Source organism: Frieseomelitta varia, unplaced genomic scaffold, assembly GCF_011392965.1.
Source record: "Frieseomelitta varia isolate USP_RPSP 00005682 unplaced genomic scaffold, Fvar_1.2 scaffold_185, whole genome shotgun sequence".
Lineage (NCBI taxonomy): Eukaryota > Metazoa > Arthropoda > Insecta > Hymenoptera > Apidae > Frieseomelitta > Frieseomelitta varia.
Window position 1 is genome coordinate 215,034 of NW_025109583.1, and position 72,089 is coordinate 287,122.

Sequence of the window (72,089 nt, forward strand, 5' to 3'; positions counted from 1 at the left end):
TTAATCACGAAATTCTGAATGATTCTCTGAAGTCCGTTTCATTACGCAATATCCAATAGTTCGACCAACTATGAATGTAAATTTTACAAAGAGATTCTAACCGGATAGAAGATGGTTGTTTCCCGATTAGCCAACGTCGGCGAACATTTTGATCGTGTGCGTACGAGTTAAAGAAGAGAACGTGGTTTTTACGGTAAATTTACGCAAAAGACCACCAGCAGTTAGAAATATCCCGAGCCACACTCGAGACCATGGCTAATATTTACAGTTCGAACAATGCACCGAGTGGCTGAATGCTCGAACGTTCGTTATTCCTGATACCTGGACTGACGTATCTAGGTGGAGGGAACGAGAGAACCTTCGGTTATACTCTCGCTTCTTATCGTGACCTCCTTGCGTTGCTTGTCCGGCCGTCCCGATGGTAATTCCCTTTCTTTTCCATTTTCTCCCCCTTTTTGCCCGATATAATTGCCAACCGTGAGGTGTCTGCCTGTCTGACGTTGAATTCTGCGTCTCAGTTTTGGGCCTGACATCAAAATTGCTCGTGATTTCGTAGCGATCCTCTCGAACGTTCGCGTTTAACTCTTGACAGCGCTACTCTTGGTACATAATGGAATGAACGACGTTTTTTTTTTTTTGCATGTATTTTTGAAGGTGGTTCGATGATGATAGTGATATTTTGATTTGCCGAGGTTGAGATTGAAAAACGACAATAAATTACTAAATAATAATAGTGTTTTAGGTTATTAAAATTCAAGTGATTTGTACTCAAGGACATTAGCCCTTAAATAGTGCAATTCTTTTTCTTGGTACAAAGCCTGCAACTCCCAGCTAACACAACTTTGACTAAAATAATCGAATTTGGTATTAACATTAATCTAACTCGAAACCCACATGACAGATAATTGCCTCTCCCCGACCTGCAATTTACTCCAATCACGCTACGCAAGAAATAATAATAATAATCATTCGATAGGTACTAATTGGCTGCACAATTTAATTTTCGATTGGTTTCGTTTATAACTCGCAGACATGTATCCGAAAGAAACATTACACGCGTGTTCTATCAAACGATAAAAAATTTTTAATATAAACGATCGGAAATTTCGATATAGGTATAATATATTCACGGTATCGCGTTTGATTCATTTTACGACGAAAGTGCTTCAACGTGAATAATATAGAACTCGCACAAAAGTATCGAATTTCGATTTATACGGTGTGTATCATATTTTTATGCAATAATTAAAGAATGACCGAACAACGAGGAATATTTCATTTGTTTTTGGATCCTTCAATTTTTAAATTGAACGATAACTTATGACGAGCAGACTGCGAATGTTTATACATTTTTTGTAAAATTTAATGTTCCAAAAATTTGCAGTATGTAAATATATATATATACAGTATACAAAAATATATGAAATACTTCAGTAAAATATTTATTTATGTGACAATTAATATTTAATTAATTAAATTTATTTATTTAATTAATATTGAACATTTATGTGATATTTAATATTTAATAAAAGAAATAAATATCCGTCGACGTTCCATTTCTTTATTGGCTCATGAAATATAGAAACGCATAAATATCCGCTGTCTATCAGTAATAAATGCATTTCATGCTAAACTGTTTTTACATACACAAGTCTATATATGATATATGTGAAATATTTAAATTTATGTAAAATTTTAAGTTGCACAATGCATATAACATGTAAATATACATAAAATTTTGAAACTGTAGCGTTTGCTATAACATTCAGTTGGTAGAATAACATTCTATCCTTCTTTCAAAACAAAAAATTAATTGCGTAAATGCAAATTGCAGTGTAATTATAATATGTAGTAAAAAAAAAACTTTCCATCTCGAATCAATTTCTCCGCAAAAATATAAAATTCCGCAAATATTCGTAGCCGAACATAAGCTATCGCTTGTTGCCAAATTCAATAATTAATTCCAATAATTAAGGAATCGAAAACAAACGATTATTGCGAATGCAACTATTAGAAAAAAGGAACAAATGAAAAATACGTCGAGCAAATATCGATTGGAATATGTTGTATTAACTAAATGACGAAGCGATTGAAAGAAAACTCAGTAAATGAAACTACGATCCTTGGATCGTAATTTTTATCCGCGAATCAGGTGAGGAATAGTCCGTGACGTAAGTGAGCTAATGTAAATCAGAGTCGCAGACCGAGCACATTTGCCAAGCAGCGAGAAATTCTACTGAGCGGAAAAGCAAAGGAGAACAAGGCACGCAATTAACGAAATCTCGCGTTCCACAGTTGGTATTGATTTGCGTGAGATGAAACGAAAGCGTATGTAAACGGGTAATCGTCGATTGCACACAGTGCCACACAATTACGCGCAAACTCGTGCACATTTTGCATAATTGCGTCCATATTACAAAATGCGTTGATTAATTAATCCTCGAACGAGAGATACATGTAATAATTGCATGTAATTATGAATGATAGGCACGATTATCAAAACCGGTTGTAATTCACATTGAACATTGGATCTTCGTTCTTCGAGGTGGCATTTTGAAAATTCTTCTTCTTTAGTCGATAACGAATTTCACGAATCATTGGAATGTCCATTATATATTCCATTATATAGATTCCATAAATATATAGAGGAAAGAAAAATGAGAAAGCTAGCACACTCTAAAAATTGTTAAATTTCTTTTTATTAAACAGGTGATACAGAATCATTCTTATATGCATTTTGTGATTAATTCCTCCATGATATATCTTTTTAATTCATTAATATTGTCTTCTAATTTATATATTTAATATTTTATAGTCATTTATATATTTATATGTTTAATATTTATAATTTTTAATTTTTAATATTTATATATTTAATAGTTAATATTTAAGTATGGAGATTTGACCAACTATTCCAAAACACGAATTTGTTTGTTTGGAAAGTATCATTTTATTGCTTTCGCTGTGAATCCGGCCACGTTATCGCGTTGAGAAATACGTGTTGAATTTAATATATTCGTTAATCGTTTCAATATACATTTTACTATTTAATTTTCCTGTAATAAATTTTATTTCCATTTTACCTTAATAACCAATATCTCTCCTTATACCGCTGTCTTCCGCGGATCGCCACTCAGAAATTGTTGCTTCTTTTGTAAACCGCGATAATAGCAGTGGAGGCCATCAGGTCCGTCTAAATTGAATCTCTTTTCATCGGAAAATATGACTCTTTGTCATTTCTTATTCACATAAGCATGTTCCTCTGCAAATTGCACACAGCTTATGCTCTTGCTTCAGCCAAGGCTTCTGCTGCAACTTTCGTCGTTTCAGATGTTCGCAATTCTTCAAAAGACGTCGAACATTCCGAATATTCGTCGAAACTCCAAATTTTTCTTGCCTAACTTGTCTCGCGATCCAGCTTGAATTTGACGCTATAGTAGCACGTTTATCCGGAGCTGTTAGACACTACAGTCGTCCACAATTTTTTCTTTGTCCATAATCATCGGGATCTTTTAGTAAATTCATTATTACTTCTATTTCTCTCGAAGAGAGAATAATGTTCTTCGTTTGAAGTTACAAATGCCAATCCGCACTTGACTCACTGTATTTCATACGATAGATTCTATACGACTGAGCGTAATATTCGACTTGTCCTAACTTGTCCTCTTAGGAACGTAAATAATCGACTTGTTACAACCTGTCGGTCTCGACGCTACGCAATATTTATATTTTCGTTTTTGTATCTCTTTGAGAAATTGTTTCTCGGAAATGAACAGTCAACATACTACATGCCCAGTGTTGCAAGAATTCTGAGGTAATAATAATCTACGCATTCTCTCTTGTTTGCGATACATAATGTAAAAAGAAATATAGAGCCATCTTCTTATCTCGAGCACATTGCACATTGCAATTGTGAGTAATAAGGACGATTATTAAAACTGTTTGTAATTAAAATTTTTGTTCTTGAAAAGCAGCATTTTTCACTAATAAACGTTATAATATACAGAACGTGACTGCAACATTTCACTTTGTTTCGTGCGTATTTCTTTTTTTTTTTTTTTTTCTTTTTTTTGAACGTGTTCTATTATAGACTTTTAATTTTCTTGATTCGCTTCTTTGTACTATTCTATATTGCCGTTAAAAATAGCTTTATTTGCAATTTATTTATTTGGCGATATCAAATTGCGTAACGCGTCGTTCGAATCTTGTTTAACTTGGGACAGTCGATGAACGACAACGAAGATACTCCAACAGTAATTGAAAGCGTAGTAAGTTTCTAGCTGGCTGCCGATTCTAGCGTCGATCAAATAGAATTTCGTGTCTCGCGTAACGAAGTTCCGCGCGATTAAAACAAAGCACGTGGACACATACAAAACGATATGACGCAAGTTTTATTACAGCCAGTGTTGACATAGCTCACGTTCGAATATCGTGTAGCATCTGCGTGGTCTAAACGTCGTAGTTCAACCGCCTCTCTCGCGAGTTCTTCTCCGCTCCAAAACGTCGCGAAACGAGAACGTTGCACCGAAGACTTCATCCGCGTACAATTGCTCGTGAAAGTATTCGAACAATTGTAGAATATCGAGATCGACGAAACGTTGAGTGAGACTTAAATATTTATTTACTAAATATTTTACTAAATAATAAATTTATTTACTAGAAGAAGTAAAGTCTCATTATTTCTTTCGTTTTTCAAAATATTAACCAGAGTGTACATGAACAGCGTTTAGTATACGAAGTGTGATCAGAATGGTTCGTAGGCGATTAATTTCTTCACTCGTATTGATCCTCCAGATCGAACGAATTGGTCAATTTAATTAATTTCATTTAGATAACTGCAAGCATTCTTCCCGATTAAGATTGGTCTAAACTACATTTCTACGAGTAAAACGATAGGGACTTCCTTTCCCACGGTTGCTATCAGTACCTGCAGCAGCGTGTAGTTCCACGGCGTTACTTCGATAAGATGGCTTGGTTACACGTGAACCATTTAGAAATAGGATGATTCTTATTACACAAAGCTGAGTATCGTAGATACTTTCTTATCGAAATTAATTTTTCTTTGCGATTTTTTCTTATTCCTTTTTTTTTTTTTCTAATGTACAATATGTTAAGTATCGATTGACTATCACGCAAGATTTATATGTTTTACCTATGAGACCGAACATTTAATTTTTAATAAAATATTTTTTGTTCGCAATAAGAGTGCAATGAAAGCGCATTTGTCATTTTGTGACATTATGTAAATATTTTTGTTATCTAATGCTCAAGTACTGTCGTAAATGATTTATTTATCGTTTATTTTATTTCGTATTACTTTTCCATTCTTCGTGATTGAAATTAAATAATATATATAATAAATTAATAATAATTAAATAATATATAATTAATAATAGCTCTGTATTATAGTAGCCAGTGGCTCAGTGATATCAATCAACAGTTAAAAATTTATCGATGACATTCATTTCATTCTGGCCATTCTAAAGTATTAATACAATAATTCCCAAATAAATACCTATTAAATTGTATTTTATATTGCAATAATGTAAAACTGAAAGACGCTTACACACGATAGCACATGTAATCAAATTAAGAAATTAATTAAAGATAGAGTTGAACAAATTTGGCTTTTGAGAGGCTCAATTATCGAAATAGAAACGCAAGTCATCGATAACCATCAGTGTTATAAATGAAGTCCATTTAGCTTTTTACAGAAAGAAGTAAGCGCTGTTTGTAAAATAGATTAGGCTGCAGGTGTCCTTGTCACGTGTGATTCACTCGGAACACGGTGATCAATATCCATTTAATGGCACTCGTATAATTCGAGACCATGTTTGAAGTTCCGTGACGTCATTTATCTGTGCAAGATTATAATTACTGTCTAGAAACCTCGAAGCACATCGACCGGTCCATATAAAACAAGGTTTTTCGCTCTCCACGTTGGATATCTTTGTTTATAATCCTTCGGTGCACGATCTTGGCATATTTCTGTGTTTGCTTCTAAATAAATTACTACTCTAGCGCTGGCGATAAATCGCCACGATAAAAAGAACTGTGCAGATTTCTTTTTCTCGTTGTAATTAGATTTTATTCGATCAATCAGTCAACGTTAAAACTATCGGCGACAAACGAATGAAACTTCATTGCACTGAAGCGCAACATATGCATTTATTCGTATATATATTTCACGAGAGATCTCTGTAAACGCATCGTTGTAAATCTATAGAATTTCTTTGAAAAGTTTTCTTTAAAAATACTAACTCTAATCCTTGTGTTAAAAATGATCTATCAGCCTATAGCTTTAAGATAAATATCGTTCCATTGTTCCTTTAATTTATGACCATTTTTAAAATTTACGACCAAAGTTACGGAAATCGACCTTTCACGACCATTTTAGTCTGGATTAAAAAAATATTGAAACGAGGACACGATTACAAATGAAACTCGTAATAAACAGCCACTGTGTGATGTAATCAGTTTATTCCTTATCGCCCTGTCCACAATTATATTCTCGTTTCTCTTACTTAGCGTATAAAATTCGCCGTTATAAAAATTAGAATGAACTCGTGCAACCTTTACTCGTTTGAGAATTCATTTTTATTTACTCTCTTACGTCCTTAAATCTGACTAATCGAGTCGCTGATGTAGGAAAGTAAGAGCTCTGGATCTCTAATTTTCGAAGTTAATTTCTTCAGGGAATTTATAATCCTAGATACACAGAGTGAATAATTTAATAAACATTTTCGTGTAAATGTTACCGTGGTCTAAATTGTAATCATGATACGAATAATTATGCAACGCTGCACGAATTATACAAATTGTGGAGCGAATCTCGTTCGAAGTTTGTACGTGGCAACTTCTGCAAATTCTGATAACGCATTCATTTCCTGAGTCTCATTATCATCGTGTCAGTATCAAAACGTATCAACATTAGACTTACTTGATGTAATTTCACGAAACTCTGTTCCACTACTGTCAGAAAATTCATCATTCAGCTTCTGATTAATAATTTTCATGTACCTATATCAATTGCGATTCATTTGTTAATAGTTACCTAAATCGAAACTACTACCTAAATATAATGTGATCATTATTTCGATCTTTAATCTCTGATAAAAAGAAATATCTGTAATTTAAACGTCGTCAAAAAAAATTATTGTGTAATCAAATTGCGATAATTTAAATTATTAAGGTGACGATTGGCCTATCAAAAACCAGAATACTTCAGTTTCTTTAAATCTCTTAAAATAACATAACCAATCTAGATAGAAATACTGAGAAAAAGATATCCATGAAGACTCGTAGCTACAAAATTATTTTATTTCGATCATTTTGAAAAGTCAATGATTACGTGTTAAGGATTACATTTATCAGACATACGTAAAAAAATGGTACTTTTATTATAATATAGAACGTGTTGAATTCTTTATTTATCTCAAAATCCAATAATCCCCTATCTATCTTTCTTTACACAAGTTCCAAATAAGATAATAATTTTTAAGGAGTTTTCTAATCATCGCTGAGGATAATCTTGTTTTCTACAAACGTCCTAATATTTATGAACGAGTGTGTATCAATTATTTGATATAACATCAAAAATTGCAACAAGATTAAGAAAAAAGAGCCACACCATTTATTTTGATCTCGATCTCAGTGCAACCACATATAATTCAAATAACCGCAGATCGTACGCGCTTTATCTCGTACGAGCTAAGCAAAAACAGGAAATTTATTGAATGATAATCGCGTAAAAGTGCTCGATCAAAAATTCCATTTTCTTATCCGAAAAGGCGCGGCAATTGCAACGCGTTTATTGCATGCTGATAATCCCTTCGTCGTGTTTATTTTCCCAGATAAACGTACTACTTCTATTTCAGTCCCCTTTTTTCTAGATTCTATATTCGTAATTTAGCTCCGTACTTTTTCTGCAACCATTTACGTTATTATTCCGATTTTATAATAACAAACTCGGTCGGTAGTGTAAACTGTGTTGCTCTCCGTCCTATCGGAGCAATTATCGCAAATCGGATGTCGTTGCCGCAGCTCCTATTCGATAATTCGAACCTATTACTATATAATACTATATAAATTTAATAAATCGTTAATCGTATCTTTTAATAAAACTTATTAGACACGAATTATTTCGATTTTGTTAAATAAATTTTGTGCCAGCCATTTCATCGCCTGTCTTTATCTCCTCTATCAATAACGAGCTTACGAATGTGTGCATATCTATAAATTATATATGATTGTGGTCACACGTTGTCGACCTGCATCAAAGGACAGTGCGACAGATAGCATCCATTCTTTTTTCTTTTTTTTCGTTCGAAACGTACAAAGTAAATAGATATCGACCATCTTAGCACGATATTGGAAAAGAGAAAACCATTATCTGCGTTGCGTCAGAAACGTAGACAGCTACAATTGAAAAATTATTACTTCCTTTTTGCTTCCAAGTCGAACCTGCTGTTACTCACGACAGTATTCGAACATTTATAGGAACTATTTATAAACATATTGTGCGCATATGAAATATTTGGAAATTTCATTATCATTATAGTGAAATTCAGTTATCGTATATTAGTCAAGCCTGAAATAAATCTAAAAATATACATAGAACTTACGAGATTTTTATACACATATATTTTTTGCAAGAATCACGAAATCAACGGTCACAATTTATTATAGTAACATTCCTTGATACTTGCATTCTTTCAGATGACTATTCGTGCTTTATACTCACATTTCTTACTAAATATACTTCACTTTATATTTATTTCGTATTTCATTTATCGGGAAGAAATCGCTTGACTTCCAATCAATCTACAAACCAATCTACTAGGAGTTCCAAGAGAATCCACAAACCTCCCCACATTACGTTCAGTTCACTGTTACGAACATTTATCTTCACTTGAACAGAAATTGCAACGGTACGCTTCTATAATACGCCTCAATAATCATCAAATTGATTTCAAACATAATCCAGTTATAATATATATCGAATCCAATTCAAATATATATCTAATCATAGAAGAAATTATAACCAATTATAGTTGAAAAAACATTTCAAATATACACATTTGGTGCAACGTAAGGTAACTGTAATAAATATTTTTCGTGAGACGCTCTGCCTTTCCCCTGTGACGTGCAAAAATGTGCTTCGCGCGCAGAAGATCTGCCGTATTTGCATATTTACAGGCTAATTTTTGCTCTCTGCCCTGTCATAACGATCTGATTCGTGTGCCAAATGCTCGGTAAAAGCTTGGTCGCGGAACTCGAACAACGATTCACGATTCAATGGAATTGCAATCTCGATCGACGATATCAGTGATCTGTTTCCGCGTAGCTTGTAATTTCGCGTGTAACGCGAGGCAAGTGCCACGCGATCGTATCGAGACACCGTGTTCATTTCCTTCGCTTTCATTTCTCAAATGATACACGCGAACGTTTTTCTTTCTTTCTTTTTTTTTTAATGAATTACACGCAACATCTTTCTCTCCGCAAAGACGAACCTTTTCATTCCGCGTCGCAAGTTTATAATCTTTCACGCTTCGTTAGAATAGTAAAAGTAAAATTGAGAGATGCGTGTACGCTCTGTTTGCAAAATGATGTAATTTCCTTTTATTTGCGACATTATTGAATAAGAAAAATCTTCAAATAATTATCTTAATTTTTGCTCTTCTAGCTTTAGAATTGAGTTGATATGATATATCCGATGTTTCTCGTTTTTATTACCATTCTGATAAATGCATTTATCACGATAACATTCTGAAACAGCGTGTGAATAATCTAAAAGCTATAAGTAATAAGTTTGTAAATAATCCAAAAAATAGTTTAAGAATAATCTACATAGTAACAAATAATCAAAGTTTATGAAACGTATTGTAAGCAAATAAATCAACAATGACAATTTCGTGAAATAAAATACGTAAGAAACGTCATTGCCATCATCAGTGTCTTGATTTTTATTTTTAGCCAATACGTTCTTTCAATTCACGTTGATGTATCGAAAGATTCTCGTTTCGATATATTATACCAGTCTAAAAGTTATAAATAACAAATTACAAGAAATGTAAAAAATAATCTAAGAACGACCTAACTATCCATCGAAGTTTATGTAACATTTTATCGATAGCTCGAATTTTTCGACTTGCTACAAGCAATATTTGCGTTGTTACAATAAATCACGCTGAAAATAATACGATGACTTTCACTTACGTGTTAAAAATAAACACAGTATTGAAATATAAGAAGTAATCATTGCGTTTGAGCTCGAGAAAAAGACGACAGCGATGTTTAAGATTCAAACGAATGAGTCTAAACTCCATGATAGCGAGGTGGTGTGGTCGTTAAGAAGCATGCATACTATATTAACACATTTGCAGCTGGCTGACGAAGCTGAATGCCGCAGGCTTCTGCCATTAAAATGGCAGTAAATATAAAAGATCTCGCTGTGTAATATCGTTTATAACCATTTGTTTTAAAATATGAAAACGTTACCAGCACACCAGTTGAGAAAGCTGAGGAAAAATTGCCGAAAGTATTAAACCGAAAGTATATTAAAACCGAAGCAACTGTTTAAATTCACATTTTTACAAACTAGTTTCGCGTAGCCTGATCTAATAACAACTTGGAAATATAAAAGACATGGTAGAACACTGCATTTAGTTATAAATTTACGTTACTGGCATTCAATTTAATACTAAAAAAATAATGAAAGAATTACACAAGTATCTAGATACCCAAATATGTAAAATATAGTTCAAATTTTCGTGTTCTAAAGCAATATATCTCGAATAGAAAATACTTCAGTCATAGATCTTGAAAGGATATCTACTGGAATATTGATAAAAATCGATATTGTGTTTGTAGCCGCATTCTAAAAATTTCTATAAACTTTATCAGGTCAGATGTTCATTACAGGTGAGCGTAGAACTTGAACGACACAAGTGTATTCAATTCAATGGTTTTCAGTTTAGAATTTAATAGCTCATTTGGTCTCAGTTGTTTGCGAGAGGTAAAGGCTCAATAGTGGGAAGACATTCTAACAAAAATATTAATCTTTTAATCGTAATTTAATGGCACCAACTTTCCAAATACTTATGCACACGCAGAGAAGCATATGCAAATGCACAATCGGAATATCGTGTCTGTTTCGACCTCCCCTAATTTCTTCCCCTAAGAAAAGCCAAACAAACGCTGCTCCCCAGTTCAGACTATCCTAACCTGCGTGGACACAAGCCTGTAAGGCTTGGAAGCCTGATTCTCTGCTGGAATAAAAGAAAATTGTGTTAATCGAGGAGGAAAGAGTAACTTTCAAGTTCGACGGTGTGTATGTGTGTGTATGTGTGTGTCTATAGCGTGCTATTGCGTTAATTTCTTTTGCTTTCAAACGACCCTGAGAGATCGCGAACCATCTCCGTGTCAGTTCTAAGATATCGAGTGTTCAAGGTGAGGTAAACGTATAAGCAGGTCGTAATGGAGGAAGGGGGGAAAAAGGAAAAAGAAAAAGAAAACTTTTGTCGCACGAGTCTATATGCAAGTCAAACGATGCATTATTCCTTGACCTGACCTAACGGAGGCTCCTTTCATATTCATTAGAATCATTGCCCTCTTTGGACCGCGAAAGGCGCCCGCATGCTCTCGCTCCTCAACCAAATTTCTTCTACTGTTCTCTTCCTCGCTATTATATTCCTCTGTCCTTATTTAAGATTAAATTAATTTAAATTAAAACGTGTAACGCTCATTTGATTGTATGCTTAATATTTAGAACCATCAGAACTAACTTGTCATTTTTCGCAGAAAGTTTTTGAAAACTTGCGTCTTTATTTTTATTATCTCTTGCACTTTAATTTCTCTGATACAAATTTGTGTATATCGTAGTCGTCCTAGCGTTGAGATAATGAAAAAAAGATAATAAAATAAAATTGAATTTGCAGTATAAAACAATAACATTATACGATGAAAACGAAGAAATCGAAAGTAATTGGAATTCCTTGCTTCCTTTCTTTGTAAACCATCGCGAGAGATTTTCGATCGCAAGTATCATAAATCGAAACAATGAAAACAGATATGTTGTTCTTATAGTAAAAAAAAAAAATGATTTGGCAGAGTAGAAATGACGAAGAAATCAACGAGATGTAATACCAAGGCGGTTTAAACACGAGAATGCCTTTAAATTCAGAAAAAAGGAAACGGAGGTTCATCGGAATTCCTCGCCTCCTTTCTTCCTTCGCTGTCTAAAACCGAGGTTACCGAACATCGGTGGAAAGGAACGGTTTATCGCGGACAGAATCGCTTTGAAAAAATGTCAGCCGAGAGCCTGACAGGACAGATGCATAACGCGCGTGCATTGATCAGCATTTGGACAGTATGCATCGAAAGCTTTTCGGTATCAGTCGCATATCTGAAAGGGTCGTATGAATAACATGCAACGATGCAACGCTAAACTGCCTCGACGCATGCATCAATGAATGAACTTTTCTTTATTCGTCTTGTTCCAGCTACTTGGTATAAAAAAAAAAAGAGAGAACGAGAAATCGCGGAGACATTTTGAATTTAAAGTCCATCCGTGTAAATGGTACTTTCGAAAAATTTTTTTACCAGCACGAAGTAATACTTCATTGTCAGTTGAATCCACATTGTTGCTCTTTGTATAAAGACGTCAGACTGACGAACAATTGACAGATGTTGGCAGATGTTTCTTGTCTCTAGTTTTCCATTTCAGCGAGAAAGAAAATATAGACTAATACCTATCGCGCGCTTTTATACTCTTGTCTCTCGATATGATACTTGTTAAAAATTGAAAAAAAAAAAATTATACATAAACTACGTTCAAACAGTTCGTTTAAGTACACTACGTAATTGACAAGTTTGCCAAAAAAAAAAAAATCTGTACAATTTAAAATTCTTAGTTTGCATCAAACATCAAAGTTTTAGTGAAAATGTACTGCGGACAATTGTGCGCTAGATTTAAAATATTCATATCGTTTAAATTTTAAATATTATTGTCTCTCTCTTTCTCTTCCAAACGATGGCACGACCACGTGATGCACTTTTGTTAGAAGAAAACCGTGAACGTTGACGCGTCCTTTTTTATATTATGCGACACAGATAGGAAACACACTATCTGTTGAAAGAATTGACTTTCAGATGAAGGAACTTTGGACCAGCGTAAAGCCCGGTCGAAAGGTGAATCCTCCCTTCTTCCCCTCTCAAGTTTCTTTCCCCCCTCCCTTCCCTCCCCCTTATACAGAAAACTATAGTTGGTTAAAAATCTATTTTAGGTTTTTGTAGTCTTTTGTCAAGACGATACGTGGCCACAATACAGCTCATTGTATAATTTGTATAGAATTATGGTAATGCATGACGAGAGGGACTTTCGAATCGATTGACCGGCAAATGTCTGTCCCTCTATTGACACGGGGCCTAATGAATTTCCACCATTCGGCGACAATTCGTTTCTTTAAATGCCTGTAATTTCGTTTTCCACGACAATCTGTTTTACAATTTAAATTGGATAACGTTCGTTAACGGGACATTGTAAAGTCGAGACAATCGTCCTCTTCCTTTCGTTGAAACGAGTTAAACAGTTTCGAGCTTATTGCAGACTTCATGACAAACCTCCACATTATTTTTCTACTCGCAATGTTGTTGTTTCGTTAATTCCAGTTTAATTAAATTCCCGCGCAGCGTTGTATCGTTCACACTCGTCGAAACTGCTCTGATCTTTTAATAATTTTACGCTCTCGGGAAATGGGACGCGATTTCGTATTACGTTACGTTAATCATTTTCACAATTTATTTTCAAGTTAAGAACTACGGGGACTATTCTATTTTATGCTTTATGTTATTAAAATAAAACATATTTCATTCTATGTTTTAGATTATCAAAATAAAATATTTTATCTACTGGAATTTTACGTCCCATTCGAAATAGTATTTAAAATATTTCCTCTATAAATGTTACCCAGCTCTGATCGCAATTTATCCAGCACGCGTTTCAGTTACAAATTCAATTTACCCTTCCGTATCAGCGGCGCGAATTGAATTGAATTGAGATATCCGAGATGGTTCGCGTCGCAGGCTCGGCGCCGGCTTTTGCATGGATAAAAACAACGGGCGAAATGTGCACGGAACACGTGAGAGAGTCCGCCAGGGGTTGCATAATCCAGGCAATTTCTATGGAATGACAAGGCTTTTATAAGGTCTCAATTCACCGTAAAATCTTGACATCCTTTCTATCGGGTGCGGGCAATTTGAAAACCGAATATGCCGGCGAACCTTCAATACCGTTTTTTTTTCTTTCTCCTTTTCAAAGAGAGCCGTGACTGGTCATAATTTCGATTGCATAAGTGCAGCCCATCCCCGCCAATGCGCCATCCTTTCCTTTCCTCTCCTCTCCCCCTCTCCCCGTTTCTCTTTCTTTTTTCTTCTTTTTCGAATCCACGGCCGAGGCATACGCCATACTACGACACTTGCATTGTTCACAACGTGTAGGATACTTATGTAAACGCGTACAACAATACTAAGTTACTAATGACACGCTGCTTACCAGTCGCGGTCGCATCCTGCTTCGACTCAAACTCGACGAGGAGTAACGTCAACGTGTGGCACAACTCACGTGTCCCTCTCTACTATCATTAAATTGGTTGTTCCATCCACGAAAATGGAATCGTTGACCCTTTTCAACAGCGCGTATCTTGGTAGCCATAGCTATATATCCACACACGTGCCCAGACTTTGAAGGTTTTACTTTGCTTCGCTCTTTCATCGATACGTCATTAGAAAAATAGACCAGATGACTTATTTGTCAGAAAGAAATTCGGAATCGCAGGTTAAAAAATAAAAAATTCTGTGCCAATTACATGTGTTTGAACTTTTGCAAGATTCGAATTTGAAGTTTTCTTTTGGCAAGCATCAATTTCGGATTTAAATTTGGAGCGAGTGATTACAATTAATTGATAACGTTTTCTTCATTTCTCGCCAGATACGATCGAACAATCGCGAATTTCTTTTGAAATTTTCACGAAAATTGCTCGCATCCGAATTGCTGAAACGTAACTTTCGATAGTTGATATCTCCTCTTAAGTACGATTTAATTATCTAATATACCTGACTGTCATGATCAGACATGTGATCCACACGAGTTTGTTCACGCGAGCGTGACATAATGGAACAATCTCGTCCATAAATTACCGAACACTTATAAATAATAAAATCAAGATGTGCTCACGATTACAAAGTACTTCATTGTTGTTTTCTGAATCCTTTAAACAGTTTGTACAAATTTTTGAAGTGTATAAATATTGTTCTGATTTTAAAATTTCTTCAACTTTTACTAAATGACTCCCAATGTTTCACAGTTCGTACAATGCAATCACCCTTGAGTTTTAGAATTTTATTTTATTTTGTAAATTAGAATTTATCAAATTTTCAAATCGACAACTTACGCCATGTACCCTGCATAAATATTGTTCTGATTTTAAAATTTCTTCAACTTTCACTAAATGACCCCCAATGTTTCACAGTTCGTACAATGCAATCATCCTCGACTTTTAGAATTTTATTTTATTTTGTAAATTAGAATTTACCGAATTTTCAAATCGACAACTTTCATTTAAATTTCCCAAAATATTGACAACAAAATCACGTGAAAGAATCGTATCAATTTCGTTTGAAATTGAGCAAGTGTTTGACTTATGGACTGGATTAACTATCGAAACATTCGTCGTGATACAGCGTCGTTTTAGACAGAGATCTGTCTTATTTGACTACCAGAGATTCTCTCCCAGTACGAAATTCAAAAAGTGGCGGCCTTTTTCGCGCGGTACAACCGGAATAATCGCGAGTTTCCTCTCGGACGAAAATTACTCGCATCCGACTTGGCCATTGAAACGCCGTGACGTGGTCTACTGTGCGCCGATGCTCGCGATCTCGGTAAATAATATTTCGCTGTCGCTCGTAACGACGTGTACGGCACTTCCCCTCCTCCCCGGCCTGTAAACGATTGCTCGTTTTCGCGACGATCGTTACGAGAAACGGCAAACATCCGATGAATTTCCAATCGAACGAGCGCCGCTCGTGTTTTCTCATGCGCTGATGCATTAATGCACGCCACGCTTTCGAAATCATCGGGATCTGTTCGCAGGATCTTCGTGAATTTTCTTAAACCTATCTCCGACAGGATCGCGGCTCCTGTATAATGTTATTATGGACGGGACTTTACATAATAAGGCACGAACATTGAAAGAGTAGACCTTTTATGCAAATTCATGTTTCTTTCAGAGTATAGTTTAAACGTGGAACTTGGCACTGTACTTTGAATATTTCACATATTTTTTTCTTTCGTGCTGCGCGTGTACGCACCTTGCTTTTTTGTAAATACATATATAAAAATCTACAGTCCAGTCGTGGATGAAAATCACGATAATTAAACTTTGGTATAAAGTAGGGGTTTCGTATTTTTGAGAATATAATTTGAAAAACAGAAAACTCGTGATTAATATATCTCTCGATATGTGTATTATCATATCTTTCGATCGTTGTCTACATTCTGTGCAACTTTGTACTTTAACCCTTGTTCTTACTTTTTCATCTCGTTCAGTTTCTTCAGGCGTCTTTTCTTTTTTGCCCATTTATAAGAAACGTGGAATAAAATTATGTTGCATTTAAATGCAACATTTAAATATTATGTATATTTCAATAATATCTATCGAGATATAATATCCACTTTGATAAAATAAAATTTGCATTTTTTCGAATGTAATTTAAAAAAATGGCACATTGTAACAAATATCAAGCATTACGCTTTGAATATTTTATATCATTTTTGTATTCTGTTTCATACCGTGTATAAATGCATCAAAACCTAAAATCTTGTCGCAAAATTACGACCAACGTTCAATCATCGACATTAAATGTAAAATATCAGATTGTTCGGGAAATTCGTATCAGTTTTGACAGCCGACATGTTACACATTGATGATTGAAGAAAAATTATTTGTTTTTCGAACTTCTATCAAATAACGAAACGCTAATTTCAAGCGACTGCCAAAAAATTGAAAACTTCTATAATCTGTTTTAGAACGGCAGTAACCACGATGACGAGAGTGAAGTGTTCTTTTGGGATCCACCGTCCGCGAAGAATCGAAGTTCGAAAAGCCAGAACCACATGCGACAATTGCAGGAACAGTTGGCACAAGCCACCGTGAGGATACGAGATTTAGAAGTGGAACTTAAACGTGTTCAAAAGGTGAGGTATTAGAAACTGCCATTTGTCGTCGAAATAAATAAGAAATAAATAATTCAATGCATTCCAGTTGAAATGAAAGTTGATTGTGCGTACAATATTTTTTGGTACTTTCATTATTACTCCTTGTACCTAATAATCGCATTGTCTCCTCTGTCCCACTAAACATAAAAGGCACAATTACCGGCGCAATTGTTTTCAGATAATTGCATTTAATTTTAACTCTGTAGCGACGTCCGTTTCACGCATATATACACACGTGACAGCACATGTCATTGCACGTTATCTTCAATTAATATCGTATCACTGCCACCTTATTTGTTGAAATGCCCGCGTATCATCATCAATTTATTATTACTTGTATTCTTTACTCCAAATTGCGTAACAGATCGTCGACAGTTTTACATCTCCTTTCATGTTACATATTTCTTTTCAATCTTAACTTTCAACAACTGGAACTATCGACGATTAAAATATAAAATTTGTATCAAAGATGTTAGAGTGCAAGGGATAAAAGAAAAATTGGCGATACAGTAGCTAAAATGTTGTTCAATTTCTTAATTAATTTCGAAGTTTAATTTAAAAAAAAAAAGATAGTGGATCAAGTTCAAAGTGATACTACTATTTAATTACTAAAATTGTTGCAATTGAACTCTAGGTTAATAATTCCTCCTTGAAAGACGAATTCACCGATGGTCACCAAAAAGCGGAATTCCTGAGAGCGAAGCAAGATATGGTGAACCGTATAATACAAATGGAGGAAAAGGTAGGTACACGTTATTTCTTGGTAATTCTTAGTAAATGTATCTCGAAAAAAATGTACACACGAGGAAGCTGGAATTTTTTCGCGTCTAGATTAGAAAATGTACATATTTCGATCTTCGATGTTAACACGATTGAGAAGCATTCCTAATGAATCACCGTACTTGATCAAACAAATTTCAGATCGCTAACGTTAGCGCAGCAGATAGTTTTCAAAATAAGAAGTTCCAATGTAATCCTTTGAGTTTACTTTATATTAAACGACGTAGTGTATTTAAAAGCTTCAATGTGATCGAATAAAGCAAACGATCAAGCGCGAAGATAATTATTTTTAGCAACTGTTAACACCGTGCTAATGAATATCGACACGCTGCCGATAGTTGAAAGTTCTTTGCATAGTTTTCTGTGAGATAAGATCCAAAACGCTTCAATAAAGATATGGTTTCCATTCCTTTCTTTATTGTATCAGTTGATTCATTCCTTTGGTCAATTAAGTGTCTGTACATTATTTTCTCGAAACACAAAAAAGAAAAGCACGACGTTCAGAGAAATGAAAAAAAAAAAAAAAAAAAAAAAAAAACACAACGTTCAGAGAAAAAAAAAAAAAAAAAAAAAAAAAAAAAATTGCGCCTCGCGATATTAAGAAATTTCGACATTTTGCGACGAACGACACGTGGTAAAAAGCGAAACTATGTTAACCAGAGCCGGGAGGCCGAGAGGAACACGAAACGCGTGCAATCGGACGAAACAACATTGATCAATGATTTCCGTACGGTGCTGTCCAAATTGAACTCCCTCGAGAAGCTGGATTTAGTTCGTGGCGCGCTAAAAGCGCTGGAAACCGAGAACGAGAAGTATTATAGCGAGGCTAATAAGCAAGAGAAGTCCGACTTCGATGAAAAGTTTAAGAGGCCCGCCAGCGTGAACCACGAACCTGTCGCGTTGAAGCCTAATTTCGACGTGAATTCGGAGAATCACATAGGACATGATGGATTTATCGAGACCTCAAGCAACAGGGAGTCAGAATTGTACAAGAAAATCGAGGAGCTTCAGGAAGAGAATAAGAGATTGTTCGCCAATATCGAAGAACTGGATCAGCAGCATGAAGAATCGATAGGTAAGCGTGTTCGTATATGTACGCTGTCTTGATTATAAATCACCGGATAGTTAATAAAATTAAGATGTGATTACAAACGATCATAATCTCAACCTCATTGTTGTTTTTGAATTCTTTAAATAATTTGTGCACAGAGTTTTTCGATTTACCTGCATATGCATATAAGCTTTAACTCATTAAATGTTGTAATTATTGTTCTATTTTTGATCTTCTATGATTAATCATTTCTCATTAAATTTTCACCGAATAATTGGCACAATGCATCCAGGTATTAATTTTTCGTTTGATTTTTCTCTTATAAAATCATACGATTATTACGTTGTAATGATCATTTTATTCAAAATGAACAAACAAGCGTCCGGTGACTTATCGTCGGGAGCGTATATCCTCCGATTTGTTAACATTTTCTTTTGCTTTTCTTTTCAAATGAATGATTGACCGCTGTTTCCTCAACTCTTAGAGAAGCTATTGTCTCTGAAGGAGGAGATCGAGAGGAAACACCAGTGCCTTCAAAATGCCTACGAGCAGCTTTACGTAGACTACAATCAAGCTCAAGACAAAGTGATCCAACTAGAAGGTAAACTCCAGGAGTCCAGCGTGCCGATGCGAACAGAAACTGTCGATCGTTCCGTGCAAACCGACAGCGTCGAATGCGTGGACGAGTATATCCAGGACGAGAGAGGTGACGAACTAACCAGGAAAGTGAAATACATTCTGGAGCGATTCTCCGTGGAGATGGAACCGGACGAGTCGATTTTCGAAACCCTGACGCAGCAGTACATTGACGTGAAATGGACGAAAGACATGATGGAATGGGAGATTGAGTCGTTGCAAGAAAAGGTGAAATGCCTCGAGGTGGAGAATTCCGCGTTGCGCAAGAAACACTGGTTGAGAAAGAAAAATGCGATGATACGAGGCCCGAACGAAACGCGATCAAAGAGTCAGGACCAGTCGAAATTGGAGAATATCCCGGAAGATATCGAGGACACGTTCAACACGATGGAGAACCTGAATCGAAGATTGCACATGGCGTTGGACGAGAACGATGAGTTACGGAAGAAGATCGATTTGTTGGAGAACGCGAAGAAGGATGTGCAGGAACAGCTGAGGATGTCGTTGGAGAAGTGCAAAGGCCTGGATGAGAACATCGAGTTCATCGAGGAGCTGAAACTCGATCTCGAGAACGTGAGACGGGAGTTAAAAACGTCTATTTCTAACGCGAAACAATTAGAGAACAGTTTGACGCTGCTGCGAGATTCGAAGGACGAAATTCAACGGGAGAACGAGGAACTGTCTCGGAGGAGCGAACAGTTGGAGATAGAGTTGTCGCAGTGGCGTGAAAGTAATTCAGAGACGGGGAATAACGACACGTTGAAAGATCTGCAGATGCAATTAACGGAAACCAACCGCGAGAAAGATGACTTGGAGTACGATATATTAAACATGAGAAAGGAACTGGACGAAGCGTTGAACCAAATAGAGATGAAGGAAAGCGTGATAGCAAAGCTGGGTCAGGAGAACGAAAGTCTAATGAAAGAAAAGAATTCGCTGTTGGAACAGTTAACTGCCATTCAAGACGATTCCAATGATAAAATAGACCTAGTAATCACAGAAAAATCATTGTTGGAACAGGAACAGACCGAGCTGAAGGAAAAAATAACGAATAATGAAAAGATGTTGAACGAAACTAAGGAATCATTGCGAGGGATGGAAGAAAGGTATGCAAAACTGGAGGACGAATTTTTCTCGATGAATAAGACGGCTGAGAAGCTTCAGTTGGAGAACGAAAATTTACAGAATGAAATAAAGAAACACGAAGAATTAAAGATTAATGAATCGAAGCTCAACGAGTTAACTGGAAAATTAAGTTCCATGCAAAGCGATTATGCTCAAATAGAGAATGAAATTGAAATGCTACGTCTAAGGGAAAGGGAATTGATAAAGCTGCAAGAGAGTTTCGCCACCTTGACTGAAGAAAATAAAACCCTGAAGATCCAATACGAAGAAACCAAGGACAACTGTGTAAAATTGGAGCAAATGGTAGCGTGTTTACAAGCGGTGAAAGAAGACTTGTCAAATCGTGTAAATGAAAGTGTCTGTGATAACGAGAAGCAACAACTTGTATCCCTTTTAGAGGAAAAGACACGAGAGAACGACATCTTGAAAAATGATAATAGTAAACTAATGGCGGAGATATTCAATTCGCAAAAGAAATTACAAGAGGTAATGGACAATAACGCAGAATCGGCTGATATGAGCAAAGAAACAATAGAAAGTCTATCTCATCTCATCAGAGAAAAAGACGAGGAAATTAATAGTCTGAAAAATACGCTCCATCTTGCCGAGACTGATAAGGAGATGTCAGATCATTTTGCGACGATAAAGAACGAAAGGGATGAACTCGTGAAACTTGTAACGAGCAAGCACAATGAAAACGTGCAGTATCACGACGAAATTCAAAGGTTGTCGCACCTCTTGAACGAACAAACATTGCAGATTCAAAGTTTGCTAGTGAAGAAAGATCATAATCTATCCGAATTGAAGGAGAAAGATACTCAACTTCTGTCGATAAAGAACGAGTTAGAGGCAATGCAGCAACGTTTGAGAAATGCCGAAGAATCAAAGAACAAAGAAACTTGCAGTGTCGTCGGACATTCAACTCTCGCGGCGGAAATTGCGATTCTCACTGAAAGATGTAGCGTGTTAGAAGGAGCACTAATTCAAGAGCAGTCGAACAGTAGACTGTTGCAGGATCAATTTAATAAAAGTCAAAGTAAAGATACTTCGACATGTAGCATCGTGGAACACTCAACGTTAACAGGCGACATTGCGATTCTCATGGAGAAGTGTAACGCGTTCGAGGCAGCGTTAATTCAGGAGCAATCGAATAATAGAATATTACAGAATCAACTTAATGAAAGCCAGAACAAAGAAACTGTGACATGTGGTATCGGCGAACACTCAACGCTAGTAGCGGAAATTGCGATCGTCATGGAAAAGTGTAACGCGTTAGAGACAGCATTAATTCAGGAGCAGTCGAACAACAGAATGTTGCAGAATCAACTTAATGAAAGCCAAAGCAAGGAAGCGACTGCCGCGAAGGAGTTAGAAAGGTTACGAACGCATTTAGTCGAAATGGAATCGAGCTACACGGAAGATGCTTTACTTGCGGAGGAAGCGCGAAAAGAATTAGAGGGGAAACTACAGCAGGCTGAAGAAAAAGTAAAGAGCAGTTCAAATGCATACACATCCGCAAATATAAGAGCGAATCAGCAAGTAGAAACGTTGCAGCAACAAATAGCATTGATTATTCAACAAAGGGACGATATACAGAATAAATTATCTACCGCTGAAGATAAAATTCTGTCACAAACTGCATCCTTGACTAACTTGCAGATTGTCTTGGAACAATTCCAACGAGGTGACTTGAAATATTTAGGAATTATCAGTTCTTAATAAGTTGTTAATAATAATTGGAACTCGGTTAGTTGATAATAACTTGCATCTATAATTTTTAGATAAGGAAAAAGATATCCTAGCAGCGACTGAGAGAATTCAATCTAAATTAAACGAATCCTATAAAAAACAAGAGGAGTTGGGCAATGATGTAGCAATTCTTAAGGTATATTTATATAGTTATGTATTGTTTGTTTAATAGTTAATAGGCAAACATATAACTTTTAAATAACTGTTAATAGGAGCAATTAACTGAAGCTAAAGAATGCTTACAAGCAGCATCCAGATTAAGTGAACAACTCGATAAAAAAACAGAACGTATCGAACAGCTGAGCCAAGAAGGTATTCAATTCTATTATTATTATAAAGTATTACATTTGTCTGCATCTTGTTTCTTTTACATTTCGCATGATTTAGCAATTTCTTTGCAATTATTCTTCGATCATTATTTATCGATTACAAATTCACACGATATTTATACGTTCACAAAGAAAATTTCTGTTCCTAAATCCATGAAAAGTCGACATACATACATCTGACGTAATTAATTATGTGATAAATATGTCAATTAATATCATCTTCAAAAATTATTGTTAAGCATAAGTAAATAATACGCACATGTGCTTCTTTGGTGTGGACTATAAATGTCCGGGATTTTTATGTGCAATTTATAAAATAAAGTTTCAGGTTTCTAATTTCTTAGATAAAATAAAGCTTGATATTATCTAATTATTAAAATTTTCAATATAAATTGCTATGTAACATCAATATTAAATATTGTCATATTGAGAATAATTCAATAATTTATATACTAATCCTTTTTATATGAAGTATTTTTTTCATTGTTTTCATTTTTTTCATTTATTTTGAAGAAGACTTACATTTGAATTTTTATAAGTGAATTATTCTCATATGATTCAAATTTTATGAAGTATATTGTATCTAGATTAAATTTTATGAATTGTATTGTATTTAGATTAAATTTATTTGTTCTAATTTTTTACTAATACAAGATAACAGATATGTAATTGCCTAAATTGTATCATTACTGACCATATGCAATGAAGAATACAAAAAAAATATATATATATTAATATTGAAATAATAAAACAAAATGAAAATCTGTTAACTAGTATTAATGTTTGAGGTCAAGAATATGTTAGTTCACTTAAAATTCCCTTTTTATATAAAATAAATATAAAAGCACATGCAGTAAATTATGCAAAAGAATTTGATGCTATAATAGCTTGCCTATACACAAAATATCACATATGTTCTAATTATATAATTTACGCACTGGTGAAATGGTTAAATTCTACACTATTATCATCAGTTTGAGTGTGATCTGTGACTAATCTGCAAAAAGCAAACACGTAAACAATCTGGTGATGTAGTCAAATATCAGCTGGTAATTCTGGGATTTCGACAATAGCCCAGGATTCTTGCTGGTATCCGGCTACGAACTGGACAATCGCCTTAGCGCACTAAATCACATCTTTGTTGGCTCATGCATTGCCACTGGTGCTGGTACTATCTTCTCCTATTTTTTTTACATATAAATCCCTACTTACTAACATAAAATATTGTTAGATAGCAAGGGCACAAAAGTAAAAAATTTTATTGTATGGTTTTTTTTCGTTTATGTGTAAATTATATTTTTTAACTTAGTTTGTGTCATCAAGAATCTATCAATATTGTTAAACATATATATACATATATATAATTTATAATTTGTGTAAAATAGATAATTCGTTCTTCCAATTGATACAACTGGAATGTTGATAGTGTGAAAATTGTAATTATTATTGTGAGATTTCTTATTTCTCAAGAGAAAAATGTTTAACAACCATAAATTTACAATACTATTGTAACTATATTACTATAAGTTATAATAGTAATGTATAATGATGTTACTTAAATAATATCTGCTATAATTATATTATTCATAAGTGAACTATGTATTTCTGTAGTTTTTTATAGAACTTGAAAGTTAAGTTCAATATTTAAATACATCACAGATAAAATAAGAAATTTAGTTATAGATACATGTATTAAAATAATATGTAATACATAAGCAAATGTGTATAAACGTAAAATCTGGTAGCGTTAGCGTGGGTAATCTCATGCGGTAACTGTGAGCGTGTGAATTGTAAAAGCTCATATTACCTCGTGGGGTTTCCCACCCGTTACCATTATCCTACAAGGATGAAATGTTATTGAAGGTTTTCATTCTGCTATCTATGATGTACATTTTTTGTTTTATTTTATCTCCAATCATTAATATTATTGGAGTTATGATTTATTTAATTTTTGTAAGAGTAAACTCCCTCTGAACTGAAATCTATATCTTTATTTGTGCTAGTAAAAGCTATATAAATGAAACTATTTTATGATTATGTAGCTATTGCAAGTTATATTACTTTGTAAGATGAAGTACATGACTTTATTTATAAAGAACTATAATGAGACTATATTAAAATAGCTACTGTAATGTATTGTAATATGTATTGTAACATACTAAAGTACTTATTACTATATTAATATAGCTTTTCTTACTTCTAGTGGCATGTGTCATAGTTTGCTAGTATAGCATGATAAGTGAAGAATGCAGCATGAGCAACTAAGACATGGGTGTGAGTATTACATCAGGTACTGGTGTAATATTCAGACAACCAGTACTTGTGTTATACTTACGCTCATGTCTTTTCAACCTTCAAATCCGCCAACTTTACAACGCTGGAATGCACATGTATAGAAATGAAACATCCAACATGCTAAACTTTTCCTTAAACAGTTAATATCTACTGTCTGAAATTACAGTTTTAAGAATATCAAACTAGTGTAAAAATTATTTTCTAATGTTTATTGATCTTGTTTCTATTATTCTTCTTTTTTACATGGTTTTATTATATATTTCTAGTGGACCGGTTAACAAATCTTGTAAATACTGCTGATCGCAGAATAGAAGAGGCACAACAAAGTGGAGAGGGAAAAGTTGATAAGTTAATATCTGTTTCATACATTTATAAACATTATTTCTAGATAGAATTAGAATTCTTAATTTTAATTATATTCCTAAATTTTTCTATTTTATTTTATATATTAAAATTATTAAAAAATGCAATTATTAAAAAACGACATTCATTCTTTTCAGAACTCTCGTTAAAAATCTTTTATTGGGTTACCTGTCTTCGTCGGCAGCAGATAAATCTTCGGTCCTCAGAGTGTTCTCCACGGTTTTGGATTTCAATGAAATAGAGAAGGATAAAGCGGGATTGAACAACGTAGTCGGGCAAAATAGTTGGTTTTCTCGTTTAAGTGGCGGATCTATCGTTCCTAATAAGGTAAATCAATATTTCTCACGTAACAATTATTTACTGCACAATGTAACAAACACTCGTTAACAAACAAATTGCACTCATTAACAAACAGATTAAAATAAACAAACTGTTCTCCACTCCACGCACGCACGTTCGCGGGTCTTGCAACAACTAGTGCGAAATATCGAATAAGTGGCGCTGTTGTATACGTATATCGATATGCATATCGATCATATATATATATTACTTCGATCATATGAATTAGATATACACACACATGCATATACGTGTATAGAATATAAATATACATGTAAATATATAAATATTCTTATAAAAATATAAAATACGTTATATAAATAATAATTCTGTTATCCAGGATCAGGAGGCGTCATTGTCAGCAGCATTCATTAGATTTCTAGAAAACGAATCGAAACCTAAGCCACAATTACCAGCATTGCCAATTCAAACATCGGTAAGAATATTAATCTGTAGTTATTTATTTATTCTTAACAATGTTTATCATTACAAATTATTGATGTGATTATTCTTCTCTAGCCGTTACCACGACCCGGACACAGTAGACAACATTCTACGTCCTCAACACAATCTACTTCGTTACTTTCCAATGTAAATTTACCAACATTCCCGGACTTTATTCCAGCCAGAAATACAGGATCTATTTTGAAAGAAGTACTGAAGGACAGCTGATATTAACAATTCCTATATATTTTTCTTTGTAAATTGTAAGACTGTAGTGGAAAGCAATGTTTAAGGGAAATTTGTTTGTTGAATTTCACTTAATAAGAGTAAACAAAGGAAATGATTATGAAATTAATTTTACCATGCTTTTATAAGAGAAAAAACGATGTTTATAATAAATCATATTAATGAATTGTTAAATACAATACATTACAACACATTGCTTCCTTAACATCGATTTTTCATCATAAAGGAAATAACTTAAATATTTGTAAAAAGTTTTACTTGATAAAATCTAATAAAAATAATAAAACATGTAATATTTCATGGTGCTTACGGGAGAAATGTTTAACGTCAATCCGAAAATTCAATTTTCAATTGACAATAATTAAATAATGTAAATTGATAAAAGATATGTTACAATAATCAGTATAGAGTGAAAATTTCGTCAATTCAAAATCCGTAATCATATTATTTTGTTAAAAACAAGATAAAAAATATTTTATCTCAAATTGTACAACGAATAGGATACATTTGTATTGAATTTGTTCACATGTATTTGTAAAGATAATATGAAGTGTAACATTGATGTGATTCATTCGTTTACTTGTGCAAATAATAATATTAAATTTGATGTAATCTAATTTATAACTTAGACATTAATTACAAGTTTTATTTATATCTTTGCAATTTTAAACATTATAATACTCTGAGATAAAATATTTGAATCATTTCAGTTAGTTTTACATTAACTGTATATATGAAATTATGTATTTAAAGAAACAAAGTGGTGGGTTAGCAATAAATAATAAATAATAAATTATAAATTAATATTATATACAATATAATATTTCAATTTATTGGCTAAAACTTTTAACAAAAATTAGATATAGATGATAGTAATTTACTATATCTTTTTTATTGAATTTCATTTATCTAAAATATGTATTCAGTGGTTATAATACGACCATTTCTAAACATTATACAACTTCTGTTATAACTATATAATTTTTATAATTATGTTATAAGAACTTTTTATGATTTTATGACAATATAAATTATTCTAAGGACAATATTTTCAGTCCATAATATGAATATTCATAAACTAAAGTATCTAAACTGAAATAATCTTTTGATATTTTTGATACATTAGAATTGGATACATAAATACTTTAATCTTATTGTTTTTTAAAATGTTCTAGAAAGAAAAGATAAAATATAGAGAAAAAACATACACAAAAAAAAAGTTTCAAATTATATTTTAATGAACATTTATTTTTAAAAAATTTCTTAAACTATATTACAAAGATCAAATTACATGTTTTAACATGTATTAAAGCAATTAATTACAAAAGAAGCAGGAACAGAATGTTGGATATATCAATAATTTAACGTATTTCTAGGCATTAATTTTATTCTTTCTTTTCTTCCTTCTCTTTCTTATCTTCCTTCTTCTCTTCCGTTTTTTCTTCTATTTCCTTCACCGCCGGTTTGCCAGTTTTCTCAATCGCAATTATTCTTTCATTCTGGACCTTCGGTTTGTCCTTTCTAGGAGCGATGATGTTAAGCACACCGTCGGACGATAAACTAGACGTTACTTGATCGATGTCGCATTGCTCGGGAATCATGTATCTCCTGCTGAACTGTCTCGAAATCCAACCGTGCTCGTCTTGTTTCTCTTCGTGTTTACCCTCGACAACCACGAATTTGTCAACGATCTTGACGTTGATTTCCTCTGGTTTGAATTGCTGGACATCTAGGATTACCTGGAACTTATCCTTATCCGCTTTTACCGTAGACATGCCTCCTCCTTCGTTTTTCCGTAAAAGTTCACCCCACGGTCTGTAGTAAATCAGTGGGCCTCTCTGTCTTCGGTCTCGGCTAGGCAAGATGTATTGATCGAGGATATTTGAATTTAATAATTGCTCAGGATACAATCCCAAACCAAAGTTTTGATCGAAAAGTCGGTGCGGACGGTCCAGGTCTTCCCACCACTCAGAGAACAGCAACGGAATCAGAGACATTTTGACTTGGTTACTTGGTGTTTGATACGTTAAATAATGTGTTTAACAAGATTTTAACAAGATTTCCTTGAAGGTAGTGTACGAAGCAAATTCGCTCTCAACGTTCGTAGTTCAAATGTTCGCAGTATACTGTTACTCTGTTTCGCAGCGCGCCCATTTATATCGGTTCTGGCTGTCGTCAGATGGAGTATCTAGAATATTCTGATTTCAAGAACATTTTCGAGAAAATTCTTTATTTACGAAGATATTTTCGCTACTATATATCATTCACAGGTATTTATAGCTTAAAATAACGTGTAATAATTTTAGATTGTAAGCATAAATGTGGCAAATAAAAAGAAATTTCTTACTTCTTACCACATAACCATAATATACTTGGCGTATTAATAGGAACGAAATCAGTTGTATTTATACATATGTATACGTTTTTGTTTACGCATATCTATATCATTTCTAAATTATTTTACTTTACAAGGAAGTACTATTTGAATATTTTATCGTTACAATTTTTAATTACACAAAACTTTCTAAATATATGGTTGAAATGTGTAAGTACTATTTCTATAGTACTATTTCTATACAAATAGTTTACATAGAAATACAAATCTAAAAATGAAATTGATTATATTTTCTAATCAGTTTAATTTTTTAATCAGTTATTACTTTTTTAAACTTCATTGTTATCGATATAAGTCGCAAATAACATATTGTCGATTTATTGATTATTTAATAAATTGCACGATTTTGCTACATTTAATAACATAATTTTGGTACAATTAATAACATAACAATAACATAACAAGGTACAATTAATAACATAATTTTGTTTTTTGTATTTTTTACGCAAATGCAATTTTATGCCAGAAAACTGCTTATGTTGCTTAAATAAAGATTATTCATTGGAAATGACTATCTATTAATAGCTCTATTAATTGCAAACTTCTGATTTTTCAAAAAGTTCTTTCTTCTAGATTTATCTAGAAATACATTCTTCTAGATTTATCTATCGCCAATCGCATCGAGTACATATGTGCATTTAATGCTTTTACAATTGAATATATTCACTATTGGCGACTTCATAACGTTCCAAACTAAAAATTGCTGCGCGTAGGTGTGTCTCCAGTCACGTATTATCTTTAAATTGTAAAAGGTTTGATGTGAAAGTTTTAATAACATGAAAAAATAATCCATAAGAAATTATCGAAATCCATTGACAAATTTACAAATATTAAAAAGTACATTATCAGAATTTTGTCGTTACTATTGAAAGTACAATATTAAGTACAAAATTAATTTTAAATTTAATCCGTTGTTTTTCAATCTCGAAAGTAAAAAATATTCCTGTAATCTTAATATAAAACGTACATGTGAATAACCTTCTACATGTGAATAACAGTCTATTACTATAATTATATTACATAGTTTGTAAATATAATATATGTCATAATAAATCAATATTCTTATGTTAATTGATGGATATTATTTTTGTATTACTTTATAAACGTTAATAATTCATAAAACGTTATTATTAATCAAGTAAAATAATTCGAAATAATTCAAATTTGAAATATGGAAATAGTGTTTGAGCAATATTGACATTTCTTTTTTTAGAAAGAAACGGCTTTTTCCCTTGAATACGACAAAATTCTATACAAAATATACACCACTAATATTTGGCATAAACTTTGCATTTCCTACGTGTGTGCAGTCTATTTTTATATGATACAAAATCAGTGCTTCTTGGTGCTTCTAAGCTGCTAATTTATGTGTTGGCTGCTAGCCCACATATACTGCATTTCTAGCTTATCACAGGTCAGTATATTCTAGATAAAAAATTCTAGACGTTTCTAATTATAAATTAAATTATTTTTAAGTAACAATCGATTAATAATAGTCGTTCAATTTACATAAAAATAATTTTTTAATTTAAGTGAGAGATATTTTTAATATATATAAATGTTTTGGAATTATGAAGGTAACAAATGAAATTAAAGGTTTTATGGTCAAATATTATTTATTTAATATATTATATAGTTATATATATATTATTTATCATAATTATGTTAAAAATGAATTTAAAGAAATTTATTCATTAAAATATATTTATAAATATTGTTAATAATAATACAATTAACATATTATAACATATTATCAGTAATTATATAATTAACATTCAATCACCAAAAAGTCAATTGAACATTTAACATTGGCCAATTTCTTATATAATTTTTTAAATAGCATTTTATATTAATAAAACATTGTATGTCTTTTTCAAAATTTATTGTTACACATTTAAAAAAGAGAAAGAGATGAATTAAAGAACTAGCGTTATTTAAATCAAAAAAATATAGTTTATTTCTTAAAAAAAATGACAATACAAAATTTGTTTTTCACATAACTTTCATAACATTTATAATACTTTAAATTATATTTCTGGTATTGATTTAAAAAAAAAAAAAAAAAAAAATGGAATCGACAAGTAAAGAATGATAAAGATGATTTATGCAGCTTTAACATTGCTTTTTCTGCCACGTTGATGTTGCTGTTGTGACTGTTGCGGCTGTTGCGATTGTTGCTGCTGCATTCGTTGTTGTGTTTGCTGTTCTCTTTGCGATTCTGACGAGTTCGTATTATCATCCTGACTGGTTAAAGCTGGTTCACCCGTGTACTGTATCTTTATAACTCTTTCGTTTGATTCAGATTGTAAAGGCTGCTTTCTAGGTGCCGAAATAGATAAGATCCCATCTGACGACAAATGTGATTCCACTTGGTCGACATCGCATTGCGACGGTACCATATATTTTCTGACAAATTGTCTGGATATCCAGCCATGTTCGTCCTTTCTTTCGTCATGTTTAGCTTCAACTACAATTTTCTGATCTACCACTTTAACATTAATTTCTTCTGGTGTAAACTGCGACACATCCAACGTTACTTGAAATTTGTCCTTATCAGCTTGCACAGTTGACACACCGCGTCCATGCCTTTTGTTCAAACTCTTTAAGAATGGATGATGATGATGATGTCTTCTGCCGCGTCTGTGTGGCCGATAGATATCTGCATCAAATTCATTGAGATCATCTGGATCTAGAGTCGTGCCAAAATGTTGATCCCAAAGGCGGTGAGGTCGGTCCAAATCTTCCCACCAGTCAGAGAATAACATCGGCATTAGCGACATTGTCTAATTATTTCAATGTCAACTCGCACTGTTGTTAATTGATTCGGGAATGTTCTCGCACTTTTCGTATACAACTAATTCAAATGTTTCATCTATTAGTTAATTATTAGAATGTCTATTCTGAAATTAATATTGCAATGCAATAAATATGAATTGTCGATTTATTTCGAATAACTGATTATTCGGCCGTACCGTTTTATCGTTCACATATGAATCAACTGGCGGCAACCACGCAGGTCTCTTTATACATATTCGTTGTGCACTAGGCAAAGTGGTGGGGATACTACCATCGCGCATTCAAGAAGACCCTGGAAAATACTAGAGCTGTCCTTGGACATGACCATCGTTTTCGTATCACAGATCAGTTCTGTATATAGAATAGACTTGCGCAATGTGATATAAACGTAGCTTTAATGTTCTGTGCGTTCAAAAGTCGTAGTATATATATAAATACACACACACACCATCCTGTAAAACTAGCTTCATCAGTGAAAAGTATGGTAGATACACAACTCTTTTCACGTTCACACATTTGCAAGAACCAAGTACAAAAAACGAAAGATATCAAGTAAGTATTATTTGTAAACAGTGCGAATTCTTGCTTACGAACTATTGCGGTCTATGGGAAGAGAGGCCGGACAGAGTTTGCTTTGTTTATAGAATTCATTATATCGAACGACAGATAGAATATATATTTACATGACTTTTTTCATTATTTTTAGGCGTACAATCAGCTCTCGAAGTGGATCCTACAAGTTACGAAACACTATATATATATATATTGATTTTTAGTATAGAGAGTTTAAGTCGTTCAAACTTGAAATCAAATTGTTTATATACGTACTTAAACGTACTTTGCAGAAATTGCAACGTTTTATGAAATTTTTCGAATATATGATGCAATATTATGCAATATGATACAATTACTTTATTATGAGTCATAAGCTTGAAATGATAATGCTTTGTCATGATTTCACAATTAATCATGAGTCGCTTCAAATTTTAGAGATTTTCAGAGAGATTAAGCTAAAATTTGAGTCATTTATGTTTACATGTTACAAGTGTACATACTAAATACGTGTACATACTAAATCTTGTAAAAAGTTATATTTTAAATAAACGCACAAGTGTACATACTAAATCTTGTAAAAAGTTATATTTTAAATAAACGCACCGTTGCTACATGTATGATATTCGTTAATATAAAAAAATAAAAGCATTGACTATGATACGTTTATTGTTCTATTTTACAATTATAAGAAAACATATGCAATTATTTTTAATTTAGTTTACAGGATCATTTAAATAAAACTTGGTTCATTAAAAATATAAAATAATGCTTATTTCTTGTAATTATTTTATTTAATTGCAATATATTCAACAATGGAGACATAGGAATGTACAATAAATACAATACGTTCATAGTTTATAATGTTGCCAGCTAACGATAAATTATCAATTGTTATCATAGAGCCTAGCTTTTTTTTTACATCTATAGTTTACAATACATACGTAAGTAATATAAATATAATTGCTACTAATTATAAAAATATAATACTATTTAGTAGGAATATGTAAATAAAAATTAATAATATTATTCAATAGGAATTCATTTCTCATTCCATGGTATACTAATATCGATATATCTAATAAGTATTATGTTATATATTAAATATCCTTTAATAATAATACTGTTTGTTTAAAGTTGATTAAAATTTTAAACGAAATTACAATTTTCTTCAAATAAGCACTATAAAAATAAAATCTTTCTTTACATTTTCTTCTGCTTTACTTAGATTCGATTGCATATAGACCTAAATTACGTTGAAAATTACATCTCGATATCTCACAATCAGTATTATTGATCGCTTGCAAGATCGAGTACATGCTTTTAAGCTAGATACAAGATTACTTTTATACATATGTTACATAGATCAGCTTACTAATTATCAGCTTAGTAACATAAATCAGAATATATTAAAAATATCATAGATAAAACAATGAAAGAAACATATTCCTAGATATACTACATATATCAGAATGTCAATTTTTAGTATTTATATATGTAACATGATTATTACATATAGAAAAAAATACTTGAAATAATATTTGAAATAATAAATATTACTGTAAGTTTATCTAATAAGATCAATGTAGTACGTATTGTACATATGTATGTAGATGTATGAAAAATACGTAAATGTAAATCTAAATTTGTTCAAGGCGTTTCGCTGATATAAACATCAAATAAATATTCGCGATAGGAGCTAGTGTAGAATAAGATAATAAAAGTCGAACTCGGTCTTAAATTTTACTCTGCCTCCTCCTCCTCCTCCTGCTCCTCTTCCTTTTCCTCCTCTTTTTCTCCTTCTTTCTCCTTCTCTTTCTCTTTTTCCTTCGCTTCATTCTCTTCGTTTTGCATATCACATACAGACGATTTGCCGGTGCGCTCGATGTTAATTACCCTTTCATTTCCAGAAGCAAATTTTTCTTTGCGCGGTACGATGATCGAAAGAACACCATCCGATGAAAGTTCCGAGGAAACTTGGTCGATGTCACATTGTTCTGGAATTATGTATTTCCTCGTGAATCGTCTAGAGATCCAGCCGTGTTCATCCTCCTTCTCTTCGTGACTTGCTTCGACGACGACAAAACGATCTACGACTTTAACACTGATTTCGTCAGATTGAAATTCCTGTACGTCCAAATTCACACGAAACTTGTCTTTATCAGCTACCACAATTGATGTACCACCTTCGTCTTTACGTAGAAATTCACCCCACGGTCTGTAATACTCCATAGGAGACTTCAAGTCCGTTTTATGCGATAGAAGATCGTACATTTGCAGAATTTTTGGGATTAGAATTTCAGGACTGACTCCAGGATTCAGAGTTTTATCTAAAGTACGATTGGTACGTTCCAGGTTCTCCCACCAACTGGGACAAAATAATAATTGCTCTAGAGACATTTCGATTATTCGTGGATTTCAGACTGATTCAAATAAATCAAGTTAATTGAGGTTCCTCGGTTTTTCGCGACAGCAGATGTAATATGATCACTGCTGTGAGCAGACTGCAGTATTTCTTAACGTGACCGAGGAGAAGCGCTCCAATCGAACGTGCCCGAGAAAAATTTGCAAGCACGCGCAAAACGAAATTTCTTGAAATTAAAGAAATTTGTAGATAATTGCATATAAATGATTCGAATTCAGTATCTTTTGAATGTTAATACTCAAGTTTAGATTATTCTATGTTTACAGTATTAAATATGTTGATTTATAATAATTTTAAAAAGTATTTCATTTCTCTATTATCAACAATTTTGCCAATTTATTTCAGTAAGAAAATACATTTATGCAAAGAAAATTGAATTATTAATACCACAAACGCAATGAAACATATCTAAACTCATTTAAACATAAAATAGCAATCAAGTGAATCACCATAAATGATTCTTTTTATGAAAAAAATTAGTTTCTCATCTTCTATAATTACAAACATTTCTCTCGTAATCCCCAAAGCAAAACAAATTGCAAAATTTGTTATATTATTATTTTTATATTTTGCATAAAATTAAACATATTCTTACCGAATTCAATTGTAATAACTAAATAATCTCAAAATTCGAAACGATTATTCAAAAATAAATCTCTAACCTTACATGTGAACTCCTAAAATTAACGAAGTTATGGTTGTTTGAAGGACGTGACGACCAGCGTCATCGTTACCGCAACACTAAACTTTAAAGGCGTTTTTCGGAACGGTGTCCGTGATATCTCAAAATCTACTTGACCAATTGACTCAAAATTTTAAGTACGCATTTAGTACATGCGTGACTATAGCCCCTACCAGAATCAACCAAAAAATTTTATTTTTTATACTTTTTTAGGCTTCCGAAGTTTAACAAAAACATGCATCGATAATCGAACTTTAAAGTATCGCTACTTTTTTAATTACCGACTTTTTTCTTTTATTTTTGTGCCTGCTATAGCCAAACTCATACTAATTAAGGAACATTCACCTTTTTTTTGATTTCCGACAAGCAGAATGGAGTCATGGACACCGTGAGACAACCTTTTTTAAAAGCGACTATGTTTGAAAGTATACACTGCCACTAATTTTAACTTTTTTTGTCTCAAACAATTTTAAAACGTTGAAATACGTACAAATAAACCTTGTTAATTTGACTGCAAAAAGTATAAAGATTCTTTGCAAAAAAATAAAGTTAAAAAAACACGCACTCCACACTAGAATACCCCCTTAAAATACTAGCGTCGCGTAGCGGTGAAACGGTGGAACTAATTTATATTGTTGTCCTTGTCCCACGCTATCGCTCTCCTTGTCTACCGCGTCTATATGTCTGTCCTTGTCGCACGCTATCGTTCTCCTTGTCTACCGCGCCTATATGTCTGTCCTTGTTGCACGCTAGTGCTCTCCTTGTCTAATAACGCCAGACAAGGAAAGCAACAGAGTGCGACAAGGACACCCTTCGATCTATTGAAAAAAAAATTCAACTTTTTACACACACGTTTTTGTAGGACAAAACACACACGGGAAGAAAGCGGGGCGCCTAATTTTAAGGTGGCACCTATCCTAGGGGTAATCCTCACGGTGCATACTTAAAGAATAAACCAAAAGACAAAATAAATAGAAGTAATGAAGCTAATTTGTTGCCTGAAATATTTTATTTCATAGAGAAATAACTTGATGCTAATATTTTAACCAATACAGAATCGAAATAAGGATTATGAAAACTGCGCCATAGAAATTTTATTAAAATTTGCTTTATTAAAAAACTATGAAAAAGAAATATAATTACAATGGAATTTCTTATTAAAAGGACTTATAATAAATAATTATTAGTCTATCATTGGAAAAGGAACTAATCGTAAAATTATACGTTTATATAAATCATAATAAACAGAAGGAATTAAGTCTTATTTCTCAGGGGTCTCCTGTGTTGTTTCCTCACGACTTTCTTCCGTGGAAATTGACTTTTTGGTGTCTTCAGTCTTCTCCGTCGTTGTACGAATGGCAGGTTTGCCTGTAAACTCAATTTTGATAGTTCTCTCGTTCGATTTCTCTTCAGTTGGTTTCAACGGTGCCGTGATCGTCAATATGCCATCGGAGGAAATGTTCGACGACAGCTTCTCGTCATCCACACGTTGAGGTAACAAGTATCTCCTTACAAATTGTCTTGAAATTAAACCGTGTTGATCTCTCTTCTCTTCATGTTTCGCTTCCACCACAACGAACCCATTAATAAGTTTCACGGTAATCTCTTCAGGCTTAAATTGCTGCACGTCGAGCATCACCTTAAACATATTTTTATCTGCAATGATAGTTGACGTATCACTTTCACGACGACGTATAAGCTCAGCCAATGGTAAATAATAAAAATCCAAAGCATCTTTATTCGCCAGTCTTGGATATATTGTGTCGAGCGTGCTTGGTAACACTAATTGTTCGGGATAAAGTCCCATACCAAAATTTTGATCCCGGAGTTGGAGTTGATGTAGACGGTCCAAATTCGCCCACCAAGCAGAGAACAATAACGGTAATAAGGACATCGCTGACTCGATCGATTAAACTCTTTGGTGATTCTTCTCTTTCAATATTTGAAGAAGTTGTGAAAATTCACGTGCACAAATGCAAATACAGTAGAGAGAGTGCAGTATGCTTCCCTTTGGTAATGTTACAGCTGAACTGAAACTTTGCCCGCCACAGCTGCTATTTATGTGGGCTGGCTATCGTTGTAGTGATGGGATTGTCTATATCGTAAGTTTTCGAGAAGTTACTGACTTAAAAAACAGAGATATCGACACGTTCTTAAATCAACAAGCGGACGTATTTAATTATTTTATCATGTTATTTTACCGTAATATTCACAAGTCAGGTGTGATGCTCGAGCATGCTATTATTACTTTGTCTATCTTTGTCTTGCGCTTTCTCTCTCTCTTTCTTTCTCTCAGTCTTCAGTTTCATTCACATTGTGTCAGTTTCAAACGCACGAATTGTCTAGAACGTTCCACAACGTTTCTCAGAAAAACATATAATACATGAAATAAATGTTGTTTTTTTCTTTTCAAATTCGATATTTAATCAACTATAAAATTTTCTTTTCTTACAGATTCATTACACTTATAAATTCAATTCGCAATAACAGTTATACAATACATGATGATACGATAAACATACGATAGACATTAGTTATCAAAATTTTTACCAGCATTTTTATATTTCGTTAGAAATTTCATCAGTGATACCGAAAATAAAATTGCATAACGTTGCGCGCGGTCAGTGTCAGTATTACCTTCAGAGTCTAGAAAATCAATACGAGCATACAGTCCCGTGCTATGTTAAATTTAAATATCAATTCAAAGATATCAAGTAATAAAATTTATTATTTTAGATCATGGTAAAAAAGATTTATTACAATAACATTAAATATTGTTGTATATTACTTAATAAAATTAAGTAATACATACTAAAATTTATTTTATTAAGTTTTCATATATTATATTACACATAAATTTACGTATACCTTGGTTCGTTAATTAATATTTTCATTTTTAGGTATGATTCATTTTTAGAATAGACATGTCATATAGAGAATATAAAGCTGATGTAATAATGTTAAATGTTGACCGAAGGTGATGCAACTTACAAAAAGTTTTAAATAAATAGTATGAAATTATTCTAGAAATTTTTGGAGAACATTATATTTATACACGATTTTAAAATGAACCAGATAAAATCTACCACTTATTTCCCGCAAAAATCTTTTGTACAAAAATATTTTATTTTTCGTTAGTGACTAGTATACGTTCTTACTTATTACCATATGTTATTATGAAAATATTGTTCAATTCATAATTTACTAGAAGGTTTCAGAGAAAAACCAAAGAACATTCTAGAATTTTCACGAAAAATTCGATTCGCGTTTCAGTTGCGTTCATTCATCTCAAGCTGCAATTGACTATATATACCATTGGATTGCCGGCATGCGCCTCAGTATACAAAGATCAAGCAAGGAGTGCACACGTGTTTTTGCATTGATAACATAGTTAACTCTATTTCTACAGAAGTATTGATAAATAAAAATATTCAAAAATGAGAAGAGGAATGACATTGATTCCAAGATTATTCTCCCACTGGTGGGAGACATTGGAACATCCACACCGGTTATTGGATCAGCATTTTGGCAGAGGATTACGACCGGATCAGCTTTTTTCATCAGCGTTTGAAAGACCAGCATTTAGATCATTTCCATATAGTTTCTATCGACCATGGATTGAATGGGAACGAGATAACGAAGAATGTGGTTGGTCTATAATGAAAAATGATAAAGACAGATTTCGAGTAATTCTCGATGTACAGCAGTTCAAGCCAGAAGAAGTCAATGTAAAAGTGGTTGACAATTTCATTGTTGTAGAGGGTAAGTGTCTATAAGATGCGTTTATTTAATATTTCAAATTCGAAAGTGTTGGAAGAAATATCGTATACTGCGCATCTTCTTTTTTTATAATGCAATTAGTACGTGGTAATTGCTAACAATTCTTCGAAAATTAACTGCAATTACTCTGTTATTATTGGATTTTAAACGTTGCGTACTAGGAAGTATATAAGATATCATTTTGACAGGCAAACATGAAGACAAGGCAGACGATCACGGCCTGATTTCCAGACATTTCATTCGAAAATATTTAGTACCAGATCAATGTGATCCTGAAAAGGCTACAAGTACTTTGTCTTCAGATGGTATTTTAACGATAACAGCACCATTAAGACCAGAGGCTGCAGAAAGTAAACGAGAAAAAACAATTAAAATCGAGCAAACAGGAAAGGCGATGGAAGATGACGAACCTCAAAAAATAAAGCAAAAACAGTAGAAATTTTGTTCCTATTGTAGTGTGTAACGTATATTCCATTTTATTAGTGAGCATATATGAGCGTTATATATATTTATAAAATTATCTTTTTTGTAGGATTGTATGATAAGTGTGTATGAATAAACATGTACATATTATAAAAGTTCAGCGATATTTTTTAACTATTTATATTCCTTTAGATAATATAATTAATTTTTCTGACCATGCCTGAAGTTATTAATCTTAATAATAAAAAAGGATAAATTTTGTTGCATAGTAGACATTCAATTAACGTAGCGTAAAAGTTTCATTGACATTATGCTACGTATTATATTATAGATATTATAGATATTACATATACATATTTTTTATACTTAAAAAAACCTTAATTTATTTGTTTATCTTGAGAAAAATAAAATCCAACCAGTTATAATTATTTTACAGAAAAATTTTATCAAAATTGCTTCTCTCTTTTCTTGCTATTAAAATAATGTCATAATTATAAAATGAATTAATAAATAATTAATTAATTTTTCAAGTGATTACAAATTATGAATCAATAAATATATAACTTATCACATAACATAATAAAAATTTTAAGATTTCATTATAAAGAAATATTGATACAATTTTACATTTAATGTAACATAGAATTTTAAGTGACATGAAAAATATTTTATAATCTTAATTCATTTGTTAAATGGATAAAGTCAAAGACCATGAAAAATCTGATGAATTATATATTATTATCAGTCATTTCTTATAACTAGAAGTAAAACATTAGTTACTGAAATGATTGAGATTTCAGACTTTACACAAAATATGGAATATGATATACAAGAAACCAAAGATTTTCTCAGAAAATAAAAAAAAATGTTTCAATATTTTAAAATTCAGGATTGAGGGATAGTGGTAATTAGAGAGTGAAATTCACAAGATAGATATTATTATTTAAAAATTTATTAGAAAATAAAAAAAATTACATACGATGTTACATAAACCGTACTGGCAGAATCTGTATATGTATATACATTTACTTAAATATTTATGAAAATAATATATATCGTGAAACGAAAATTAAATAATTGTTTGTAACAATCATGAATATAACTTTTAAGTTTTGATAACATAAATACTATAACATAATTTCATAATTGATTGATAAATACGTGAGTACATTCTAAATGGCAGAAATACAATAAATGACAGAGATATCATTCCGTGATGGAACTTTTACTTCTTCTTTTCATTTTCTTCGGCTTGTTGTTGTGGCTGCTTAGGTGACTTCGTTTGAATTGCCGGTTTACCAGTATGTTCTATGTTGATCACTCGTTCATTTCCTGCATTTTGTTGATCCTTCCTTGGTGCGCTGATAGTAAGAACACCATCCGATGATAGTTTCGATGTCACTTGATCGAGATCACATTGTTCCGGGATCAGATATTTTCTAGTGAATTGACGAGAGACCCAACCATGTTCGTCCCGCTTTTCTTCATGTTTCGCCGTAACGACAACGAATTTGTCGACAACCTTAACGTCTATTTCGTTTGGTTCAAATTGTTGAACGTCAAGTACGACCTGGAATTTGTCCTTGTCTGCTTGAACTGTCGAGCTGCCTCTTTCATTGCGTATCAATTCAGCCCATGGTCTGTTGAGATAGGAACTTGCTTTCCGTGATGGTAGATATACTTCCAACCGGCTTGGTGTTAACAATTGATCCGGGTAGAGGCCTAGTCCGAAATTCTGATCCAAGAGACGATGCGGACGATCTAAGGTCTCCCACCAGTCAGAGAACAACAATGGTACCAAAGACATTTTTATTTGATGAAATTGCGTGAAATTCGCTTGAACACACAACCTTTACTGCTCGACTTCTTACGAGTCACTGACAGCAGCGTTTCATGGCGGTTGTATTTATCTGTGAACTTGCGCAGGTCAGATGGTTCGGGAGACTTCGAGAATCGTCCAATTATATATATATATATGTGAACATTCTATACAGATATACATCATACATAGATCGAAAAATTTATACATTAAAATGTATATATACAAGTTTAGAAAAGAAGAAATATGTTCTTATGTTATTCATATTATTATTATATGTAAATTTTCTAGAATTCACAGACTATATGACTTAATAAAATATTTTCGTCTAAATTTTATTAAAGTTATTACTTATTCTGTAAAAATTTTGTTACAGAACAGCTTTTTAAATTTATTTCTTTTTGGAAATGTTATTGGAATATAAAAAACGAATAATTTTTAAATAAAATAATTTAAACTACTGTATTTAAAACTACTGTATAGAAATTATATTATTTGTCAGAATAATATTTGATAACGTTTATAATATGTATTATTTTTGTAATGTAGCATTGTACGATAAATTAAAAAGTTTATGTATGCATAGTAAGATTAAATTTTATCTGCAATCAATATAGAAGGTACGAGAAGATTCGAAACTACACAGTTCTTCGTTTGAACTGCAGTCGAATGTTCGCACGTTTTCAGCTAAGGGGGAAATATTTTTAAATATTTCTTTTATCTTCTATATATATTTCTAATATTTATTATTTGATTAAACGTTACGTATACTGAATAATTATGCTTCCATAAACATTAATTGTTCTGTTTTATCTGAGAAATTTCCAGATAATTCCATACGTATCTCGTTCGCTGTTACCCCCACTATATTTTCGATGTACAACAAATATATACGCGTGCGCAGCAGTTATTCCGATTGAATTCAAAACAAATCATCGGTGACAGTACTCGTTGGCGTACAATTCTCATTGTTTAATGAGAAGTACAAGTGTGTGCAATTGTGAAAGTTTTAAGTGAAAAAATAAATATTGTCAGCGAGAATATAAATATTTATTTTACTTGAAATATAGTGTATTTCACTTGATAGGTTAAAATAAAAGTGGAACAATGTCTCTGCTACCAATGCTATTCTCCAGCTGGTGGGAGGATTTGGAAAGACCTCATCGCCTTTTCGACCAACATTTTGGACTTTCACTGAATTCTGATGATCTGCCAACATCATTGGTTCCCCATGATTCTGATATTTTGGTAGTAAGACCTCGTCGCCGTAGTTTTCAAAGATTCCAGCCTTATGAAAGAGCTGTGAATCGTAAAAACAGTGGAATATCTACTGTACAAGCTGATAAAAATAAATTTCAAGTTACACTGGATATTCAACAATTTGCACCAGAAGAAGTGACAGTGAAAGTTGTGGGAAACAATGTAGTGGTCGAGGGTAAACATGAAGAAAGACAGGATGAGCATGGATTCATCTCCAGGCAATTTGTACGAAAGTACATTGTGCCAGAACAGTGCGATATCGATCAATTAAAGTCAAGTTTGTCTTCTGATGGAGTTTTAATGATCACTGCACCAAGGAAGGAAACTCCACAGGCAAAAAATGAAAGAATCATTAAGATTCAAACTACAGGACAACCAGCTTTGAGAGATGATTCAAAATCAGAAAAGCAAAATGAAATTCAGAAAAACACCGTATCACAGAGGGGTCAAGAACAAACAGTAAAAGCTGCTTAAGAAGACAGTTTAATGCAAAACTGATTGCATTCTAACATATACTCATTTTTCTGACAGTATTTTGTGACTTTATTTTTTTTACGTAAGCTTAAAGCATCTTTGTTTGTTTTATATTAGATGATAAAGTTTTGTCACATTCTTTACTTAGACATAATCATAATTAGAATCTATGTTTAGATTAGTGCTAAGTCAGTTTTAAAAATATATATATTACCAAAAGATATATGTATTCATTTATGTTTGTAAATTAAATTCTTTGTTCTCATCTATTATTTAAGATTCATCTGTCATAAAGTGTTCTTTAATAAAAATATTGTTTTTATATAATTTTGAATTTTTAAATTTCTCCTTTTCTTGAATTTAAATCATATTTAAAGTTTAATTTATATCTAGGTAATTTATAGACATACAACAAAAATATAAGATATTCATTTTATTAAAGATCTGACATAATTAATATACATCATGTATGTGATAAAAAGTATAACCTTAATATAAGTATAAAATTGTAAAGTTATTTAATAACAATATATATTTGATATAAATATAAAACTGTTTTTTTTTTTCAAAAATGGACAGAAACATTACATAAATACAACAAATAATTTCCTTTAAAAATGGACGGAAATATTAAGTCTTTAAAATTACATATTACGGACGGAATCTTATTACATATTAATATATGTAAATATTTGTTCTTATTGATTGCATTCTTATAACAGCATTTTATGTCATTTTCTATGTAAAAATAATTCTATGTAAAATAACTTCTCATATTTAAATGGTTATTTACATTATATACAAAAATAATCTACTTAAATTTACTGTATACAAATGTAAATATACTTAATTTTTGTCAAAAAAGAACTGATAAATTTATGCTATGAGCATTTAATATAAAATAAATGTTTCATGTTGCAAACTGATGTATTGCAATACTGATAAATAATAGTAATATTGATATAGTAACATTATCTGCATCATTACATCTATGATCAAAGTAGCAGAAACACCATGTTACTTCATCATAATAGTCTCTATGAATATCTAATTGCCAAATAGAATTATTTACATAGTGTCCTAATCGAACATCTTTTGCAGCTGGTCGACAACCTTCATATCGATCAGCTGGAATATCTGTTCTGAAGTTACGTACAGAACTTAAACAATCACGTGTTATCATGGTATTGGCTGAAATACATTTAGAAATACAATATATTAATAAAAAAATTAGTTAATATCTAAGAATGAGCTATCTATATGAAAAAAATTTACCTCCTCTTCTTTCAATAATTTTTATACATTTATCATCATATTCTGGGCAAGTTTCTCCCCAGTACCACAGCCAATTTAAAGGAGTGCCACACCCAGGTTGATTACTATTACATCTGTAGCAGTATAAGGTTTCTCCTAGAATATAGTATACATTATGAACAACGTCTAAAACTGAATTAATCATACCTCTTTCATGATAACAAAAAAATTAATTATTGTTATACCTTTATTAACAAGTATAGTAAATAATACAACAAGAAATATTTGTTTGTTCATTCTAATAATGTAGTTGATACGAAATTTTCAATTTAAGATGATAGTTGTTTGAATTGGAGAATTTAGTACTTCAATATTAATGTACAATATATAATACAATAATAATAAATACTTCAAATGTCATTAAAATGACGCCAACAGTAACAGTAACCTTATTGTCTTTGCGTGTACTTCGTCAACGTAATATGTATATGTTGGTATTTATTGTAAGAGTCTAGTGACTTTATGTGTAGCTTAGGGAATTTTATTTTCAGTATTGTTTGAATTACCAATATTAATTTAATTTAAAATATTATATTAACTAAAAATATATAAAATATTAGTATTTTTTAAATAAAAATTTCCTTAATTAATATTAGTTTATTTCATTATAATTTCTTTAACGAATTAATAGATTGGTAACAAATAAGTTACTAATATATTATGCTACATGAACCGCAACATAAATTTAGTATGTAATTTATTTTTAATAGTTTTATAATTTATTTAACTATTTGAAACAAATTAAAATTAATAAATTCGACATATAGGATATATTTTACATTCTAAAATGTCAATTTATAAAAAAATTGAAACTAGAGGAAAGATTACAGCGCCAATGAAACGGCCAAATATGTAATTACAATTGCAGTCAGTTTGTAATATTCGAATGTAACGGAGTGACGTTAATTTTAGGCGAGAAGCGGTGAAAAGAAATACAAATATTATCCAGAAGTTATCAGGTACAAATTTAAATCAATAGCTGAATTTTTAAAATAAAACTTGTACTTTTCTTTTTTTAACTTCAACTCATCGAAATTTGCCAGAAAAACAGTAATAATTTTTAGTTCCCTAGTAAAGTAAAATTTAATCAAATAATTATTACACATAATTTTCAACAAATTAAAGAAATAATGGCATTTTAATGGCATTTATTTTTTATTTTTTCCAAGTTATTTCGTGCGAAACGTACGATTACAGCGCCCCAATGGTGAAATACGCAATATATTTCCTACGATTCTCGAATATCGATATTTCTCATGATCGATTTTAAAGCGGGAACAATGGCGGAAGAAAGCACACCTCGTTTGTAAAGAAGAAAGTGCTATCCAGAAAAAACGTTCAGATAGAAGTATCATTTAGAAAGGGATTTTCTCAGGTAAAAATTTATATTAACAAATTTATATTAAATCAATAGCTATAGATTTGTGTTTGTGTTTTGTATTTTTAAGATAAAACGTGCATTTATTTCAATTCAAGGTAAGGTTTAACCAAATAATATTACATATAATTTTCAATAATTAAACAAATAATAGCATATAAATATTTAAACAAAACATACTATGCTAAAAGTTATTTATAATTTTATACCAAAATTTAATTTTAATTCTAATCAGTACAAATATTGTAACCTTATTATTGAGTAACTCATTGTTTTATATATATATATATATATATATATATACACACACGTATTTTATTGTATGCTTTTACACACACACACTTCTATTATAACATTTTGTACTTATTTACTGATTTTTTAACTTCATACTGTGCCCTTTACAATCCTAATACTAAAAAATAATAATTTATTAAGACTGTACGTATTTAATAGTTAAAATAATAATTTTACTGCGTAATATGATACAGTAATGAAATTTTTCAGATCACAAATAAAGTAGAAGGCCTTGAAGCTCGAAATCTTAGCAACATAAACAAAACGCTTGCTCGTGTGTGTAAGGCTCTTGATGTCGTACCTGTTTTTCGGTACCACAAATAAACTTTCGACTAAACGTGTCGAGACTTGACGAAACACAATGTTTATCGTCGTGCCTGTTTGTTCAAGATCACCCCATCCCTTACTATTTTCTCAATTTCGAGACGAGACGCGTCGCGGAGAATCATTCGGCTACTGAATTTCGTGACAACAACACGTATTATGTCGCATTAGGTTCGTAACTTTCCTTAATCTATCGTTGGCGTCTTTTCGATGGCGTCGCTTCTTCAACACTCTTTTACTTCCATTTATACCTCATTAATAGTATCATTTAATTAATATGCTTGTGTTTAACGATTCATTGAGCATTAAGATAACGAAATCGAGTAAGATTTTGAAGCTTTTTGTGCTGATATTTTTTTGACAATCAGTTTCACTCTTACTATTATCGTATGCTACATTGCCTCGTACGCGTTTTTAATAGAATTTGAAGTTGATTATCATTTTACTTTTACATATTTGTCTTCATTTGACATATTTGTTCTAACTTTTGGTTTCTTTTTATGCAGATTGTTCCTTGGTTGTAAAAATGGCATAGACGCCATGATCATTAATGAAGAATCTAATGAATTTTCACGGAAAATTGGTAATATTTTATTCATTCTATGTGATATTTGTTATATAATTTATATATATTTGAAATACAATTCACGATACGTAATTATATGGGATACAAGGATGGAAATAGAAAAGATTAAATCAATTAATACTTTATTTCGAATATAGAGATCGTGGTAAAGATATACCTTGATGATATACATTTTCATATATTCTTGTATTAGATTATTAAATTCAAAGTTTTCGTATTTTACTATACTATACTTTACTACAATATACTTTTTTAAACACGTAATTAAACAATTCAGAACAAGATTTGTATATGATTTTTTAAATATATTTAGCTGTGAAATCAATTTTATTTTCAGAAAATTTTTGTGACCGCGCACAATGTGGTCAGTAGAGTTAGTGTTTGTTGCGCAATGTTTTAATATTTTTCTATTAATTTAAGCAAAATGGCTCTCACTAAATTAGATTATTAATTCATTTAAATTATAATCCGCGATGTTAGAGTCAGTAAGTCCGCCTGATTGTTTGACTTAAACGCGCGCGTTGATAGTCTTTTATTTTTCTTTTTTTATATTTTTTCTTATTCAACATTCGGTTTCGGTATATTAGAGTCAGTGTTTAAGAGAATAAGGCCTCTTCAGGAGATCCAAGAATGTAAGAATCTTTCATTATCTCTTAAGAACTTAAAATTCTGCTTTGCCTTTAAATATAAATTTTAATGTTTTATGTTTTGTTACAGATTCTCTACAACCTCCAATTCTCCTTATTCTTTAAGAATCTTACGATGCTTCAAAAGTTAAGAATGTAAGTACTTTAGTATCACACTGTACTTGAATTAATTCTATTCTCTACAGTTCTCTTTTCATTGAAGTCTAATATAAAATTATAACTATAAAAGAAAAACATTTCAAATTATTAGAGTCCAAATTTTTATCATTATTAAAATTTAAATTTTCGCAAATAACATTGTGTCTTTATGTTTTTCAAGAAACACTGTGTTTACTTCCACCATGAGATCAGTGATATCTGCTTGATGAGGATCTTCACGAGGGCTTCCTTGGTCTAGTGCAGATGATATCATTCTTCGCGGTGAGTCGCATGCATTTTTGTTCCTCTGGTCACTCAATCATGTCGTAGGACGAAAGGTCTGAATCGGCACGGGTGACTGGTTGTATACGTAGAATTTTTGATGAGCATAGTGACCGCGGGTATTGTTTTATACCCGTGAGTAGTAACATTTCAAATTTTTTATATATTAGATCAGGATAGGACTTCTTGCACATCGCGATTTTAACAGTTAGATTATATTTGCCGTTATAGTAATTACTTGTAAAGTCAAAATATATTTAATATAAATGATTGCAAAGCTAAAATATGTATATGACTATCCATATGAGTAGATAAATTAAATATTTATAAATAATTATTTTGTTTGAATATTTCATAGTATAGAAGACGGATACCCTCCGACTTCATTGCTATGAAAGATGTAGTTATTACTTATTCATATACTGATAATATACTGGCAATTTTGTTATAATAATTAATAATTAATAATTAATAATTGTTGTAATATTATTAATTATTTCGAGGTTCACCTTTCCTTTTATAATAGTATTGAATGATTTAATTAATTGAATTTTATTATTAAGAATTTTATAATTCAATGCAATTTGAAATATATAATAGATTAGAATTCTTTCCGTAAAAAATGTATGAAATTTTATGTGCAAGAAGATACTTCGCGACAGGCAGGTTTTTGAATCAAAGCAACAAGTTTACATACTGCTTTTGCATTCTCGAAAATGTGCTTTGATGAAGAAATCATCTGAGATTATTTTCATTAATATTTAATTTAGAGTCAATTGTTTGATTTTGATTATTTAGTTTGATTATTCAGTTGTTAGATTTCTTATTTTTTTTAATAAATTCAAGTTTTGTTCATTGTCTTTATTCTCTTGTAATTTCAATAATCCCTGAAAGAGTAGAGTCATTACACTCTGAAATAAAATAATGCAATAGTCCGTTAGATACAAGTTACATAAACTAATCATTTTTTTAGTTCAGGATTTTCAGGTTTAACCCTTCCGTGTTCATTGTCAGGATCTCACTCACGTGCCCAGGTGTTACTTGGGTGGGTGAAAGACATTGAGCACGATGATCATAGTTCGTAATTTTATAAAAAATTTCTCAGCGACTGACAATGTGTTAGCGTATCGTGCACGACGTATTTTCCGCATGTGTGTGTGGTTAGGATGTGGAATTGCGTCGTTTCTATTATTTTATTCATTATAAATATTTAAAATATTGACGCACTAAGTTGAAGTATGAATTTATTATAGTAATACTTATTAAATACACTATAATTATATTATTAATTATACTATCAGTTATAATAATGGTTCCAAGTCAACTTGCAGAGTTTCTATATAAATTATATGTATCTTTCCTTAGTTACTAATATCTCACATATAAATATAAACGTGTTTTAATCACGTTTTACGCAATGGTCGCTAGTCATTGTTAGTCGATTTCAGGAAATTGGTACGTAAATTAAAGTGTGAATGTTGAATGTTAAACTCGGGTGTCGGAGGCGTCCCGGGACGTTCTCTCTAGTTTAGGTCTGCGCCCGAGTGGTATGTGTGAGAATCGTGAAATGAGTGTGTTGGTGTGCCTGTTTTGTCATTTTTTTAAATATAGGGGCCCTGAATAGGATAGGTAGCTTACTTTCTGGTATGCCTGTGTTTAATTATAAGTAGGTAGGGCCGGGCAGGTTGGCACAGTCTCTGGTCGCGTGTCCCTTTTTCGTGTGTCCAACTTGTTTCAGGAAATCTAATTTGAAAAATCGACAGTAAAATTGGTACAAATGGAGCATGCCACTGTTTCTGGTTTTACTCTTCGATTTTTCGAATTTAGTATCGCGGTCGTGGTCGCGGATAGGTCGCGAGTAGGTTCCGAAACGAACATTTATCTAGGTATTGCTCGAGCACGCACATGCGAACGAACAACGATCACTATGATCGATGATCGTCCATGTGTATTGGAGTCAGCTTCCGCGGTTTATCTTTTCATTTCANCCTTTATATGTTATTTTTTTGGTTTGCGATTAGAAAGACTCGAGCTAGATGTAAGTTTCAGCGGGCATTGCGCTCGAAGAAAGAAGAGGCTAAAAGCTGAAGAGGCCCGGCAAACTGCCACGAAGAGGGTCACAACAAATGGCTTCTCATCTTCTGGATCATTGAAATGATTCCAGAGCATGGGAGGTCATTCTCGTTACTACTTTGTCACTATGCTCATTTAGTATTTGTAGTAGTATTTCTTTTCTCAGTCATCGTCATCGTTTTGGGCAAATCGCGGTTTTTCTTGTTAGTGTTGCGAAAGATTGATTACGGATTGAATTAGAGTAGCGAAGAAATAATAATCATATTTGTTTTAGAGTTGCGAATTATAATCGTGAATTAATATCGCGAATGTTTTTTGCAATTTTGATTATTAATTTTCATAGTTGTCTTAGTGTTATTTATATTTATCTTATTTCTGTTTCAAATTATATAGAATCATTGCTGTTAATTAATTTTAGAATATTAGAATATTTGGTTTTTTCTTCACACAGTAGCTTTTATATTGTTGATAATAATTTTAATTGAATTTGATTTTAGAGTTAGCGTTGCGATATTGTTCCATCGCGATTACTTTCTTTGTTAGTGTTGCGATAATGAATGATCGCGTTTTTTGAAATAGCGTTGCCTTTACGAAATGCCCAAATTTTTCCACTGGATTCGTGGAAAGCTGCTCCTGGATCACCTGATGCTGTACAAAGGTGGTCATTCATCCGCAGCCTCCAATATGGTTGCATTGGATGCGTCGTAATTAGTGTTGCGTATTTCTAAATATGAGTACATAGATTAATAGCGTTGCGTACTTACTTTCGGGATATTTAAATATGACGAAGTTTATTATTCGCATTTGATTTTGAAAATTTTCTGTTTCACAATTAATGCTAGTGAATTAATGTTGCGAAACAAGATACGGTTTTGTTGCTTGGATTTATGTCGAATGTAAGTTTGACAATAGCCCTTCTGGTTATCGTATTGAGTAGAAAATGTTCTTTTAATAGCTCTTCTGGCTATTATAAGAACTGTTTCAATTTCTTTTTCAGTGGCTATTAAATTTTTTAAATAATACTAATCTAATGTATAAATGTAAATTATAATACTAATCTAATGTATAAATTTGTTTCAGATACATTAACTTACGGAGTAAGTGATGTTTCATCCAACTGCAAATAATAATTATATTTTACAGATTTTACCACTCTTTTTCAATTTCTTAGATTTGTTTCAGGTCACAAATTACAGAATCGATCGAAGAAGACCTTGCGGTGGTTTGACAATACTTTAATGTGTTTGAAAAATCATGTTTCTGGCGCATTCACTACTTGATCAACTTCGTTTGACTTGATGTAGTTCCCAAAATCGCCGTTGTTTAAATATAGAGTGCGCTAAAATCCAATGATTTTTTACTATATTTCTGTTTTATATTTTTAAACATTGATAATAAAGTATTGATAATTAATGTGAAAATAATATTCACATATTTTTAAATAATATTAGTATATATATTTATGATTGATCATCACAAAGTGTATTTCTTATAATTATTTGTAAAATTATATTATATTATAAATAATTATTATATATAAAAATAAATAAAAATACAAATATAAAATCTCTAGTAATAGATATTGTTTACCTCTAAATGAAGAAGGCATTTAATATCAATATTTTCGGATTTAATAAATTTATATTTTATTTAAAATTATAAATGTCCAATATTTTGAAATACCAGTCTCATAATTTTATCATTGACTAACAATAAGTTAGTCAATGCCATTATTATATTGAATCGATAATGTCGTATATGCCATGAAAATGATAATGAATCAATGAGACTTTAGAGATTAGATCTATTCTATATCTTACGTTGATACAATTTATAATCCAAATAATGCAATTCAGTTAAAATATATTTCAAGTACAAATAGGAAGGACATAGTGAGAAAGAGATATGAAAACGTAAAAAAGATAGTATTCTACATTATGAACTGATGATAAAAGCGTAAAGAGCAATCCGATAACTGAGGACCTCTGGCTTACTAGATACATATTAAGATTGAATTTTTTACTGTGCATTTTGTTTAAATTTGTTTAATTAAATAACTTCTTTTTTTATTAAAATCGAAAAACAAGTGTTTTATAGAAAAATTCTATATACTGGATATTTCATTTTTTTGAGTTTAGCAATTTGCAATTGACGAGCTTTTAAAAAAAATTCTAATATTCACTCAGCATGTTCAATCAGATCAATTGCAATTTTTATTTTAATTATCAGGCGATTATCAATTCTTAAGAATATAAAACTTTTCTCGGAACTGTGCTTAATTCATTTTTTGAATTAGGGATTCTTGCTTCTGTATATTTGAAATAAATTGATATATACGTAAAAATTGATGTACACATATTGCATTAATCCATTGAGGACCAAGCAATAATTTATCAGAATGTTTTAAGTGTAAGTGACAAGAAAAGTTGTAAAACACTATTAACCGCGTGCAACAATTTAATCCTTTTAATACTAAATTCTAAATGATTAATCTTCGATTTGAAAAAAGTGAAATTTAAAAATCGAATTCAAGTTCTACGCGATTGGAATTTTTCATTCAAGTCGAAACCACAATTCGTACCATGAGAACGATAATTATAACGCAAGCGATTATGCCGTCCGTAACTTTGATATTATAAAATATACGATTCAGTAGTATGAATCAATCGAAAAGAAGTGCAAATGAAAATATTGCTCGTATTGGATCCTCAGTGGGTTAACTATCGAATTACTCGCGATTTCCCACGAACGTAAATAACATCTTGCGGTTACGAGACCCATGCAAATCTACGGGAATAAAGGGCGAAACTAACGAACAGTGAGGGAACACGGTATCTTGCGGCCATTCTTGCCACTGGCAATCGGTGGCACTATATTACGATCGTGGGATATCGTCCAGAGAAGTCCTCATTGTCGCCGTGCGAGATCTCCCGGATTTTGTCCTTATCCTCGGACAACCGGCGAAAACTTTCACGATAAACTCGACGGCGATGTTCCTTCCTTAGCCCTTGGTTACCTCTCTCCTATCGCCTTTCCTTGCTGCCCTCGCCACGTACGACTGTGGCGCTGGGCTTTTCCCTTCGAATCACTGTAAAACGCGATCTCCTTCCTAATCTCGAGGAAAGTATATAGTTACATCTTCTTCTCCCCTGCATCGTTTCAAATATAGATACCGGGACACCGGCACTAGCGGTTTGGGGTGGAGAAAATATGGAAGAGACCGAAGACCGTTCGAGATATCTCATGGATTCTGAGAGTAGCTGCCCGAGGCGATCAACCAATTAGCTAACTCCACGAGGTACTTCGCCCTCGAAACCGCTAACGAAGAACCGCTAGCGAAGGAAGAAAATCGAGAGAGGATGGAGGGAAATCCAGATACTCCTCGCGGGGTGGATCTGCCCGCGGCTCTTTCCGCTGTTACCACTGCCCTCCCAAAGGACTTGTACCACCCTTGCGTCGTTCTCCGCTCGCATTTACTTGCCCTCCTGTTTATTTTGGTAAGTGTCTCGCAACCAACTGGATTTTGAATTACCTCTCCTGGTGATTTTATCGTCGGGGACGTGCATGGATAACACGCGAGGTTGACACGTATAGTTGTAAAGTTTCTGCTTCGACAACTAAATGCTGCTAAATTGTAATTATTATTAATTAACCGCATCGATTTCCGCTCGAGGTATTCTTTAACTTTAAACCGATAACCCGTTTGGGCAATTTTCAACAAATTTAACGAAACAGATATTTCGCAACTACGTTACTGTTCCGTTTGCACTTTGCCAAGTAAAGATCGTATGTATGCTCATTTGCTTGGAATATTTGCTTTTGTTTAAACGTTAGCCAAGGGAAATGTTTAGCTTCCTTAATGAGACATTTTACGTTCCATTTACTTGTTGCCTGCGCGAAAACTTTTCGCACGAGGTATATTTATTTGCAGCGAAAATTTTGCTCCGAGTGTCAATGTATTTGCTTGCCGCGAAGCATAAAGCAACCACTGTCCCGCGGAAATTTATTTCATAAACGTGGCAGGGTAAATAAGTTCAGAGAACTTGAATAAAGATCACGTGCGCGCATATATACGTATATTAAATTGAACGCAGAAATTCTAAAGATCGTTTTGTGAGACACAGGGATTTTACAATTGTTTATGAATATTTCATTCGCGATTATTAATTTGAAATTTGTCGTTCAGCTATACGTATTCTGAAAATTGAGAATTTATGCAAAATCATTTTTGAACTCACGATATCAAAGATATGCGTCGAACTTTGACCGATTGGAATCATCTCGATTTTGTTCTTTATTTTTTCTGCTTATTCCCCTGGAAGTTCGATTCGGAGAACGTAAAGAGTAGTTGAATGAAATCGCTGAGTTTCCATCTTGGTTGCCATTTAGTGCTTTAAAAAGTGCCTGAAGCAGTGAAACCGATAGACAAGCTGGTGGAAAGAAAAAAGACGAATTTTATGGGAAACAAAATAAAAGGAGCTTAAGACAAGGGATATAAATGCAGAAGTTGATAATTACAAATTAATCTATCGCAATTATGAAGTAAGAATAGTTAGTATCAAACTATAAAACAGTATAGACAATGCTAGATCAGTTATTTTCCTCATTGTTTCATTTTTTTTTTTTTTTTTTTTTTTTTTTTGTAATACTTTATAATATACAAAAGGTTAAAAGATCGTAAAATTATATTGAATATTAAAATAGTTAAGAATGAAAGTGTTAAAAAAGTCTATTTCTTAATTCATTAGCATTCGTTCTTCTTTTAACTTTTTCGCAGCTGAATTCATTGCTATGTCAGTAATTGAAATTTCTCTTTTTTTGTTAAGAGTAATCAATTTAGATCCTTTTTCGTAATTATTATTTGATCGAAGATTTTATTCAATATTTGGCTGAGATTTCAAACAAAATGGGAAAGAAATTTTATAAATAGAAATGGAACTCAATTTTAGTGAATTATTGTATATACTTGGAATTTACATGTTACTGTGGTATGTTCTAATTCCGAGCAACAGCAACGATTACCAAATTTCTGTGAGATTTACCTAGGTTTCCACAATCGTGAGAGGATTAGATTCGATAGATAATTTATCTTCTCTTCGCGATATAATTAAAAAAAAGAAAAAAGAAAATGATCAGTTCGTTTTTCAAAGTCGCTCTCTAAATAAAACCAGAGCTTTCCTTCGAGTGTTTCGACTTCGACGTGACATCAACTCGAATGTAGGCTAGGTCTGCCGCGAATCCGACCACCTTGTCGCGGCGCGTTTATCAAATTCTTGTTTATCGAAGTCTTGAGTAAATTGGCTTGGAAGGTGGGCTCTCTGTCGCGGAGAGATTTATCGTTACCCAGCGACTTCCATGGAGTTTTCCACGCGGAGCGGCAGACTCCCGGCACCGAGAGAACGAGAGGCGATGCTCTCACGTCTCTCGCAACGTGACGGCATAACTTTGCATACGACCGATATGAGCCACCTACGCGTCATCCGTATGTACAAACCTTTCCAGTCGAATCTTGTGATCGAGATAAGGCGTTCGGCTTCGAGCATGAAGCACGGCTCGTTGGCATCCGCATCGCGAGATAAGCTACGACGCGAATACGAAAGAGTGTCGCGTCTCTGCAAATTTATACGGAATCGTCTTCTTCCTCCTCCTATCGCGGCAAACTTGTGTAAACGTAGCGACACGCTAGAACCGACTCGATCACGCGCTGGAACGTTTGTTCACGTCGCGAGACCCACGACTTTTTAATTTGCCTGTGTCAAGCTATATTTGTCGAATAGCTGCGAGCAGCGAGACTGATACAAATGCTGATTTCATTGAAATGAAACGAGCGACACAAGTCGAGTTTCCACGTTTTCTTTTCTTTTTATTCATTCGATGAGATTTACGCGTTCCAAATGATCGAAACATTACTGCGTGTTTGCGTACGTAATATTGACAAAGGGATGAAATGTTTTCCAGCGATTCGGAGCGAACAGACCGTTGCTATTTTTTCGTTTGCAATGTTTTCCACGTGATATTCGGGCCGAATGAAAATTGGAACTCTACATAGCCAGTCGCTTTTTCTCTGATTCGACGAGATATTTTTACTTCCTTCGGTAATTCGTAGCAGATTGGATTAACACGCGTGTTACTTGGTTACGCTTTTTCGTTTGTTAATATTCCTGAAACTCGTTGAATCGTTTTTACTTCGTGCAACGAAGACTCTAATATGCGGCAATTGCTCGGGGAAAGTAAATTTACGTTTCCTTGTATACTCGACATGTAAATCTTGACCCCGAAACAATTTCGAACTTAAAGCAAGTTCACGAATGCAAATATCTCCGCAATTGGGAGGACGGTATTCCACGGCAGAAATCGAATTTCGTAATTTTTATCGAATCGGAGCTCCTCTAACTATCTGCCGGGTAACTCAGGACAGGAAAGTTAAACGCGGAACGTTACGCGTGAATTTTTGATGCGCTTTTCTTCCAAAGTAACCGTATCTCGGGTACGTCGCGCATTGAAAAATCCTCCCGATGTAAAAATGTTCTTCGCGTTGCGTTAATTGGTCGTCTCGCTCCTCGAGTCTCGTCGCGTAGAAATTGCTTCGAAACGCGAAAGACTCAGTAACGGTTTCATTAGCCACATCGGGAAATTGACAAATTTTCGAATTGCCTTTGTCCTTTGTTTTAATGCGACGCGCGCTCCTGCGCAAACGGGCAATGTTAACAATATTAATCGTCGTTAAACCGTTTTGCCGTTCGATTAATCTTCAAGTAATTGACATCGAGTGCATGTAAATTTCCCGATCGCTTATAAATTCCATCGGTAACGATTCCCACGCTGGAAACGGGCCGGACGGAACAGAATTCCTAGGTCGCCCGAATATTATTCCCTCTCTCGCGCGTTAATTTACGCATATCGATGTGCTGATGCAATTTTTCGCCCGCTCTCCCTCCTCCCCCCCCTCTCTCTCTCTCTATGCCTGTATTTTCTTTTTTTACTTTCTTTTTTTGTTTTAACTCCCGCTCGTTTATGATCGCGGAATTTCTCGTAGATTTAAAAAAAAAAAATCCACCGTTACGTTGCCGAACGTTTCGTTTCCCGTGTACAAAACGCTCGTAGTTCCGCGCCTATCGATACACGTACACGCCCATCTCCTCTCATCCCCTTACGTGCGCGCGCGCGCGCTCGCTCGCGGATAGCGGAGAGTTGCGGCTCACGCTGTCGTTTATTTCGTTCCGCGTACGTACGCTAGGTTTCCAGCGTATAAAAAAAGCCCTTTAGCATGGGCGCAGTTGAATTTGGTTTCAGCCAGTGTACCACGCACGCGACAGGGGCATGGGACAAGGGACAACGGAGAGAGAGAGAGAGAGAGAGAGAGAGAGAGAAACGCGCGCGCCTGTTGGAATATCGGCATTGAACGCGATGTTCATACCTCCCTCGGACTTCGTACTTCTCGATAGCACTTTTCCACGCATCGTTTCGAGATAGAATTTCGATTTGCTACACGTACGTGTACGTTGTATAGCCGTAAAAAAGAATGCGCGAATTGGACCACTGGACCAATACCGCGTTTCCTGTACCATTCTCTGTCATCTGCTCCTCCTTCTTCATCCCTTTCTTCGCCACCTTTATCGAAATGACGCATTGTTGTCCCAGTTTTTCAGTTGCTTAATTTTTGCCGAATTGTTGGAACAGCGTTGCCCGATTCTTTCTCGATTTCGAGTTGGCACTAGGATCGAAAGATTGTTAGTTTGTCTCTTTGGAGTTGCTTTTTATTCTGTCCTTTGTTTCCCTTGCTTTATTCTCTGTAACTTTTATCAAATTACACGTTGTTGTCCTGGTTTTTTAATTGGCTTTAATTGAATCGGTGGTGATTTGATTTCTTCTTGAGTTTCGTTGGATTGAAAAGTCGTTAATTTGTTCAATAATGCAAGTCTATCATTGACCGTGACTTAAACAAGGATGGAAAAATATTCGATGTTTGACTCGTTCAAAATGATGTAATTGGAAAAGTGTCTGCGCTTGGATATATTTGTGCGAGGTGTAATAGTAGATTGTGAAATTAAAGTAAAATAAAGGTAGATCGGAAAATTTCGATATTTAATCATTTGCAGAACGCACATAATGTTTAAAATTATTTAAAATATCCGACGTGAGCTACGTATTGAGATAGTCTGCGAGACAAATTTCTATTTTTTTCTTCTATATATTTTTAATATATCGTTCATTGAAATACGAATCTACGTAAATGTTCTCAATATGTGCACTTCGTTAAAGTACCAAGAAAAATTATCAATAAAATAATCAGTGAAGTTTCTTGAGAATATACTGATTCAATGTTTCCGCCAAAAGGAACATTGAACCACAGACGCGGTGCTGTTTTTTTTTTTTTTTTTTTAATATCACAACGAATTCTTCGCCAACAGTGTCGGAAATCGGAAGTGGAGGAAATTTTTAACGAATTCCTGACGAGAATTCAATTACCTCTGGTACGCGTTGAAAACAAATCCGCGTGTGTTAGTAGTCGGGCAAACTTTCACTTTGTTTCCTGTATTAGCTAGATTAATTGTAATTCGAATTCGATGTCGGAATGCGCGTAATCCTTTTGGGGTGCATAATGCGCGCTGGTACACACGATTCAGAATTGTAAATTAGCGATTCACAGGTAATTGTCGTGTTTCCTCGCGATCTTCTTTTTTTCTGTCGAAAAGTACGACAGGAGAAAATGCAATTGCATCGGGATATTCGTGGCAGCGGTGTATTGGTGCTAATACAATCATCGCAAGGTGTAGAGAAAATTGATGTGCTTCTATTGTAACGTATTTCGCAACGATCATGATTTTTCAACAATCTTCCTTTTGCGTTCAATTGTCATATTAATGAAAACGAACCTCGCAGCTTTTTTGACTGTGTTTATCATTGATGTAAATTTCGTACGTAAACCGTATCGAAAGTAAATTCGAGGTGTTCGTTAACGTCCAACATACATTCCCTTCTTTTTCTGTTTTTGCTTTGTCCGATAAGCGCTTGTTTCAATTTCACACAATTTATACATCAGAGAAAGAAAAAAAAAAAACTACTCTGCTACTGTGTTAATTGCCATGTTATCCAATTCCTGTACGAAAAAACTAAATTTAAATAAAAAATTTTCCACGTACGGAGATTTTTGCAATGATGATAAATCTTCATTCTACAACGCGTTTGAAAACCTGCTTGAAATTCGATATGATACAATTTTTGTATATACAGGAATGATATATTCTCCATTGGTTCATTCATCTCGAACGTTACTTATCGTTTCCACTCTCCACCATGTCACGGAAATCACGAACACGGTTGTTAATTGTAAAGCTTGTTATTAGCGGTGCATCGTCGAGTCGGAACATCGACGCTTTAAAAGGATTATCGAGCAGCATCTACACGCCCGAAGCGGCGGTATAATGAATTTTACAAATAGAATTTTAATCGCGCATCGTCCGTATGTACGATAAATTGCCAGGCCCGGGCCAATGTGTTCCGTGATATTAAGCGGTTTTCATCCAGAAACGAATGGTCGTTGCTACGCGTGTGTTGGCATTATCGCGTCGTTCACGTGAATGGACACGACACGTGCGAATTCGCTCGTATTCGCGATTAATTTTGTCGATGCACCTATCATTCATCGTTCACCGAGATTACGATTTTTCAAGATCCCTCTGTTGTCTCGCGTTCGCTAGTTAATCGGTTATTTTGATATAACGGCGGCGCCAATATTCGCGTGAATATTTTTGTCAATAGATAATCAAGCTTGCCGGGCAGCCGTTATACATATTCTGAGTTAGCGTTTAATTAATCATACCGTGAAAATGTTTAATTAATCATACCGCACCGTGGTATCGTGCTCGCTTTCAATGCAAAGTTTCACAAAACCGAAAAATATTACACCCTTCAATTTGTACGACACGTCGGCCCTTTCTGCTTGAAATTAAACTATCTATGGTTGTTTTTTAGGAAACTTTCGCGTCGTTACGTAAATTTTCAAATTAACGAGAATGCTAAATATTTCAATGTACAAAATTTGGAAATTCACACTTGCGCGTATATACACTATTCAAAGTCGATAATTGAAGGAAGACGTGAATATTTTTATTCGCTGGAATGAAATGTAAACGTCCCGGGAGTGCACGAAAATTTCCTACGATTGGCAAATGTAAATATACGCAAGGGAAGACAGTGTGTCAACTCCATTAATTATCGAAAGACTGGAAAATCTAGAAAATTTATTAGAATTTCTTGTTTTTATTATCTTGTTATTTTTTTTTCTTTTTTACATTACTTGTCGCGACTTCACAGTTCTGTGAGTTCTTATGGTCGACCGATGATTATATACTGACTAATGATGTGCTGAAGTGGTGCCTCCAGCGACACTCGACGTGACAGTCGCTCGCACTTGAACAGTCTCCGCGAATCTGTCGTTCCTCCTTATGTTTATTAAAACATTAATGAATGAAGATTATTTCACCGGCCGTATAATTGAGTCGGTCGAGTGGCAGAATCAGTAGGGGGATAACAGGAATTATTAAAACCCCGTTCGTACGTGTAGCCTGCCGTGTTACCTCTTGTCGTTACATGTCTTCATTTCGTTTAATTGCGTTATATAATTGCGTATCAAAATACTACGTCGAGTTCACAGTTCGTTGTTTTTCTTCTCATTCCGATGAATTCTCGCGTCTTTAGAAACATATCGTTATAGGTTTCTGAGAGAGTGTCTGTTGACACTAGAGAAAGTAGATTTTAAGCATCCTTTACCGAATTTACGTAGAAAATTAACTGCAGAATTTTAAATTCTAAATTCTAAACTCATTATTACCAAATATACTACCAAGTTAAACGAATGAAATATTTTTCGTATTGTAATGGAGTTGAAAAGACATAAGCTAATATGTCGACGAAATTCTGTAAACTGCAATAATATCAAAGTTACGTTTCATTTACACGAGCCATTGTGAATTCTCATCTTCAAAAATCAAGCTTTCGAAATGAAATTTAAGAAATTAAATATGAAGCATTTTTATGAAGGAGATACGAGACGTTTAATTGGGAAAGTTAATTTCTGAATAACGAAGGATGAAATCAAAGTTCTGTTAAATGTAATCATATCAAAAAAACGCGAGTTACTGTTACACATCTTATATCATTTCTACAAAATATAGAATAAAGTCCAAGTTTTCAAATCGAATAGGCGAAAAATTATCTTATAGAAGCTTTCAGAAGCGTTCAATCATTCACATTTTGCCGGAACAGTGTGTACGCGAAATATGTATCAAAATGATCTCATTGACGCGAGGCTTCTTCAATCTCGACGACGTTCGTCATAGAACGGAAGTTAAAAATCTATTTCGACGGCGATACGATCGAAAATTATATTCACGCGGGCGCGATATAACCTTTATGAACGACTCGTTATAAACAGCGCTGGGAGAAACGCGAGCTAACGCGTCAATTACCATTTCCGTTCGTTCGTTTAATACAATCTGTCACATGCGAATAAAACAATTCACAACTATCAAACGCACTCTGCCAACTTAAGTGTGTGTATTTGAAGTGACTGCGTCAGCCCCCTCATATTCGACCCGCAGACCCCCTAAAATACATCGGTGAAAATTTGATTTTCAAGTGATGCTCGTCCCGGCGAGGATTGCACCGGTGCGGTGCATCGGTCAGCACGCATTTCTCGATGCGTGTGTGCGTGTGAAACGGACGATTGTCAGAAATACGTTCACGCGTGCAGTTGAAATGATATGGAAATTAGCCGTAGGCTCTGCGTTGTGAAACATCAGCTCGTTCTTTCCCTTCTGCCAAAGATTATATCCTTTCTTTTTTCCTTTTTGGCCCTTTCGTCGCGTTAAATCACGTCAACATCGCTGGGGCATCGATTTTGTGTGAAAGAAAAATCAAAAAAAGATATTTTTATCAATCGTTTAACCAGGGATGACGAGTTGGAAAAAATTTCTCCAGCGTACAAAACACGAGTTAAGTTGTCACACATAGAAGACATTGGGAATTTACCGATTTTCCAACGACAAGTTAATTCGTCGTCAAGCGCTAGAATAATCAGAGCCGAACTCCCGAAGAAAAGGGGGCCGAGTTGATCGAATTATTCGTTCGTACTTGTAACTTATTCTGACGGATTGGCTCGGAGCCGGACGAGGAGGAGGGTAAGAGTAAAAATGAATCGGGGGGAAAAGATAGATTGATAGGCGGTGGGCAAGGGAAACGCGACAGCGCAGGGGTCGGGCGCAAGGAGAAGTTAAGCGAGATATATTGAAGGTGAAAACTCGCGCGAAAGAACGGCAAGTATTTCAGCGAATTTTTCTTTGTGATTAAGTCATTTTATCGAGTGATGATGGTGGGATATTAATCGCGGTTATTAGTCACATCGACGTTCCCTGCTGGGCGTGAACGATGAAAAATCGATCGGGCTGTTAATAGTTACCCTTGTATTCGCGAATCTTATTAACGACGATGACAAAAGGAAACCTTGCCCGTTCCGTGAAAAATTTTCAACTGTGTAATCTTACTCTGTCGAAGCAATTAACCTTTTTAGTATTGAACAACGATGTATCATTGAGGGAAATACACATCGAACGATATTATCGTTGTGCACGTGAATTATCATGGTCTTCATTTCGTAACGTATTCCTTTTCTGACTTTGCAGTTACCATTTGATATACTAGTGTGGTCAATCCATAATCAATTTGCAATTTCTCGTAGAAATTTTATAAATTTGTAACACGATCCACTCTAAAGAATTTGAACTATCTTTTCAAATCTATAAAATCTATAAATAAAAGCTTGTAGATATTTTTTTATCTATTGTATTTTTTTTTTTTTTACCTTTATTATTTTTCGTTCCATTTTTGCGTTGCAGTTGTATTGAATTGCATTTTATTGTATTTTTATTGCATCGTATACATTTTTCCTGTATTACAGATTTTAAACCCTCTGATATAAAATTTTGCACTTCCCGATTGCACTTCAATATTTCTCTGCTAAACTAAATTTCCATCATTGATCTCTCAAATTCTGCCAAGCTGTGTCAGTTTATTTCGGCACTTTCCGCTCAGAATAAATTTATATCTTCGGTACTTAAAAAAAAAAAGTTGTCAGTATCGGATAGATTATTAATACCTGGCCAATTTACTTTGAAAATATTATTTTTAAAGTCACTATGTCTCTTCTTCTTCTGCTTTTTTTCTTTTTTTTTTTCTTTTTTTTGACATTTCTCTTCCCTCCAATAAAATCGTTTCCCTCGTTGTCTCTGTTCCGTGGAAATGTCGATGCATTACCTTAACCGCGAATTCCTCCATAAAATTCTCGCAGCTTCCATTTTATCCCCCTTCCAGCCGCGCGCGTATGCAAATGAACGTCGATATATGTACGATGACCTCGGCGAGATTGCAGGATGAGAGAATTGCGGAGCTTCTGGATTGGGGGGTGAATCTGTGATACGTTGGAATGGTTGCAGTGCCGGTGCAAACCGCAATTCACTAATTGTTTTTCAATTCGCAACAATCGATGGTTCGTGGGCAGTCGCGGTTACTAGTTTCGTCGCTCGTGTTGGGAATCAAATTTTTCTCTCGACCGATCGGACATCGTGCTAATAAAAAGTTATGATTCGATTATGTTACGATGGATCTTTGTCTAAAGATTGTTTCAAGTTCTTGATCTATTTAAACTTGTCGCGGATTACACGTATAATCAGAGATAGCTGAAATTGATTGCATTGATTCAACGAAATATTGGACTCGCGAGTATAAGAAATATTTTTAACAAATTGTGAAATAAGTTTGATTTAAGAGGAACTAAGTACGAGTAATGCAAAGTTGTCACGTGAATTTATTTAAAGATCATTTCAAGCATCAGATAGAAACGTGCCGCGAATTCAAGTAATTGGAGGAAGTTAAACTGAAATTAATCCTGCGAAATATCATAATCACGAAGATCGCGAAAGATTTCAATTCTTGCGTTTGATCGAAAACTTTTCGCCAGGGATGTATATCCATGTTCATATGTACCAAGATTTTTATTCTTGGGTCATCATTATTTCACAGACTTGTTTCGTATGGTATCCGCATTCATGAGAATCATGCATGAGAATCTAATTATAAATATTGCACGATAGCAGAAGTGGTGGCATTAATTAATCGAACGAAATTCACAAGTGCGTCCAACTTTCAACTTTATTTGCGTATCGAAAGTAATCAAGGTGATTAATTATTTGCCAGTACTTCATGAGTCCTCCAAGTTTTCGATCTTGTTTTAATATAAATATTCTACAGAAATACTCGACTTGGTCTCTTAATTTTAACGAACTCCTGATACAATTATCCAATAAATTCCCGCCGTGTTTCCACCAGCAGCTTCGTGATATAATAATGCATTTAATCGACGTTAAAATTTCGAATTCCGTTCGGCAAAATGAAACGATCGCGCAAGAATCTCCGTCGACTTCCGCGTTCTGTCAAATCGCTAACAAATCGGACGTAATTTCCACATGGGCCGGCGTGTTAATTAGAAAGGGCATTTCCGAGCGTTCGCGGTGACCCCCATGAATACTGCTGAACGGTTAAATTATCCTTCGTCAGTTAGCCACATCCGGACATGACCGGGCAACAATGGCTAATTTATAACATAATGCTATTCGGTATACGAATAGTTGCCGGGCTATTTATTCGCATTAACCGTCATTTCCGTTTCCATCTTGCGCTTTCGAAATATTTATCGCATCTCGTTATGATAAAGCGCAAATTCCTCCGGGCAACTTTATCTGTCATTCTCCTTTGTCAGATCTCTACGGACAATTTGAAATACGCTGTCTTTCGAATTGATCTCTCTTCAGATCGAGATTTAATTAAAAATTAAATTCGTGTTGAAGTTACATTTTTGTCTAAAAAATGTGTGCGTCATTGGATCTACGAAATCATTTTTTAATCTTGAGTAATGGATAAATTTTCATTCGAGCACTCGTACGAGGATTAACAAAGTAAACTAACATCATTGGTCATCAATTGATCATCACACGTGGTTCTTCGAAAGAATCGAGTTGAACGTTCAATTGAATACAACATGTTCGTCCTCGTATATTTCTTTTTCGCGAATTTAATTTGCTGTCAGATATTCGTATCGAGTTAATCGGTATTTCTGTGTCTGGAAAGGTAGTATTTTTATCTCTAACTTCACGTAATCGATTACTCGTTGTCAAAATGGAAAATTCAATTGTCACAGCATTATCATCCTTGCGGAGATTTTTTCGTAGGTTCTATAATTGTTCTGCTACGAATTAACGTTTATCGAAGCGAGGTCGTTGATGTATGTCGAGAAAAAACGATGAAAATAAACGACGCAAATCTGTCTTGCTTTTCGGGGCGAGCTGTAATCCCGTCGATTTCGTACAATGCTGTAACGTTTTCCACCAGAGTGTAAACTCGGCTGGAGATATTCGGGCTGGCTTTCTCATCAAAATTCCACCTCGTGTCCATCGTAATCGCATTTTCAACGCTTCTACGAATCGACTGAATGTACCGGTGTACACGATGACTTTAACTTGAATCGATCGAAACGTGTATCTCTGTTCTATCTCTCTCTCTCTCTCTCTCTCTCTCTCTCTCTCTCTCTCTCTCTCGGTGTTTGCCGTTTCGCGATCCGTCACTGATGAAACGAGCCAACGAATGTGCAAATTCGCGTGTGAGGTTAATTACAAGATTTCTTCCAGTGTTTAAACTCAAAATAGCAGGACACTGGGATTAATAATCCGGTCGTGTGTTTCAATTTTCATTTGGTTATTTTCGAGAACAGAATGACAGTCTTAATTCGAAGAAAAAAAAGAAAAAGAACTAATTTCCGCAGCGGAATTTTGCTTGTCAGAATGTCGCCTGGTCAGAGATAAATAAAGAGCCGTCATAGTGAGTTTTTTTCGTAACTAATTATTTTTGTAAAAATTGTGATTTTGACATTGTGACGTTATTCCATGCATTATCGTATACCGCAAAAAGCGAATAAAATTGTTTCTAAAGACAGAGCCTTATATAATATTCGCTATAAGATTTTATGAGTTGATTTTCTGTTTTAAATTAAAATATCCATTCTGGTACGTGAATAAACAACTTTGCGTAGCAGTGATATTTTATTCTCGATCAACTAAGAAAACAATGATGATTTGATCATTCGATCATTATTTATAACCATACCAAAATATATCTATGTTATGGAGTACATCCATATTTCATGGGATCTTGTAAAAAACTTCAAGAATGGAAGACGCGTTAAAAGAAAGTCAGTAATAAATCGCGTGGTTAGAATGATACATAGCGCAGTCATGGAATACCCGTGATTCTGAAGCACGATGCACAACCGACAGAACACTGTTTAGTTTGGATTTAAATGCCAGAAAGACCATTAACGTAACGTACTGTTAATACACAGTACGAATATGTAACTGCTAATAAACGAACTTGTAACGCGTTAATGCATCCCGCAGAGCATCACGCTGCCTTAATGGAATAATATTCGGACTCGTTTTCATTATTCGCCATTTGAATATCTATTCAACGTACTTTTTCAGTTTTGTTTCCTCCGAAGAACGTGCATTTTCAGCAAATTAGTCTTCGTTAGCGCGAAACATTTGCAACGTTCGGTTGCGTGAAGTCTGTTTAATTTTTCTGTTGCGAAAGTAGAGAGAAGCATCGACAGATTTATTCTACAACTTCTTGTCTCGTATTATCTCAAATTGCGGTTTCTATATTTGAAGAAGTGGAGTGCGTACTATGTTCTGTGAAATTTAAATTCTGCTTTTAAATTTAAATTCTCTAATTTGAAAATTGAAAATAGCTTTTCGTTTTTAGCTATACGAATCTACTTGTTTTTATCAAAACCTTTCAGTGCAGTTTATTTATAATAGTAATTATGTTATATTATATAATAACGTTACAAATTATAATACCACATAATGATCGTAATAATGAATAAAAACGACATTAATGATTAAATTTCTTCGTCGATTGACAACTTTAACAACAGAAAGATAGTCGCATGATACGCAAGTAGCTTTCAATGAAAACTTGGCTCACACTGATCGACTTTTGAACACCTTCCGTGTATAATATTTCAACGCTGATGTAATAAATTACGGCAGCTAGTACTTAACTAAGAAGATCGAAAAGCAAGTCACATTTCAAGGCAAAGAGTTAAAATGAAATCGCGGCGGGAGAATTGGGAATTATAACCGTGATTCTTGTTTCCGTCACGTTCGTATGCTTTCGCCTTTGCTCCCTCTTTCCTTTGATGCATTATGAATTGGAAATTGCATTAGAATATCCTACACATACATATGAGTGCATTAAGGGAACAGGTGGCGATATGGATTCTCTTAGCATATTTCAATAATCGCGACCGGTTTGATTTAGTTGGCGATCGTGGGCCACCGTATGCTGATCAGCCCTGTAATGATTCTGGGTAAAGTAGGAAACCGTAAGATAATAGAGAGAGAGAGAGAGAGAGAGAGAGAGAGAGAAGGATAGAGAAGTAATCAATTCCTGTCGATCGATCGTTTCGCTCGTAATTACTTTCTACGTTCAGAGATTTCCCGGATTCCTTCCCTTTAACGTAAACTGCGTAATTAATCTTATCTTCTCTCTGGCGACTTATTTACACCCTGTTCTCCGTCGCATAAATTTGTATTCACTTAATTCGCTATATCTTGTTACGCTGATTGCCAACTGCTGTTTAAGCATAGCTAATTATAAAGAGAGAGAAGTTAATGAAAAATCTTTAGCGAAATAAAAATATTTAGAGACACGTACACCACTGGACAAAAGTTTGGCTGCACGTTTGGTCAAAGATCTTCTAATATTGTACTATTAATAGTTTTTCTTTACTTAGATTACTTATTTATTATTTCTTACTTATTTTAGTACATTGCCATCGCTATGTTTGTCTAATATTATAGTTACAAAACTATAGTATTATAGTGTATAGCAAATATAAAATTACAGTACTATGAATAATTATAAGTTTTAAGAAATTTCTATAGATTTAAAGTTTCATGAATAGAAAGATAAGAATAAGAGTCATTCCCCGATTTCTCATTGTAGAAAGACTACTCAGTATCAAAGCCTACTTGTTTCAATCAGTTCTGAGTAAAGGCTCATTATAAAAAAAAAAAACAGATATAAATATATGTTCGCATGTTTGTATGAAGTATTTTACAAAATATTTAGAAAAAATCCTTAACAAAAATCACGTGGATCTCTATTGATCCCTCAATTATTCACTCCACTATAAGTATGTATGAAATACAAATGACAGTGAAAGTGTTTCCAAACTTTTGATCGGTACTATACGTGTGTAACACGTACGATATTCACGTTGAGATTCAGATTGAGATTCACATTCGCAGTAAAACGAAACATTTCCTCCTCGATCATTAGTGTAATAGGGCCATCTATTACGTAGCTTGACAGAATTCACAGGAACCAGTACGTAACGACTGATTAATACGTCAAACTTTTGCTTTATCTCGATTCGATCGACGAGACTTCTTCAACATTCGTCCGGTTTCTCCTCTCGGGGGGGGCGAACTCCTGCGGAACGACTCCGATTATAGGAGAGACAGGCCCTAACTCTCAATCATCTTTGAAAGTCGCGTGTAATCCGAGGCCGGTGTAAAAGCACGACGGAGATTGGCTGTACAAGCCGTTCTAATGAGATAAGTTCGGTCGCCGTGCCTTACTTTTAATATCCTTTGCTCTCATCCGGCGCCGGTCGCGCAAGAAATTCCACGGATCACTCGCGATTGGTTTGTTAGCTGTCTGCGTGGAATGTTTAACGAGGGTGCAGCAAGACCTTCGTACCCACGGATTCAATATTCGCGGTTGTAGTTTTATTCATTCGCGGTTGACCGTGATTCGCGAAAGATTTATTTCCACGAATTGACTTATTGAGAAGCGGTGAATTTTCGTGGTGAATTTTAGAAAACAACGTCCGCATTTTTGTTTAATTTTTCTCTAAAAAAAATTGTTTCCAATTAAATCTTCGTTTTAATCGAGCAGAGTTCAGTTTTCCTACATTTTCGATTGTTTTCAGAATATTACAAGCGAAAGAATTTAAAACACATGTTCTCAATTAGTGCGTGTAATAAACTAATAAAAATAGTTTCTGCTCTAAACTTATGAACGACATTTGCTGATAGTTCAGAAGTTTCTGTCGATCGGGAGATCGTCGATCGAAAATAAGCCTTGTGTTTTAACGAGCGCCACAGTTGACGAAAAACGGTGGCTACTTACAGCGAAATATTTTTTCGAAGTGGGCAGCAGGCTGTGTAGCGCCATGTGTCGCGAAATATCAGCTTAAAAGCATGCTTTTATTTTTTGATAAATTGCATCGTTAATCGGCTCTAGCCGAGGTTAACTCCAAGCCGCCGGAGGGTTGAAATCTGCTTCGCAGTTTTGCCACCGCTACCAATTTTTTTTTTCTTCTGTTTCTCTCTCTGTGTGTGTATGTGTGTGCGTGTGCGTGTATTTTCATAAATGGGAATTTCGAACGGCTTCGGCTTTTCGCCTCGCTATCATGCCTCCCGCAGTTTTTCCGCATTAAAAGACTAACGTATCGATGATACAGCTGGTAATCGAGCGGCTTTTAAGCTGATTCCTCTTTTTTTTTTTTGTTTTAATAATACAAAGTGGTCTAATACAAAGAGAACGAGACTCTGCCTTCTTTACTAATTCTTTTTATTCATTCTTAGCATGTTAAGCGGATTTTTTATTACATTAAATGGGATCCAAAGAAATAACGATGAAAAATAGTCAATACTTTAAATTGTCATAACTTCATAAAAAAATCATATAATAATCTATTTGGTCTCATTTTAAAAAGTAAAGCTTCTACTTTGACTGTTTTCAGTTCATTTTATTAAAGAAGTTTTTGCGTCACGTGGGTGGGAAAGTATCTTTGTTTTAAAAAATTCTAAAAATTTAAACGTCTCTAAGGACGTTGGAAAAAAATTTTTTCATAACTAGATCCAGTGTGGTCTTCAAGATTGAAATTTTCTCTTTATAACGATCCCTTTAAAATTTACGGCTTTCTTTTATCATTTTATTCAAGATTCAAAGTTTAATAAAATATTGAAATACATAGAAATTTTGTCCTGATAAAGTGTATAAAAATAAAGTATCAACATTGTCGCAACAATTAGAAAACTATCTGTCGTTTAGCTTTCTTCTTCCATTCTCGGTTTTTGAGTTATAAGATCCGTCTCATTTTCTTTTTTGCATCGGATCTTGTTTTTGAGACATTAATAACAAACATATAGCTCTGGATGTAGATAATCGTATGGGTATATCGATATGGTGGTACCTTCTATTACATATCGTATAATTGTCGGATCAAATTACCGTTACCGTCAGTGTATTAACATTGAGGTTTAAAAGCGAATAATTGAATTCGAAGCCAATTTGCTTGATACGGTGAGCAAAAAAAAAAGTTCTCTTTTATTTCGAGTTCCACAGTTATACGTGTTCATCACTTTTTCGTTAACACACAATGTCTCGCGGAAGTATCCACTATCAGTATATTCCTCGACATGACAACTATAAGTATATTATGTATGTTGCACTTGCACGCATTTTGAAATTTCAGAAGCACTGTAATGATACTCAACTATCGTGATGATATTGATGAAGTTTTAAGCGATTTTGAAAATACATACAACAGAAGTTGCAAAATATGACGATAAATTGCACGTAAAAGTTTTTGTATAGTCAATTTATTCATTATATTGAGTCAATATTCAGTGTTGTAGATTTTTATGCTATTTATGGGAAATTTGAAAATAAAAAGATGCATGTAATAGAAATATATAAAATGTTTGTGAAGTAGAATATTTAGTAGAAGAAACAAATTTAGATATTATATTTTTAGAAAAATTTAAAAAATACATAAAAACCTGTAGTTTACTCATTTCATATTTAAAACGACTATTTATGTTATCTACAAACTTTATTAAATATATATTTGCAGCAAATAACTTGTAATTTCCATTTTTAAACTAGGTTTAAATTCATGATAATCGCGTGTCGTTGATGCTAACGAAATTTCAAAATGTTTTATATAATATGCATAATATGTATTTAAAAATCTATAATAAATGTACAAATATTTTTGCGAACCACTGTATATGTTTCATTATTTTTATACATTTAGGCACCATAAAAAAAAAAGAGAAGGAGAAAATAACGATTGATTTTGACGAACAAATCGGCGAGGTTAGCAATCAAATTTTCGAAAATAGCATCATTATAGAACCGAGCGGTGAAAACGTAATTTGCAGCTTGTAAATTGAAGAGAATGACAACGTAATTAAAATCAGCTCGCTGATCGAAACCTTTCTCACGTAGGATTTCGTTAATGGTTGCACGTTCTGGCTGCTCACAGTAATACCTATTAACGCGTTGCTACGTAATTATCGTTACAACACTCTAATAAATTTCGTTGATCTGATACGTATCGCTCTAACCTGATTTTCCTATGGATTGGCAAACGCAATAAATAATCAACCAGATGCCCTTTACTCCCGGGTGTAATTCATCAAAATTAGAAAAAACATACGTAAATAGCTGAAACGTTAATTATAATATTACCGACGATTAATTAGTTTAATTTTCTTGAATAACATCGTACGCGTATGTCGAAAATATAATCGTTTAATTCTTTATGTTCAGAGTTAAATTGCTCAAGATATTTTTATTAAAATTTTGGTCTCATTAGATGATTTTTGACGTATTTTCTAAATATA

The 72,089-nt window shown here is 33.5% G+C and overlaps 9 protein-coding genes across 10 annotated transcripts; 3 read left to right on the top strand and 6 right to left on the bottom strand.

The window, feature by feature from the left end:
• The first annotated feature begins 17,062 nt into the window (after positions 1–17,062).
• On the top strand, positions 17,063–27,031 carry LOC122538985 (thyroid receptor-interacting protein 11-like). Of its 2 annotated transcripts, XM_043673540.1 has the most exons (11): positions 17,063–17,254; positions 17,910–18,017; positions 18,716–19,130; positions 19,591–21,752; positions 21,783–22,551; positions 22,649–22,752; positions 22,829–22,928; positions 25,507–25,588; positions 25,741–25,930; positions 26,283–26,378; positions 26,462–27,031. In XM_043673540.1, exons 1-11 carry the CDS (start codon positions 17,174–17,176, stop codon positions 26,612–26,614), a joined length of 4,260 nt encoding a protein of 1,419 aa, XP_043529475.1. In that variant the 5' UTR covers positions 17,063–17,173; the 3' UTR covers positions 26,615–27,031. The 2 variants fall into 2 exon arrangements, with proteins under 2 accessions (XP_043529475.1, XP_043529474.1); XM_043673539.1 differs by having other exon boundaries at positions 19,591–22,551.
• An 828-nt stretch (positions 27,032–27,859) lies between these two features.
• LOC122538987 (protein lethal(2)essential for life-like) lies at positions 27,860–28,774 on the bottom strand. The gene has a single exon (XM_043673542.1). The coding sequence runs from the start codon at positions 28,627–28,629 to the stop codon at positions 28,018–28,020; it is 612 nt and encodes a 203-aa protein (XP_043529477.1). The 5' UTR covers positions 28,630–28,774; the 3' UTR covers positions 27,860–28,017.
• Positions 28,775–31,063: 2,289 nt separating this feature from the next.
• Positions 31,064–31,892, bottom strand: LOC122538986 (protein lethal(2)essential for life-like). Its single transcript, XM_043673541.1, has 2 exons — positions 31,870–31,892; positions 31,064–31,837 (listed from the first exon to the last, which is right to left on the bottom strand). Exon 2 carries the CDS (start codon positions 31,805–31,807, stop codon positions 31,130–31,132), a length of 678 nt encoding a protein of 225 aa, XP_043529476.1. The 5' UTR covers positions 31,808–31,837; positions 31,870–31,892; the 3' UTR covers positions 31,064–31,129.
• Positions 31,893–33,323: 1,431 nt separating this feature from the next.
• LOC122539000 (protein lethal(2)essential for life-like) lies at positions 33,324–34,906 on the bottom strand. Its single transcript, XM_043673559.1, has one exon. It carries the CDS (start codon positions 34,773–34,775, stop codon positions 34,119–34,121), a length of 657 nt encoding a protein of 218 aa, XP_043529494.1. The 5' UTR covers positions 34,776–34,906; the 3' UTR covers positions 33,324–34,118.
• A 1,664-nt stretch (positions 34,907–36,570) lies between these two features.
• LOC122539001 (protein lethal(2)essential for life-like) lies at positions 36,571–37,522 on the bottom strand. Its single transcript, XM_043673560.1, has one exon. The coding sequence runs from the start codon at positions 37,374–37,376 to the stop codon at positions 36,744–36,746; it is 633 nt and encodes a 210-aa protein (XP_043529495.1). The 5' UTR covers positions 37,377–37,522; the 3' UTR covers positions 36,571–36,743.
• A 1,272-nt stretch (positions 37,523–38,794) lies between these two features.
• Positions 38,795–39,845, top strand: LOC122539002 (protein lethal(2)essential for life-like). Its single transcript, XM_043673561.1, has 2 exons — positions 38,795–39,244; positions 39,451–39,845. Exons 1-2 carry the CDS (start codon positions 38,920–38,922, stop codon positions 39,696–39,698), a joined length of 573 nt encoding a protein of 190 aa, XP_043529496.1. The 5' UTR covers positions 38,795–38,919; the 3' UTR covers positions 39,699–39,845.
• Positions 39,846–40,769: 924 nt separating this feature from the next.
• On the bottom strand, positions 40,770–41,581 carry LOC122538998 (protein lethal(2)essential for life-like). Its single transcript, XM_043673557.1, has one exon. The coding sequence runs from the start codon at positions 41,490–41,492 to the stop codon at positions 40,911–40,913; it is 582 nt and encodes a 193-aa protein (XP_043529492.1). The 5' UTR covers positions 41,493–41,581; the 3' UTR covers positions 40,770–40,910.
• An 821-nt stretch (positions 41,582–42,402) lies between these two features.
• Positions 42,403–43,565, top strand: LOC122538997 (protein lethal(2)essential for life-like). The gene has a single exon (XM_043673556.1). The coding sequence runs from the start codon at positions 42,612–42,614 to the stop codon at positions 43,236–43,238; it is 627 nt and encodes a 208-aa protein (XP_043529491.1). The 5' UTR covers positions 42,403–42,611; the 3' UTR covers positions 43,239–43,565.
• Positions 43,566–43,794: 229 nt separating this feature from the next.
• On the bottom strand, positions 43,795–44,989 carry LOC122538999. Its single transcript, XM_043673558.1, has 3 exons — positions 44,738–44,989; positions 44,514–44,648; positions 43,795–44,429 (listed from the first exon to the last, which is right to left on the bottom strand). The coding sequence occupies exons 1-3, from the start codon at positions 44,787–44,789 to the stop codon at positions 44,149–44,151; spliced, it is 468 nt and encodes a 155-aa protein (XP_043529493.1). The 5' UTR covers positions 44,790–44,989; the 3' UTR covers positions 43,795–44,148.
• Positions 44,990–72,089: the final 27,100 nt, after the last annotated feature.

Coding starts and splice junctions, on each gene's coding strand:
- LOC122538999 (XM_043673558.1), bottom strand. CDS start 44,789: ATGAACAAACAAATATTTCTTGTTGTATTATTTACTATACTTGTTAAT. Junction 44,649..44,737: donor TACTATACTTGTTAATAAAG/GTATAACAATAA, acceptor ACTATATTCTAG/GAGAAACCTTATACTGCTAC. Junction 44,430..44,513: donor AATTATTGAAAGAAGAGGAG/GTAAATTTTTTT, acceptor AATGTATTTCAG/CCAATACCATGATAACACGT.
- LOC122539000 (XM_043673559.1), bottom strand. CDS start 34,775: ATGTCTCTAGAGCAATTATTATTTTGTCCCAGTTGGTGGGAGAACCTG.
- LOC122538985 (XM_043673539.1), top strand. CDS start 17,174: ATGCGACAATTGCAGGAACAGTTGGCACAAGCCACCGTGAGGATACGA. Junction 17,255..17,909: donor AACTTAAACGTGTTCAAAAG/GTGAGGTATTAG, acceptor ATTGAACTCTAG/GTTAATAATTCCTCCTTGAA. Junction 19,131..19,590: donor GCAGCATGAAGAATCGATAG/GTAAGCGTGTTC, acceptor CTCAACTCTTAG/AGAAGCTATTGTCTCTGAAG.
- LOC122539002 (XM_043673561.1), top strand. CDS start 38,920: ATGAGAAGAGGAATGACATTGATTCCAAGATTATTCTCCCACTGGTGG. Junction 39,245..39,450: donor CAATTTCATTGTTGTAGAGG/GTAAGTGTCTAT, acceptor TCATTTTGACAG/GCAAACATGAAGACAAGGCA.
- LOC122538997 (XM_043673556.1), top strand. CDS start 42,612: ATGTCTCTGCTACCAATGCTATTCTCCAGCTGGTGGGAGGATTTGGAA.
- LOC122539001 (XM_043673560.1), bottom strand. CDS start 37,376: ATGTCCTTATTACCGTTATTGTTCTCTGCTTGGTGGGCGAATTTGGAC.
- LOC122538986 (XM_043673541.1), bottom strand. CDS start 31,807: ATGTCGCTAATGCCGATGTTATTCTCTGACTGGTGGGAAGATTTGGAC.
- LOC122538987 (XM_043673542.1), bottom strand. CDS start 28,629: ATGTCTCTGATTCCGTTGCTGTTCTCTGAGTGGTGGGAAGACCTGGAC.
- LOC122538998 (XM_043673557.1), bottom strand. CDS start 41,492: ATGTCTTTGGTACCATTGTTGTTCTCTGACTGGTGGGAGACCTTAGAT.